Consider the following 72,089-nt stretch of genomic DNA (forward strand, 5'->3'; position numbering starts at 1 on the left):
CTGTTATTCTACCTGTAAGACGTATGGGAATATTGTTCCATTTAATTAGATCTGCTTTTATACTGTTAAGAAATGGGATAAAGTTATCATTATATATTTGTTGTTTCTTGTCACTTATTAAGCATCCTAAGAATTTGATATTTTTTGTGGTACACTTAAAGGATTGCTGTAAATCATGAGTTAATATTTGTCTTTTTCCTATTGCCATTATTTCATTGTTTTCCACATTCATTTTATACCCTGAGATTAAGTATTTTGAAATGATTTTTTAGCAAGGAGGGCAATGAGTTTTCAATTATTGGTCAGGTATATCAGAAGATCATCTGAAAATAAGTTTAGTTTATATTCATGTTTACTAATACTGATACTAGTTAGTTTTGGGTCCTGTTTAATTCTTTCTGCAAGCGGTTAATTTGCCCGTGCAAACAGGAGGGGGAAAGAGGACATCCTTGTCTTGTACCCCTTTCAAAAGCAATTTCATCAGATAATGTATTATTTGTGTATATTTTTGCTTTAGGACACTTATATTATATTTTTATGAAATGTATTATTTCAGCTGGAAAGTTGAAGGCTTCCAAAGTGTTGAATAGAAATTCAATACAGTCAAAAGCCATTTTGGCATCAACAGCCATTATTGATAAATCTATATTAATATATATTGTGTATTGTATTAAACTGAAATATGTTCTTCTATTTGTTTATAAATGTCTATTTTTAATAAACCCTGTTTGATTGATATGTATCAAGTCTGGGACGACATTTGCCATTCTATTGCTTATGAGCTTTGTGGTTATTTTATTGTCGCAACTGTTGTTTATTTGCGATGTATATAGATTTTCATATAAGCTTTTAAAATGTCATTAATCTCATATATGTTTCTAATTGATGCATTTGTATCTTTAAAAATTATAACTGATTTGACATGTATTAGTTTTGTGAGGGCTGCAAGATGTTTACCTAGTTTATTTGCCATTAAATATGATGCTTTATTTGAGTTTAACCTGTAGTTGTTGTCGCTCTTCCAAAGTAAAAGATCATATTCCTGCTTAAATTCAGACATTTTCTTTTCTTACTTACCTTGTAAAGGACATCCCGGCTAGCCAATCCCTTATGAGCTTTTTCTAAAATAGTGATTAATTTTTCTTTAATTTTAATTTCTAACTCAGATAAAAAAATTTAAAGAGTAGGAGATTATCATTCCCCTAATGGATGCCTTAAAAGTGTCCCAGATTATATTGGGACGGCTTTTCTCTGCTCTTTATGTCAACATTTTTTATTTTATATTTTGAAAATTCTCTCTGTTCATTCTCCATATTCCGACGCTAACTTTATTTTCTGTTGGTATAATTAAGTATGACACTGTCCTGATCTAATATGGCCAGTTGTTTTTAGTCAAAACGTTCGTGTTTTAACGTCAAATGTTTTTGTTGTACTGTATGTGTGTCTATAGTTTTGTTTAATGTTGTGTTAGTGTATGTAATTTGTTTTGTCTGAAATGTTGTTCCCCCTGCTGCTATTGGACCAAGTCTCTCTTGGAAAATAGATGTTATCTCAATGAGAAAAACCTGTATAAATAAAGGTTAAAAAAATATTTTAAAATAAAATAAAAGATATACTATATAATAAAAAATCCCCATCAAAATCTGTCAATTTCAGCTAGAGATATCAGTCTATAATTTAAGGCCTATGTTGGCCTTCCGCATCTGCGGTGGAAGGTGGCCGAGCTACAACGGTGTGTGTCGGACTCCTCTGAAGACGGTAACGCTGATGTGCCCACCTCTGTCTGTAGCGTCCGAACCGTTTGAGCTACAAACTCATCTGAAGGAAACCCATAGAAACGAATAGTAGTTTTGTGCAAACAAAAATAAGGTGTTAAATATGTGTCCCAAATTTTTCTTAATATTTTCTGAGCTTTCTTATATCTCCTGGATATAGGACAGACACCTCAGAACCTTATTCCTTATGATAAAAAAAACTAAATGTTTTACCCCCCTTTCTCCCCAATTGGTGGTTAGTCCCATCGCTGCAACCGTACGGACTCAGGAGAGGCAAAGGTCATGCGTCCTCCGAAATACAACCTTGCCAAGTGGCACTGCTTCTTGACACACTGCTCACTTAACCAGGAAGCCAGCCCCACCAATGTGTCAGAGGAAACACTGAACTGGCGACTGTGTCAGCGTACATGCGCCCGGCCCGCCACAGGAGTCACTAGAGCGTGATGGGACAAGGACATCCCAGCCAGCCAAACCCTCCCCTAACCCAGACGACGCTGGGCCAAATGTGCATTGCCTCATGGGTCTCCAGGGTCATGGCCGCCTGCGTCATAGCCCGGGATCGAACTTGGATCTGTAGTGACAGCTTAAGCACTGCAGTGCCTTAAACCGCTGCGCCACTCAGGAGGTCCCCTGTGACACATTTTTTGACTGTCTTTTTTGCCATTTATGAATGTGTTTATTCAATGTGTTTCTATGGGCTACAGTAGTAAAGGCCAAATTCGATATTTGATCATAAAATAAAATGTGGGAAACACAAAGGGCTCCTTAAATTCCAAATGAAACAGCTAAATAATCTGTGGTATTACCATTTTAAAACAATTCCATATGTTAGCTTAGTACCCTTATTAAAAACTATATATATTTTTTGTTGTTGTGAATTCTTGAAATCTTGTCCACATTCTGATTGTGCCCACATTTTCCAAAATATGTCTACACATGGTAATAAAATGTGTCTCGCATCCATCCATTGTGTCTGTTTTGTGAGCAGATTTCCGGTCCCTCCCCTTTATGCTAACTTTTTGACAGCTATTTTTTTTTAAATAATATGTATTTATTTATTTTAAGATACATATTGATGCCATAACTCAATGGTGCCACTTGTCAATGATTTTAGAAGGTGGGATCATGATTTAAATGGTTTCACTGTCCAGATCTGTCTACACTTAACATTTCCAGACAAAGTCTTTTAATCGTTTACACCTGTCTGAAAATGTGGGCACAAACAGAATGTGGATAAAATCAGGACAAAGCCAAAGGATGCATGTTAGAAAATGGGGCTAGAGAGGTAAAGAGCTAACATGGATGGATAGAGATCAGATTAGATGTAGTGTCAGAGATTAAACTACAGAATCTGTCTAGACCCCAGAATGGAACTAGGTTAGTCGTTAAAATTAGCCTTAGCCAACATCTGTTCTCTTTGTGTACGGTAAGATACTTACTAGGCTGATTTGAGTGCTTACAAATGTGAACATTCCTGGGACCCATGACGCATGTCTGTTTCGGATTGTCTGCCTGTAGAGCTGTGTGTGTGTGTGTACATGTATGTGTGCGTGAGAAAGAGAGCGAAAGAGCGTGTTGGAGGAGACAATGCTCCCTTGTCCCGTCTGTCTCTCAGACATTGGAATGGAAAGAGGGAGACAGAGCGGGAGGAGAAAGAGAGCGGATAGAGGGGAAGAGAGGGCGGGAGACAAGAGCCCATGAGAGGCAGATCGGACAGACAGCTCTCTCTCCAAACCGTAATGTAGTGTAGACACAGTGATAGTGGGGCCCAACAACCCTCCACGGAACTAAGGCATACACAACTGAAACGGTCTCTACAAAAGGGCTTCTTTATTTCATACAAAGGAAGATCGTGATTGCAGTCATTTCCGTACACAAACATAGAAAAACAACAAATACAAAAATATTTTGCACTGTGTATCAGTTTGGAAGTAGAGCTAATCTTTGAATTACAATCTCGGTTGGACTCATTTTGTTTTCAAAACCACAATTGACCTTTTTTTTTTACATCCGTCTGTTGCTCTCCATCTTACGTGACACAGAGCTTCTCTCCGTGTCATATGTCCATATACTACAATCAAACAGGTGATTTGTAGGGCACTGTATCTGTGTAGTGAGGAAAGACACCAGAAAGACAGAGTGGGAGTGAGCGCTTCACCTGCGTCTGTCACACACTGGTCATTTCACCATGCATTTCACCCCAGTCAAGAGACCCAAGACACATGAACACATCTCTAAAAAAACAAACATCTATTTTCATTTGTTTCCTAGTTTGTTCTAAAAGAGTCTGTTCGGTTTCGGGTTACGTGGTAACGGTGGTAAGAAAATGACGGCCACGTTGCAGCATATATGAGCGTTGAGGAAGAAAAGCTGTGGAAGTTAAGTAGACAAACAACGAGAAAGGCATGTGCAAAATTCACTCTGAGGCTGGAGGAGATTCCTGACCACTGTTTCCAACAGTCCAACAGTGGATTCTCTCCCTTTTCTTCTTCCTCTCTTCTCCTTTCTAGTCTTAGATGTGCCATGTAATGGTCATATGTATCAGAAGCTGGCTCTAGGCACTATCTGTTCATCCTGACCAGCAGAAAACCGCCATGTTGGTCAGACTGAGGCGTCTCCTGGCCTCTCCACACAGTGTCTCTCGCAGCTGACATCCCTGTGTCTGTTAACATCAATGGACCCCATCCTGAGGAAACTAAGGATGAGACGGCCATGTTGGTCCCACTTCAGGCGTCTGTAGCAGTGGCCATGTTGGATCCATCTGTAGGTGACTGGCTCCAGTAGGGGGCTATAATGGTGGCCATGTTGGATTCATCTGTATGTGTAGTTGCCTGTTTGCTCTGAGCAGGTCAGTGTTGTCCTCAGCGAGAGGGTCAGGGGTCGGGTCTCCTGACCTCCAGAGCTCGGCTCTGGGTTAGGGTCAACCTGAGGAACACCGAGAGAGATTAGGCCAGTTTGACCTACAATACTGTGTATGTATGTACGTGCATGCGTGGTGTGTGTGTGCATCTGCGTGTGGGTGAGTGTACCTCGGAGTAGAGAGGTGGGGGCTGGAATCTGAACTCTGTGATGTAAGCTTGCAGCGTTCCCTGGCCCTCTTGGTTGACCTCTGACCCTTCACAGCGCTCCAGACAGCCTCGCCTCTGCTCCTCTGTCACCGCCAGGTCACTGTAGCTGGGGGGAGCTGTGAAAACACACACGACATGCAATTAACATGGGAGAACACACACACAGTACACACACTCCACACACACACAGGTATATGTCGTACCCTCAGGTCTCTCCGGCCAGCTGACGGTACAACAGTAGCTGCTGATGCTGCTGGTTCGACTGGTGAATGCGTGGAGGGGGATGGTCCCTATCACCAACGGCAATGACAGAGACAGGTTCAACCCCCCAGGGATGTCCACATACACCTGAGAGAGATGGATATTATCTTATTTACAGCCCACATTTTGATGCACTAACTTTTACAATACTATACATAACTGGAAAGTACCTGCTAAACCGGTTAGATTTTAGGAGGTATTTATTTATTTCATATTCTCCCATATTAACACATGTATTACCATATCAACTATACTATGTTTATTATCATTCCTCACCATCAGTGAGTACTCCACTCTAATGAGTGGACAGTCCAGGATGGATGGGGAGACCGGGGGTATGTGGAGCAGTTTTCCGTCCCAGCTCTGGCTCTTCCCCTGGGACAGGGTGTCCCCACGCAGGGCCGCCACCTGCTGCTGGAGCTGTCGAGCCTTGCCCTTAGCGAAGTAGGTCTGGGTCTGGCACAGCGCTGCCTTGGGCACCACCACCCTGGACGAACAGTTCTCCACCTCCGCAAAGATCTGGAGGGACTCACCTAAGAGAGGAGGAGAGGAGAAAAAGGCTGAGATGGGGGGTGTGAGTATGGGGACTGTGTGTGGTGTCCTGAGAATACCTCTCAGCGCAGTATTTATATCTGCAGTGCTGTACGTTCCCTCTGGGGTTTGAGCATGTTGTGTTGTGAAACATTCTGAGCAGTGTGTGGTTAGATTGAGCGGAAATCATCATTAGCCAATCAGGTGTTTCTCACCTGGTGTGTATCCTTTCCTCTCTATCTTGGCGCTGAGTGAGATGGGTCCTGAGGCACAGAACCAGCAACACAGGGTCTTGTCCTTAGTGCCAGCTTGAGGGGCCTATACACACAGAAATGGCAGTCACAAATTGCCCTGTGTGACAGCTTGTGTGTGTGTGTGTGTGTGTGTGTGTGTGTGTGTGTGTGTGTGTGTGTGTGTGTGTGTGTGTGTGTGTGTGTGTGTGTGTGTGTGTGTGTGTGTGTGTGTGTGTACACGTGGGAACATTTTGTTTGTTCCCACAAGGTCAAATGCTATTTCTAGGTGGTTTAGGGTTAAGGGTAGAATTAGGTTTAGGGTTTGTTTTAGGGTCAGGAGCTAGGTTTAGGTTTAAGGTTATGAGCTAGGGTTACGTTTAGGAGCTAGGGTTACGTTTAGGAGCTAGGTTTAGGGTTAGGAGCTAGGGTTAGGTTTTTTGGGTTAGGAGAATTTTACGGGTTAGGGGTTAGGGAAAATAGGATTTTGAATGGGACTGAATTGTGTGTCCCCATTTGAATTGTGTGTATTCCTCACCAGTAGCAGTGGTGTGTTGATATCAATGTGTTCAAAGACAGTGAACTCTTTCTTGACTCTGACAGGCAGCAGCCATGGTCTGTAGAGCTCTGCTCTCACCCAGTACCTCACACTGCCATGCTTCCCTTCAAATGACGTGGCCAGGGGCCTGAGAGAGGGGGACGAGGGGAGAGAGGAAATTGGTTCATAGGATTAGACTTCTTACAGGTCTATCTTTAGATATGATTCCATATTTGGGTTCTGGATTTATGTTATGGCTGTTATAGGTTTGTGTGTGTCCATCTGTTACGTACATCTGTGGTAGCAGGAAGCTGAACGCGAACTCGTGTAATCCTGTGTTGAGAACAGTCAGGGCCTCCTCTGGACTGTCTTCATCTGAAACACAGGAGAACAAGATTCCAAATACCATACCTGACGCACACACACACCCAGTGTACACACGCATAGACACGCACCCATCATTTCATTGTATCATGTTGCGATTTCAAGTTGCCTAGTGCTTTCAAGTGCCTCAGTCCAAGGCAACACCAAGATAATAAATCCAGTAATAAATGATGTACGACACATTAAAAAAAAATACTTTGACACGTAGAAAAGTACTTTATAGCACATACAACCCAGTCATTGTATTACATTTCAATATTACCCAGTCATGTCATCGATGCGTGAAATACAAAATGTCATTTAATTTAATCCATGAACATTTCAGACAGTACAGAGCGGAGAAGACACACCCAGGCAGAGGAAGCACGAATCCCCTTTCACTTCCTCAATCTACATGTCATCGATAAATGTTTATGTTGATGTGTGTATAGATCTGTTTCCTGCCACCTCGACACTCCCGCATGTTATCTTGTCAGCAGAGAACATTATGTGTGTGTGTGTGTGTGTGTGTGTGTGTAGAGAACATTGTGTGTGTGGTTGTCAAGTCACACCGGCAGAGTGAGGAGAGCAGGCGCATACCGGTATGAACCAGAATGAGCAGTGGATTTTCAGCCGGCTACTCCAACAGACACATTACTACTCGGCATCCCATTGGAACAGAGCTAACCTGGTCCCGCCCCTCGACTAGGGCCCTTTATGAAAGACCATGTGTTCTGCAATACGGGAGGATGGAGAGACAGAAAGAAACAGGGAACAGAGACAGGGAGCAATATACAGGGAGGAGGGAAAGAGAAAGGGAGGGAGAGACAGAGGGGGAGAGATTTCACCAAAAAACCCTCATGCCATGCAGCGGTAGAAGCAGCCATGTTATTCTCACAGACAAAACAGAGAGCCAACAGAGATGGACTGTAGTATCTGAGGTAAATAAAGAGGGACTCGAGAGCAGGTACATTCACGCATCTTTATTAAAAAACCAACAGCATGTTTTATTTGACAAATTCATCAAGAGGCAATCAATCAACACACAGCATCAATGAGGGATATTACAGTGCCACAAAAACTAGGAAAACGAATAAACACTTGCAAAAATGTCCAAAAACACGTTTTTGCTTTGTCATTATGGGGTAGATTGACGAGGAAAAACATTTATTCAATGAATTTTAGAATATGGCTGTAACGTAACAAAATGTGGAAAAAAGTGAAGGGGTCTGAATAATTTCCGAATGCACTGTACTTCAACACCGAGTGAGCAGTGTAGCCGGCAGGCAGCTTTGGTCCAGGAGAGCTACAGCCCAGCACTAACACACCTGGGTCTACAGATGTAGGCTCTTAATTTGAGCCAGATTGCTACAGCAGGAAAGTAATCCTGCAGCAACAGGAAATGTGAATTATTATATGGATCGTTATTTATTTACATTTCTTTCCCGGGATCAGTACAAGGGAAAATAAAGTCTGAAATGTCAACGTGGAAATGACAAACTTCAGAAGCCTTTTCACTTCAAATACGCTACAAATGTAAAATGTCCTGCATTGCACAGATGTACTATTTAGACCACAATTAGTCCAATAGGGTGAGTTAGTGTGGGCCTGGAACACAAGCCTACACACCATGTAGCTTTCCAGTTCAAATCTGTTGCACACCTCTGAGGTAAACAGATAATCAGCACATACATGACATCATTTACCAGCCAGCTACATACAGATTTAGGATCTTATTTTGAGCCAGGTTGCTACATCTGAAAACAACCCGGCAGCAACAGGAAATGCAAATGATTATGTGGATTATAATGAATAGACATTTTTTGGTAGGGGTTGATACATTTGGTTCACAAGGGAAAATCAAGTCTGAAATTTCAAAGTGGAAATTACAAACTTCAGATGCCCTTTGAAACCTCAAATACATCAAAAGTAAAAACTGTCCTGCATTGCAGGAAGGTCCTCCTTCAAGACGGTGATCAAACGAAGATCCTACATCTGTAAGGAACCCTACCGATTAACGTTGTTTTCGTAAAGGCTATTCTGAATTTAGGGTACCGGTAGGTTCGGTGAGCTGCCGAGAAGGCAGCCAATCTTCTGCTGGAGGTCTTGGCGATGGTATATTGTAGTGGATACAATTGCTCTGGAGAAAATATTGCTTCAGCTCTCAGACATCACCCTGGCAACGACAGCCTGATTCGCCCACACAGAGGTGCATTTACTGTCCTAATTATGAGATAGGAACTTACTCTGCCATATATGTTTGTCTTGCTGTCTTATGTCAAGAGTGTATTTTTATTACGGGTGTATACTAATAACCATGGGATAGTTTTTCCTTCAAATCTCTTGGTGTTGTTATGCCCAGTAAAGATGCTGAATTAATCCTAGCTGTATCAGTTTACATGTCCCACTAGAACAGCTATTATGCAAATATCACTGGGACTGTTGTTATAGACTGAAACTGAACCTCAGCCTCAACCTCAGTACTACTGTAATTGTTGTAACATATCAATTACTTTATGAGGAAAGGCCTGTGTATTTTTAGGCAATATATATATATATATATATATTCGTTTTACAGTACACTATGGAAATGTAATAACAGCAAATTAATGACAAATTTGCATGCTTTCGAATGGTCATTTCCTCAGACGCAACGACGTCATCCAATATACACGTGGGAGTTCAGACCAATCAGAGGCGACAGAGGTCTGTCTCCCCCCGTGAGTCCCTCAGCCAGTTTGTGAACAGGTTTGAACCGCTTCTAACAAAGGGAGTAAACTTCAGGATGTTATCAGCGAAAGAATGTTCCTGATAAAACTGTACAACTTAAACAGTCATAAAACGTCGAAAATATTCAAACTTCACCGCTTTCGGTTAGATTGGCCCAATCAAGGTCACATTCGGACTAAATTCTACGGTTTCTTCCCTCGCCACATAAAAACGCAAAGAAGGCGTTAACAACTTGTTATGACTGTTAAATCTGAATAAAAAACACAACTACTGTAGAATCTACATAAATTGTAATGTGTCACTATAAAACATAAATATATTTAATATTTATGTCCCATCATGCGTTATTAAACCGACTAAATTGGACGAGGAAAACCTATGCGTTACACCAGGACTATCTGGTCGCATCAGGACCACTATCCCACCTGACTGAAAGAACTCATCAACGGGGCACACATCATGACATTTGTCATTTGATCCAATCAATGTGTGATGTGTGTGTTGTGCAGTTTATGTGAAATTAAACCACCATCACTCGTAATTTACACATGGCGTAGCCTATAACCACAGCAATGGCACTGCAGAGCTCCCTAACATGGCAGGAATCCGGTGATGTATAACCGTGTTATATTTCTAGGTTATCCATTTATTTCAGAACAACCTGAACTAGGCCAACACTATCCATATAGCCTACTCTCAAAATGTTGCCAACACATCTCTGTGAGAATGAGTGGTAATTATGATGTGGTTGTCCCTTACCTCTCTCCTCTCCTATTAACGTGTCGCTATGGTTTAAGTATTCCACCTCCTCGGTGTAATTCTGAGTGTAGGCAGTGTTGGCCCCAGCGTTGCGGGACTCTGTCCACCGCACCTTGGCTACTCCTCTGGCGGTTATGTTCAGCGTTTTGACGCGAACCTCGCCTGCGACTTCGATGATCACCCTCCCGGATACCGAATCACCACCGGAGTAAACGGGAACATTGTTGTCGTTGAGATAGTCGAAGCAGACGGCTAAAGTCTTCACCTTGCCCAGCACCATGGTGTTAGAGAAATAGCGTATAAGAAATCATTTAGAAATCCACACACACACCACCCACGGCCACTCTATTGCCCAGCATAGAGGCTGCGCCCTACGGGCTGGGTCAGTGGTCCTCTCGCTGGCGGTTCGTATGTGTGTGTCAGCGGTAACAGTGGCTGGTAGCTCCTCGCATCCTCCCAGTAGAGCCTTTCTAATGTGTCCTCTGCTTTCTAGTGTGATCTAGTGATTGGTCGTTCGCGAATTAACGACTCGTTTTGAACGGATCTTTTTGGTGAATGTCGGGAACCAAATCGCATGTGTGAAAGAGCCGTTCATTTGGCTCCCTGATTTGCATAGGCCTACAGCTAGGCTATAGGCTACTGCTTTTTGAACGATTATCTGTAGATACGTTATAAAAAACATTGTCGGAAGATGGTAATTCCTCATTGCAGGAGCAAAAGGTCCAAGTGACGAGAGAGCCTCATTATGGTCCACACTTTATTTTTGCATTGTGTAGAAAAACAACACCAGCGAGCTAATTTCGTCAGTTAAACATGTATTTGAACTCACAGTTTAGACATCTGCTATTTTTCATGGTTTTTCATACATGTTTCAGCACTACTGAACGAAGAGCTGTTTGGGAGCCATCTGAACGGCTCTTTTAGGTGAATGGAGCCAACATTTCCGGTTCATCGAAAAAAGACATGGGATGCAGTCCAAAAGACACACTCTATCCCCTCTGCCCTCAAATTAAGTGGACACTTCTGGTGACGTTTCATGACGTCTGACGAGTATACACTTAAGGGGCGAGGGAGGAAGGAATTAATTTTAAATGGACCACTGTTGGCCGGAATTTCGTCACTCCTTCATCCCGCGATGATTGCCCCCCAACCCAACCCCTCTTTTTACCCAGCTGCTACTCTGTTTATCATATATGTATAGTCACTTTAACTATACATTCATGTACATACTACCTAAATCAGCCTGACTAACCGGTGTCTGTATGTAGCCGCGCTACTTTTATAGCCTCCTAACTGTATATAGCCTGTCTTTTTACTGTTGTTTTATTTCTTTACTTACCTATTCACCTAATACCTTTTTTGCACTATTGGTTAGAACCTGTAAGTAAGCATTTCACAAATAAACTTTGATTTGATTTGATTGTGTTTTCAGACACCAGTAGCTTGTGGGTGCTTTATATGCGCTACAGTCAATTATGAGTGCATGTCTATGTAACGGATGTGAAACGGCTAGCTAGTTAGCGGTGGTGCACGCTAAACAGCGTTTCAATCGGTGACGTCACTTGCTCTGAGACCTTGACGTAGTGGTTCCCCTTGCTCTGCAAGAGCCGCGGCTTTTGTGGAGCGATGGGTAACGATGCTTCGTGGGTGACTGGTATGGGCGAGGGGACGGTTTAAAGTTATACTGTTACATCTACTTACATTAAATATATAATTATTCATTTACGTCTACTGTATGATCGCTAGCAAATTAATGAGCTAACTAACGTTAGCCTGCCTAGCTGGAACTTCTGAAGAAGGAACATTTTTTATTTACAATTTCCAAAAGATAACCAAACAAAAACATATTTACATTTTATGAGAAGTCTTTGTGCCATCATGTGCATTAGTAGCACACTTCCTAACTTATTTGCAGTCATTTTTATTTACACTTGTATGTTGACTTCTCCCTTGATGTTGTTTTTAAGTTTTCACTGACCTTTCTTAGAGGATGTACAATCATCGCGAATTGAATTATGGGGAGTTTCAGGCCCCGGAGTGAACATAATTGTACAATTGCAGAGCCGACTAAAAACGAGGGCCGAGGGGCTTAAATTGCAAACTTCCCTTGCTTGGCTAATCATTTGGACCGCCCTCCAAGATGGCCACTGGATTTCCCCAAGGGCATAAGGCGAGGGTAAGTAGATGTGGGTGTGTCTTTTAAGTGTTTGGACCACTGCCTTGGAATTCCCATGCTGCAACCTGGACTCAGGTATAGATGTAACATAGTAAACGTAAATCCAGGACTTGCAAATTAGTAAAATATCTCATGTTTTGTATGGTATGTATTAATTGGTCAATCTCCATCATCCATTTCACATGATATGTTACAAATTACAATTTGTATGATATGTGAAGAATTGTCATTTGTACAATATGTTAAGAAATCAGAAAAAGGTATATATGTTACGAATTCCAATTTGTTGTGTCTAACATTAACTAGGTAGCGAACGCTAACGTTCGCTAGGTAGCTAACCGTAGCTAGGCTAGGGTTAAGGTTAGGAGTTAGGTTAGGGGAAGGGTTAGCTAATGCTAAGTACTGTAGTTGCAAAGTAGGTCAAAAGTAGTAAGAAGTTGCAAAGTTGCTAATTCGGCAAAATGCTAAAGTTGTCCATGATGAGCTTCAAACATGCAACCTTTGGGTTACTAGATGTTCGCGTTATACGCTTAACCATCCACCCTGACCAACCACCGTAGTTTCATTTTTGCCCTAACTAACCTTCTGTCTAATGTAACCATAACATACTGTACTAATTTGAGGGTCTTGGATTTGCTTTTACTATGTTTCGTCTACTCTATGAGACCAGGCTGCATCCCTAGTATGAGCCGCTCCAGGTCTCAAAACTCTTAAAGAGAAACTGCCCCTAAAAAGTAACTAAGTGCCCAAATTGACTACAAAGTTTAAATAGGATAATTTGACATGAAGTCAGTCTCATCTGAAAAGGAGTTTGGAACCTCAGTGAGTCACAACGAGTAAATTAAGGTTGCGTTTTAATTACAAATATGTCAACAAATCATGCCCCCTTTTGGCAAGAGCCATGCGCAAATCAAATTGAGGAGGGGGATTATTTGAAATGCTCTTTGAGGAGGTATGGTTTCAAGTGTCTTTTGAAGATGGGCAAGGACTTCTGCTGTTCCTAGTTGATGCGAGCTTCAACTGGAAGCCAGTGGAATGTGCAGAGTAGTGGGGTGACATTAGAGAACTTGGGAACGTTTAACTTATCTAACGACGTCAGATAACGTTATTGCTGCTTATGTAGCTAGGTACCTAACTGATTAGGCAAGGCAAGCTAGGTAACGTTTTAGGTAATGTTAGCATAGCTAGCTAGCTAACTACCTCATTACAATTTAGGTCGTATAGCTCAAACAAGTGTATTGTCTATACCGCTGGTTATGTAACGTTATTATTGATAATGCTGCGGGTTGGGTCAGTGGTCTTCTCGCTGGCGGTTCGTATGTGTGTCAGCGGTAGCTCCTCGCATCCTCCCAGTGCGATCCTTTCTAATGTGTCCTCTGCTTTCTAGAGTGAGCTAGTGATTGGTCGTTCGCGAATTAACGACTCGTTTTGACATTATCTTTTTGGTGAACGTCGGGAACCAAATCGCATGTGTGAAAGAGCCGTTCATTTGAACGATTATCTGTAGATACGTTATAAAAACATTGTCGCAAGATGGTAAATCCTCATTGCAGGAACAAAAGGTCCAAGTGACGAGAGAGCCTCATTATGGTCCACACTTTATTTTTGCATTGTGTAGAAAAACAACACCAGCGAGCTAATTTCGTCAGTTAAAAATGTATTTGAACTCACAGTTTAGACATCTGCTATTTTTCATGGTTTTTCATACATGTTTCAGCACTACTGAACGAAGAGCTGTTTGGGAGCCATCTGAACGGCTCTTTTAGGTGAATGGAGCCAACATTTCCGGTTCATCGAAAAAAGACATGGGTTACGGTCCAAACACTTAAAAGACACACCCTATCCCCTCAGCCCTCAAATTAAGTAGATACTTCTGATGACATATCATGACGTCTGACGAGTATGTACTTGCAGGGCGAGAGAGAACAAAAACATATTTACATTTCATGATAGGAGTTTGTGCCATCATTTGCATTAGTAGCACACTTTCGAACTTATTTGCATTCATTTTTATTTACACTTGTATGTTGACTTCTCCCTTGATGTTGTTTTTTAAAGTTTTCACTGACTTTTCTTTGCAGATGTACAATTGTCGCGAATTGAATTATGGGGAGTTCTAGGCCCCAGAGTGAACATAATTGTACAATTGCAGAGCCGACTAAAAACGAGGGCTGAGGGGCTTACGTTGCAAACTTCCCTTGCTTGGCTAATCATTTGGACCACCCTCCAAGATGGCCACTGTATTTCCCCAAGGGCATAAGGCGAGGGTAAGTGGATGTGGGTGTGTCTTTTAAGTGTTTGGACCGCTTGCCTTGGAATTCCCATGCTGCAACCTGGACTCAGGTGTAGATGTAACATAGTAAACGTAAATCCGGGACATGCCAATTTGTAAAATATCTAATGTTTCGTATGGTATGTATTCATTTGTCAATCTCCATCATCCATTTCGTATGATATGTTACAAATTACAATTTGTACAATATGTTACGAAATCGAAAAAACATATATATATTACGAATTCCAATTTGTTTTAGCTAACATTAACTAGGTGGCTAACCGTAGCTAGGCTAAGGTTTATGGTTAGCGTTAGGAGTTAGGTTAGGGGAAGGGTTAGCTAATGCTAAGTAGCTGCAAAGTCGGTAAAAAGTAGTAAGAAGTTGCAAAGTTGCTAATTGGGCAAAATGCTAAAGTTGTCTATGATGAGCTTCAAACATGCAACCTTTGGGTTACTAGATCTTCGTGTTATACGCTTACCCATCCACCCTGACCAACCACCATACTTTCATTTTTGCCTTAACTAACCTTCTGTCGTATGCAACCATACCAAACATAACATGTTGTACTCATTTGAGGGTCTTAGATTTGCGTTTACTATGTTTTGTCTACTCTATGAGACCAGGCTGCATCACTAGTATGAACTGCTTCTGGTCTCAAAGCTCTTAAAGAGCGACTGCCCCTAAAAAGTAACTAATCCCTATGAAAACAGCCTAGCGACTGCCCCTAAAATGTAACTAATCCCTTTGAAAACAGCCTATGTGTCATCAAAATGAGTCAGAAACATTTATTATAGTGCCAAAATTGACTACAAAGTGTAAATAGGATAATTTGACACAGTCAGTCTCAGGTGTTTGGAACCTCAGTGAGTCACAACGAGTAAATTAAGGTTGGGTTTGAATTACAATTATGTCAACAAATCATGCCCCCCTTTGCAAGCTCCATGCGCAAATCAATTTGAGGAGGGGGATTATTTAAAATACTCTTTGAAGAGGTATGGTTTCAAGTGTTTTCTGAAGCTGGGCAGGGACTTCTGCTGTCCTAGTTGATGTGAGCTTCAACTGGAAGCCAGTGGGGGGACATTAGAGAACTTGGGAACGTTTAACTTATCTAACAACGTTAGATAACGTTATTGCTGCTTGTGTAGCTAGGTGCCTAACTTTTGATAAGACAAGGCAGGCTAGCTAACATTAGCTAATATGGCAGGCTAGATAACGTTTTTAGCTAATGTTAGCATAGCTAGCTAGCTAGTTAGATAACTACCTCATTACAATTTTGGTCGTATAGCTGATCCAAGTGTATTGTCTATACTGCTGGTTATGTAACGTTATTATTTGATAATGGTAGTGAGGCAGGCGCTAACGTTAGCTTACAAGTCAGATTTGAAGGTTAGTTCGTTGCTCATACAAGTGTATTCTTTATTGTCTAGGGGAAAACTAAATAATGGATGCAGCTATGGTAATAGCTAATGCAACAAACCATAACTGCATCAACCTGCCTGAATCTAATTCAATCTGGAGCTTCTTCTTGGATGAGGTTTAATGGCAGTTGGCATCCAATAAATGTTGCATTACCGCCACCTACTAGACACCCATATACTTTGCTTGCAAATAAATAAAAATAAACAAATACCCTACCATCTAACCCTACACTCACTAAAAACCCACCACCCTACTCTGCTGTTTAAATTGATCTAGTCCTACCTCAGGCCAACAACCTGAAAGGATGGGACACTGCCACACCACACACTCTAACTCTTCTGACATCAAGTCTCGTACACCCAAATACCTCTCTGCAGCTGCCACCACAACCTCAACTTTCTTGCAATTTATTGCAGTACAGTTGATAACCATTGCTATACACGCTAAAAATACAGTCTTTCTGAAGCATATATCACTTGATGGCCTATCCCTCTGTACTGGTACAGATCCACTTCTCACACCACTCCTCTCAGGATCCCTCCCCCTTGACCTATATTCCTCTACTTTCTTCACTACCTCAGCATATGACAATTTTTACACTATTCAATCCCTGGAAACCTCAATCTGCATCTCTCGCACCGGACATTTCTAATCCTCACACCATGCCCAAACCAGATGCGTGCGCCATCATGCGCAAATAGATTTTGTCCCCGCCCCCACACCAAACGAGATCACGACACGCAGGATGAAATATCAAAACAAACTCTGAACCAATTATATTAATTTGGGGCAGGTCGAAAAGCATTAAACATTTATGCAATTTAGTTAGCTTGCAGTTGCTAGCAAATTTGTCCTGGGATATAAACATTGAGTTGTTATTTTGCACAAGGTCCTCTACTAAGTCAATTAATCCGCACAAAACGGTCACCCGAATTGTTTCTAGTCTCCTCCTTCCAGGCTTTCTTCTTCTTTGGACTTTATATGGTGATTTGGAAACTAAATTTCATAATAAGGTGTATTACCACAACCGACCTCAGTTCATCTTTCAATCACCCACGTGGGTATATATATGTTCCTAAAAACCAATGAGGAGATGGAAGAGGCAGGACCTTTAGCGTGTTCTGCGTCACAAATAGAATCAACGTCTATTTTAGCGCCTGGCAACGCAGACGCTCGTTTGCGCGTGCAAAGCAGTCTGGGTGCAATGATTGAATAACATGTGACCGGTGTGGTCAGCATGTCAGCCCCATAGGCACTCCTACAATTCACACATACCACTACTTTCCCCAGTGCCAAACATTATTTTGTCTCATGCCCTTCTGCACACTTTTCAAATCTAGGAACCTCCCTCCTACACACTGCTGCCACATGCCCTAAGCTTGACACCTGTAACAACTTAATGTATTCAGCACAGAAGTTAGTACAAGATAACATATATCCTAACATCACTTTGTCAGGCAAAGACTCAATATCAAACTCAAAAGAACAGACAACTCTTCTGTTCCACCACTCATGCCACCCTGTCTGAGTCACACCAAATGACAAGCATCACAAACACCTGGACCCACTGTTCCCCGGGCGGCGATGATGTCGATTAAGGCAGCACTCCGCACCTCTCTGATTCAGAGGGGTTGCGTTAAGTGCAGAAGACACATTTCAGTTGAATGCATTCAGTTGTACAACTGACTAGGTATCCCCGTTTACCTTTCCCCTTCAGTCGGTCAACTTTCACATTTACCACTACCCCAGTAATCACTCCTTTCAATGGAGCCCTTTTCTTGAGAGCAAAACAATTCAAATCTCTTGTCCCCCTTTGTTTAACACGGAGTGCCTGCTCCCCCTTACCCAATCTGGCAGTACAGTCAGTCTACATCTGTAAAGCATGGAATTAGTTTCCACTAGTTACCACAGCCAAAAAGTCCAAATTGGCTATATCGTAAAAATGAATGAAAACATACATTTGCTTTTTGGTCTTAATTTAAGGTTGGATTTGGGCATAAAGTTTGCAGTGTGGTTAGGGTTAGGGTTTAAAATCACATTTTAAGAAGATCAATTGTAGAAATTGTTGCTGTCGTAACTAGTGACTAGCTAGCATTAGCTTGACCCGAGTTACTGCCCCGATGACACAGATGGCTTCATCAACAATGGTAATGTGTGTTATGTGAACTTGTATTAAAAAATACCAATTTTGATCAACTAGTAGATTAATTACCCAGCCAAGCAGGTCCAAATAGGAGAGTCATTTTGGTTGTGAAGTGCATTAACAAAAAGCTTTGTCCTTTCTTTATAACAGAATGCAATTTACCGCTGTCTATTGTATCACCTTGTCACATGCCTTCCCAGTTAATAATACCTCATAAGATGAGGAAGTGCTTTCTTTATGAGGATTGCCTGCTGCAGTGGTTCGAGAGATGTCCAGCTAGCAGGCCGAACATGCAACATAGAGAAGACCAGCAAGGGGAGGCTCAGCTTCACGCAGACATGCCCTCGCTGTGAGCATTCCTGTAAATGGAACAGGGGTAAAAATTTAATCAGGTTGGTGACATTTGACCGGGTTAAAGGTCAAAACAGTTTCACCTTCATAACCTAGCCTGGTGGAAACAGGCTTATAGCTGTGTTAACCATTCTATTTCACTTCAGATATCAAATCAAATGAAGTTTTATTAGTCACATGTGCCTAATACAACACCTTATAGTGAAATGCTTACTTACAAGACCCTAACCAACAATGCAGTTTAAAAAATATTAATAAGAATAAGAAATAAAACTAACAGGTAGATAAAGAGCAGCAGTAAAATATCAATAGCAAGACTATATACAGGGGGTACTGGTACAGAGTCAATGTTCGGAGGCACCGGTTAGTCAAGGTAATTGAGGTAATATGTACATGAAGGTAGAGTTATTAAAGTGACTATGCATAGATAATAAAAGACTTGCAGCAGTGTAAAAGAGGGGGGCAATGCAGCAGTGTAAAAGAGGGGGGGGGCAATGCAAATAGTCTGGGTAGCCATTTGATTAGATGTTCAGAAGTCTTATGGCTTGGGGGTAGAAGCTGTTTAGAAGCTTCTTGGACCTAGACTTGGCGCTCCGGTACTGCTTGTCGTGCGGTATCAGAGAGAACAGTCTATGGCAGGAAGCTTGGCCCCAGTGATGTACTGGGCCGAACGCACTACCCTCTGTAGTGCCTTGCAGTCTGAGGCCGAGCAGTTGCCATACCAGGCAGTGATGCAACCAGTCAGGATGCTCTCAATGTTGCAGCTGTAGAACCTTTTGAGGATCACAACTCTTCTCAGTCTCCTGAGGGGGAATAGGTTTTTTCAAGCCCTTTTCACAACTGTCTTGGTGTGCTTGGACCATGTCAGTTTGTTGGTGATGTGAACACCAAGGAACTTGACGCTCTCAACCTACTCCACTACTGCCCCGTCGATGAGAATGTGGTGTGCTCGGTCCTGCTTTTCCTGTACTCCACTATCATCTCCTTTGTCTTGATTACGCTGAGGTTGTTGTCCTGGCACCACAGGACCAGGTCTCTGACCTCCTCCATATAGGCTGTCTTGTCATTGTCGGTGATCAGGCCTACCAATGTTGTGTCATCGGCAAACTTAATGATGGTGTTGGAGTCATGCCTGGCCATGCAGTCATGAGTGAACAGGGAGTTCAGGAGGGGACGGAGCACGCAACCCTGAGGGGCCCCTGTGTTGAGGATCAGCGTGGTGGATGTGTTGTTACCTACCCTTACCACCTAGGAATGGCCCGTCAGGAAGTTCCAGGATCCAGTTGCAGAGGGAGGTGTTTTGTCCCAGGGTCCTTAGCTTATTGATGAGCTTTGAGGGCACTATGGTGTTGAACGCTGAGCTGTTGTCAATGAATAGAATTCTCACATAGGTGTTCCTTTTGTCCAGGTGGGAAAGGGCAGTGTGGAGTGCAATGGAGATTGCATAATTTGTGCATCTGTTGGGGCGGTATGCAAATTGGAGTGGGTCTAGGGTTTCTGGGATAATGGTGTTGATATGAGCCATGACCAGCATTTCAAAGCACCTCATGGCTACAGACGTGGCTCTGTATTGTCTTTTTGGGGGGATAAATTACTGTATTGTCTTCAAGATTGATAAGGTAAGTAAATACATGTATTATTCTCATAAATGTAGCCCATACAGTCATTCTTTGTAACAATTAATCTTCCATTGCTTTAATATGTTCTTATGGCTGAGATCCCACTAACGGGATTGATATGACAACAGCCAGTAAAAGTGCAGGGCACCAAATTCAAACAACAGAAATCTCATAATAAAATTCCTCAAACATACAAGTATTTTACACTATTTTAAATATACACTTCTTGTTAATCCCACCACAGTGTCCGATTTCAAATAGGCTTTACAGCGAAAGCACCACAAAGGATTATGTTAGGTCAGAGCCACGACACAGAAAAACACAGCCATTTTTCCAGCCAAAGAGAGGAGTCACAAAAAACAGAAATAGAGATAAATTAATCACTAACCTTTGATCTTCATCAGATGACACTCATAGGACTTCATGTTACACAATACATGTATGTTTTGTTCTATAAAGTTCATATTTATATTATAAAAATATCAGTATACATTGGAGCATTATGTTCAGTAGTTCCAAAAACATCCAGTGATTTTGCAGAGAGCCACATCAATTTACAGAAATCCTCATCATAAATTCTGATGAAAATACAAGTGTTACACATGGAACTTTAGATAAACTTCTTTCATGTAACCGCTGTGTCAGATAAAAAAAAAAAAGCTTTACTGAAAAAGCACACCATGCAATAATCTGAGTTCAGCGCTCAGAGACCAAAACAAGCCAAACAGATATCCACCATGTTGTGTAGTCAAAAGAAGTGAAAAATAGCATTATTAATATTCACTTACCTTTGAAGATCTTCATCAGAATGCACTCCCAGGAATCCCAGTTCCACAATAAATGTTTGATTTGTTCTATAAAGGTCATAATTTATGTCCAAATACCTCCTTTGACTAGCGCGTTGAACCCAGGAATCCAAATTCATGATGCACGAGCAGACGAAAAGTAAAAAAGTTCCATTACAGTCCGTAGAAACATGTCAAATGAAGTATTGAATCAATCTTTAGGATGTTTTTAACATAAATCTTCAATAATGTTCCAACCGGAGAATTCCTTTGTCTATAGAAATGCAACGGAACACAAGCTAACTTTCACGTGACCGCGCATGGTCAGCTCATGGCACTCTGCGAGACCTCTGACTCATTCCCTTCTCATTCCCCCCTCATTCACAGTAGAAGCCTCCAACAAGGTTCTAAACACTGTTGACATCTAGTGGAAGCCTTAGGAAGTGCAATATGACCAATATCCCACTGTATCTTCAATAGGGAATGAGTTGAAAAACTACAAACTTCAGATTTCCCACTTCCTGGTTGGATTTTTCCAGGTCTTTGCCTGCCATATGAGTTCTGTTATACTCACATACATTTTTCAAACAGTTTTAGAAACTTCAGAGGGGTTTCTATCCAAATATACTAATAATATGCATATTTTAGCTTCTGGGACTGAGTAGCAGGCAGTTTACTCTGGGCACCTTATTCATCCAAGCTACTCAATACTGCCCCCATCCATAAGAAGTTTAAAAAACTAGTAGCTAGCTCATCCTGATTAAAAATCTGTATATATTGCAGAAAAATCAGTATACATACAAACAGACACTGATAACATATGCTAGGGGGTACAACAAATGACAGATTATACAAAGACCTTAGAAAACACATTGTTTTAACAGCTTTCTTATTAGTAGAATGGTATTGATGTACTGCTCGACTTCCTTATAGAAAACACGGAGAGTGGTTTTTTTATTAGTGAATTTACATTTATGTAAAATAGTTTTTCTTTATCCTTATTATAGTTAAGGAAACCGAGCAGCACATTCTCCCATTACAAACAAAAGTCCACCAAGAATATTAACGATTATAAAACTGTGATTTTTATCCTTTTTTTCTGGATGCTCAACACAAAAAGTATAGTTATGTGAATGTCTTTTTTAAAAGTTTCTTTAGGTAATGATTCACAGGGTAATACTTATGGATCATTCTGAAAGAGACCCCTTTGACCTTGTTAACAAGCAGGTATTTGTGTGGTAATAACCAGACTTTTTTCCAACATATATTATTGACAAATGTATTCCAGTAAGTTGTGACATAAGGAATGGATACAATATCCCTTTGAAATAAAGCACGGTCTAGATCTGTTGTTCTGAGGGAGCAAGGAGAAACACATTTTTCCTATTGGTGAGTCAACTGGATTAAGTTAGGGTAGGTCAAGAAGGTGAGGTCTGGCCACACCTCTAAACAACATGAGAGTTCCAGATGGAATGGCATCAAAGACGAGGGCGAACTCTCTAGGTGTAACAGAGATATTGTAACGAGATAAAAATTCCTCATAATTAAGTAACAATCCTTCTGCATTAAAAAGTTGACTCACCAGCAGGATATGATTACTGAACCAGTTCTTGAAAAATAAAGGCTTGTTTCTATACAAAAGATCCTTATTGTTCCAAATGAAATACCTATGCAGGGATTTTTTTCTCTCAATATATGAACGACCACGCTAAGACTACTTGTCTATGAAAAGCAGATCATTTAGAATTTGATCAATGCTAAAAAAGAAACCTCTCACTGTCAACTACGTTTATTTTCAGCAAACTGAACATGTGTAAATATTTGTATGAACATAAAAAGATTCAACAACAGAGACATAAACTGAACAAGTTCCACAGACGTGACTAACAGAAATGGAATAATGTGTTCCTGAACAAGGGATGAGGGGTCACAATCAAAAGTAACAGTCAGTATCTGGTGTAGCCACCAGTTGCATTAAGTACTGCAGTGCATCTCCTTCTCATGGACTGCACCAGATTTGCTAGTTCTTGCTGTGAGATGAGATATTGACAAATCTTCCACCAAGGCACCTGCAAGCTCCCGGACATTTCTGGGGGGAATGACCCAAGTCCTCACGAGTCCTCCGATCCAACAGGTCCCAGACGTGCTCAATGGGATTGAGATCCGGGCTCTTCGCTGGCCACGGCAGAACACTGACATTCTTGTCTTGCAGGAAATTACGCACAGAATGAACAGTTTGGTTGGTTGCATTGTCATGCTGGAGGGTCATGTCAGGATGAGCCTGCAGGAAGGGTACCACATGAGGGAGAAGGATGTCTTCCCTGTAACGCACAGTTTTGACAACGAGCTCAGTCCGATGATGCTGTGACACACTGTCCTAGACCATGATGGACCCTCCACCTCCAAATCAATCCCGCTCCAGAGTACAGGCCTCGGTGTAATGCTCATTCCTTCGACGATAAATGTGAATCCGACCATCACCCCTGGTGAGACAAAACCGCATTTGTCAGTGAAAAGCACTTTTTGCCAGTATTGTCTGGTCCAGCGACGGTGGGTTTGTGCCCATAGGAGACGTTGTTGTCGGTGATGTCTGGTGAGGACATGCCTTACAACAGGCCTACAAGCCCTCAATCCAGCCTCTCTCAGCCTATTGTGGACAGTCTGAGCACTGATGGAGGGATTGTACCTGGTTTAACTCGGGCAGTTGTTGTTGCCATCCTGTACCTGTATCGAAGGTGTGTTGTTCAGATGTACCAATCCTGTGCAGGTGTTTTTACACGTGGTCTGCCACTGCGAGGACGATCAGCTGTCCGTCCTGTCTCCCTGTAGCGCTGTCTTAGGCGTCTCACAGTACAGACATTGCAATTTATTGCCCTGGCCACATCTGCAGTCCTCATGCCTCCTTTCAGCATGCCTAAGGCACGTTCACACAGATGAGCAGGGACCCTGGGTATCATTATTTTGGTGTTTTTAAGAGTCAGTGGAACGGCCACTTTAGTGTCCTAAGTTTTCATAACTGTGACCTTAATTGCCTACCGTCTGAAAGCTGTTAGTGTCTTAGCGACCGTTCCACAGGTGCATGTTCATTTAATTGTTTATGGTTCATTGAACAAGCATGGGAAACAGTGTTTAAACCCTTTACAATGAAGATCTGTGAAGTTATTTGGATTTTTACGAATTATCTTTGAAAGATAGGGTTCTGAAAAAGGGACGTTTCTTTTTTTGCTGAGTTTAGTTGCCAAGTAACATAAAATTGAAGCCACCAAAACGGGAGAAGATATGAGAAGATATGAGGGATGAAATTCCAAATTGAAGTTGGATTCTTTAAGAAATGTTGAGCACAATTTATCTTAACAGTATTTTGTTTCATAAAAGACCTCCAACAGAAAGGGGGCTAAATGTTGAGAAAAAGTTTTGTAAAACCATCAGTCCCAGGAGACATATTATTTAAGGGGTTCACTAGAATAAATCATCTCTTCAACTACAATAGGGTCATCACACTGTTCCCTCTCAGCCTCTCCAATTGATATTGGTTAGAAGTTAGATATTCATTTGGGATCATCTGTGATGAGACCATTAATATTTCATTGTTGAATTGTATTGTATTATTTTTAGAGTGGTATTTTTCTAACCTGAAAAAACAAGACATTTTGTTGAACCTCCTCTAGCCACTTCCTTCATAGATCTGACAAAGGCTCGCTCTGCTTTCAGTTTATACACATCGTCCAATTTGTTTTGCAGCTCAAACAGAACAGATTTGTCTTCCTCTGAGAGACTTTCAACAGGCTTTTGAACAAGAGAGCATCTTTGTAATTACAGTACACTTCCTTTTTCAGCTCTCCTCTTGGCAAGAATATTCCCATATTTTCTTAAGTACTTTCCAACCTCATATTTAAAAAGCTCCCAGTTATTACTGTCTGAATTGTCATGTATATCTTTGATCCAGAAGTGTGTCATTCAATTGTTTATCTCCATCTTGACCAACTCATGTTTTAATATAGAGCTATTAAGCTTCCAGTATGATGCTCTGCCAAGGTCATTATCAGAGATAAAACATTTAGTGTCTATATAAATAGCTTTATGATCAGTAAGGGGAATGGCAAGGATGTTAACAGAAATATGATGTTTATCAAAGCATTTAGACACCAGCCAAAAATCTATGCGTGATTGTCTGGAGCATGCCTTATTACTCCAAGTGAAAGACTTGTCATTAGGAATCTTTGCTCTCCAAATATCTATAATATCAAACCTTTCCATAAACTGCGCTTTTCCAATGATTCAAGTAACTGATCATTTTCAAGTTTGGAATTGTACCCAGAAATGTTGCTAATAATAATAATGATATTGTTACAGTTGATAATAAGACAAAGAAAGTGACCAAAAGGGTCACCGTACTTCCATTTAAATTATTCTTTAGAGTGATCACTCCAGCAGAGCGTTCAGAACCCTGAGAGAGCCATACATCATTTCCCCACTGAGATCTCCAGAAGTTGACGTCGGTAGAAACTGAATGAGACTCTTGAAAAAAACCATAAATATGTTTTAAGCTGATTGGCAAATAGAAATAAGGCTTTGCGCTTGACATTATTTCTTAACCCCCTAGCATTGAATGAAACTATAGACAACGACAAAGTGGAATATAGAGCAGAAAGTACTACAAGCTAAACAACAATCGCAAATCCAGTAAGAAAGAAAAGAAACCACAGATGCACACCGTATACAGTTGAAATCGGAAGTTTTACATACACCTCAGCCAAATACATTTAAACTCAGTTTTTCACAATTCCTGACATTTAATCCTAGTAAAAATTCCCTGTGTTAGGTCAGGTAGGATCACCACTTCATTTTAAGAATGTGAAATGTCAGAATAATAGTAGAGTGATTTCTTTCTTTCATCACATTCCCAGTGGGTCAGAAGTTTACATAGATGCAATTAGTGTTTGGTAGCATTGTCTTTAAATTGTTTAACTTGTGTCAAATGTTTCAGGTAGCCTTCCACAAGAATCCCACAATAAGTTGGGTGAATTTTGGCCCATTCCTCCTGACAGAGCTGGTGTAACTGAGTCAGGTTTGTAAGGCCTCCTTGCTCACACACGCTTTTTCGGTTCTGCCCACAAATGTTCTATAGGATTGACGTCAGGGCTTTGTGATGGCCACTCCAATAACTTGACTTTGTTGTCCTTAAGCCATTTTGCCACAACTTTGGAAGTATGCTTGGGGTCATTGTCCATTTGGAAGACCCACTTGCGACCAAGGTTTAACTGGCTGGTGTCTTTGATGTTGCTTCAATATATTCACATAATTTTCCCTGCCTCATTTAATTTAATTTTAATTTTACCTTTATTTAACCAGGCAAGTCAGTTAAGAACACATTCTTATTTTCAATGACGGCCTGGGAACAGTGGGTTAACTGCCTGTTCAGGGGCAGAACGACAGATTTGTACCTTGTCAGCTCGGGGGTTTGAACTCACAACCTTCCGGTTACTAGTCCAACGTACTAACCACTAGGCTACCCATGATGCCATCTATTTTGTGAAGTGCATCAGTCCCTCCTGCAGCAAAACACCCCCACAACATGATGCTGCCACCCCTGTGCTTCGCGGTTGTGATGGTGTTGTTCTGCTTGCAAGCCTCCTGCTTTTTCCTCCAAACATAATGATGGTCATTATAGCCAAACAGTTCTATTTTTGTTTCATCAGACGAGGACATTTCTCCAAAAAGTATGATCTTTGTCCCCATGTGCAGTTGCAAACCGCAGACTGGCTTTTTTAAGCTAGCTGTAGCGGAGCTTCGAGAAACTAGCGGGCCTGCTAGTGATAGTTGTAAAGGTTTTCATCCTCCTCTTTGTCTGAGGAGGAGTAAGAAGGATCAGACCAATATGCAGTGTGGTAAGTGTTTGTCATATCTTCAATAAAAACGGATCACTACATAAAACGAAACAGTTCTGTGTGGAAAACACAGATACGGAAAATAATCACCCACAACTAAAATGGGGAAAACAGGCTACCTAAGTATGATTCTCATTCAGAGACAACGAACGACACCTGCCTCTGATTGAGAACCAAACTAGACCAAACACATAAACACAACATGGAAAAAAGTACATAGACTACCCACCCCAACTCACGCCCTGACCAAACTAACACAAATACATAATAAAGGAACTAAGGTGAGAACGTGACAGTACCCCCCTCAAAGGTGCGGACTCTGGCCGCAAAACCTGAACCTATAGAGGCGGGTCTGGGTTGGCGTCTGTCCGTGGTGGCGGCTCTGGCGCGGGACTTGGACCCCACTCCACCATAGTCCCGGCCCACTTAAGTGGCGCCTTGGGAGCGGCGACCCCCCCCCCCCCGACCTCGGACCGGGGACCCTTGCCGCGGGTCTCAAATAGATGGGAGACTCCGGTAGTCCCGGAGTGAAGGGCGACTTTGGCAGCGCCGGAGTGAAGGGCGACTTTGGCAGCGCCGGAGTGACGGGCGGCTCTGGTAGCTCCTGACTGACGGGCGGCTCTGGCAGCTGCTGACTGACGGGCGGCTCTGGCAGCTCCTGACTGACGGGCGGCTCTGGCAGCTCCTGACTGACGGGCGGCTCTGGCAGCTCCTGACTGACGGGCGGCTCTGGCAGCTCCTGACTGACGGGCGGCTCTGGCAGCTCCTGACTGACGGGCGGCTCTGGCAGCTCCTGACTGACGGGCGGCTCTGGCAGCTCCTGACTGACGGGCGGCTCTGGCAGCTCCTGACTGACGGGCGGCTCTGGCAGCTCCTGACTGACGGGCGGCTCTGGCAGCTCAGGACTGACGGGCGGCTCTGGCAGCTCAGGACTGACGGGCGGCTCTGGCAGCTCAGGACAGACGGGCGGAAGACTCTGGCAGCGCTTGACAGGAGGAAGACTCTGGCAGCGCTTGACAGGAGGAAGACTCTGGCAGCGCTTGACAGGAGGAAGACTCTGGCAGCGCTTGACAGGAGGAAGACTCTGGCAGCGCTTGACAGGAGGAAGACTCTGGCAGCGCTTGACAGGAGGAAGACTCTGGCAGCGCTTGACAGGAGGAAGACTCTGGCAGCGCTTGACAGGAGGAAGACTCTGGCAGCGCTGGACAGGAGGAAGACTGGCAGCGCTGGACAGGAGGAAGACTCTGGCAGCGCTGGACAGGAGGAAGACTCTGGCAGCGCTGGACAGGAGGAAGACTCTGGCAGCGCTGGACAGGAGGAAGACTCTGGCAGCGCTGGACAGGAGGAAGACTCTGGCAGCGCTGGACAGGAGGAAGACTCTGGCAGCGCTGGACAGGAGGAAGACTCTGGCAGCGCTGGACAGGAGGAAGACTCTGGAAGCGCTGGACAGGCGGGAGCACCTGGAAGCGCTGGACAGGAGGGAGCACCTTGCGGGAGGACAAGGAGAGACAGCCTGGTGCGTGGGGCTGCCACCGGAGGCCTGGTGCGTGGAGGAGGCACCGGATGGACCGGACCGTGGAGGTGTACTGGAGGTCTTGAGCACGAGCCTGCACAACCTGTCCTGGCTGGATACTCCCTGTAGCCCGGCCAGTGCGGCGGGGTGGAACAGACCGCACTGGGCTGTGCTGGCGAACCGGGGACACTAGCGGGCACAATGCCAGATGGGGATGCCTGAGCTGAGGCCTAAACAAGACTGCACTACGAGGTGGAATTCAACATTTTATATGTTGAAGCGGTTTCTTGAGTCAAAGGACTCGTGCCTGACAAGGTCCCTTGCCATCTTTGGGGATTTCACCCGAGTGTCAGGAGCGGTTCTGAACCTTGCAAAGTCTTCCGTCAAGTTTTTCGGGAGATGGCGCGGTAGAACGGATGTGCCATGTGGGGTTATCTCTCTGTGAGGGGGCCCTGAGGATTCTCAGGGTCCATTTTGAGACCTCCGGCTCAGCGACGCTAAACTGGAACATGCGTATCGCAGTGGTACAGAGGAAGCTAGCAATATGGAAGGCTAGGTATTTGTCTTTTATGGGCAAAGTCCTGGTCCTAAAGGTGGATGTGTTGCCGTCTCTTTTGTATTTGGCGTACATCTACCCATTGCCGGCTTGTCTGAGGAGGCCTCTAGTGAGGCTTGTGTTTCAGTTCATGTGGAGTGGCAGGTGCGAGTGGGTCGCCAGGGCACACATGATCTGTCCCATCGGGGAGGGAGGTAGGGGGGTACCACATTTCCCCCTCAAGCTGGACACAATTTTTGTTTCTTTCTTGTTAACGGCGCTTGCTCACCCAGTGATACACCCGTCCGGTTACCTCCTGCGGGTGTTCTTCTCGTATCAGGCGAGAAGCGTAATGGTGTGGTCTAACACGGGTCCTCGGGCGGAACAGCTGCCGTGGCACTTTGGTCATGCGGCCAAGTGGCTGCGTGCGCACCCTGAGGTTGAAGTTGCCCGAGTAGGTTTAGATCACAGGCACCTGTATGAGGAGGTCAGAAAGGCAGGGAGTCCGGCGCCTGTAGTGGGCATCTCGGAAGTGGTCTGGGAGGGAGTGCAGGCGCGGGGTCTGGACAACAGGCTCAAGGACCTGAATTGGTTGAGCCTCCATAAGTGTTTGCCGGTACGTTCCATCATGTACCGGTATAGTTTGGTGCAATCCCCCACCTGTCCAAGATCCTCTTGTGGCAGGGAGGAGACTGTGCGCCATGTCTTTTGGGACTGTGCCTTTGCCGGAGTAGTATGGGCTAGGGCACGGGTGTTGTTAGGTTTGGTAAGGGGGGATTTTGTATTGACGTGGGCCAGGTTAGAGAGAGGTGTAGGGAGAGCGAGAGGGACGGATAGGGACAGGTTTCTGCTCTGGCTTCTCATGAGTCTCTTTAAACGGGGGCTGTGGGAAGCCAGGCAGAACATGGTGAAGACAGGGAGAGATTGGGGGGTGGAAGGGATGGTGAGGAGGGTGGGAGGAGGATGAAGAGGGAGGAGAGGAAGTGGGGGCAGCACGCTGCTCGGGAGAGGTGGAAGGGGTGTTTAGGGCTGGGTGTCATTTAGATTTCCAAGGGGATAGATTAGGGACGGGGAGATAGGGAAAGGTAGTTTGTAGGGTGACTGGGAGGGAAGATTCTCCCCTGAGGTTTTGTTTGGGGTTTTTGTTTAGTTAAATTACTTACACTCAAATAATGGTATTTTAATTTATGAAAATTATGAGTTGTAAAGAATGAATGGTATTGAAGATAATACATTATTTTTTATTTTTAAAAACCAAAAAAATAGGACTTTTTTCACGTTTCTTGTTTTGTAGATTGTTGTATTTTCATCTTTATTAAAGATGTACAAAACTAACCACGCTGCATTTTGGTCCGCCTCTCTTTCACCAGAAGAAAACCGTTACACTATCGCAAACTGTTTGACTTGAAAAAATACAAACATATATTTTTTTTAAGAGCCGTTTGGGACCCAAAAGAGACGGCTCTTTTTGGTGAGCTGAGTCGAACGAGCCGGCTCACTGAAAAGGGCCGGTAACGCCCATCACTATAATCTTGAACATGTGTCGTTCCTTCTCTATTTCTAGATGCAATCAGTTACCAGGCAAAAATACATATTGAGGCTTTCAGTAAAACTGAGGGCAGAGAAATATGTGTGCACCAGACAGGTCAAGGCTTCTTTCATGCATGGCTTTGAGAGGTAAGTTACACTAAAAAATGTTGGGTTGTTTGGATGACCCAATTGCTGGGATGCAGGCATTGGGTCAATAGTTGGATTGTTTTCTGTAAATACAGCAAGGTTTGGTTGTTGGTGCTGTGTTATCGATATTTGACTGAGCCAGTGGGTTAATTCTCAGGCTACAAACGAGTGAAATCCACCAGAATATTTGCAAGTGTTCTAGTTCTAATGTGACTGAGTGATTGACGAGTGGAAAACGGATAATGTTATTTCGACAGACTGTTTTTTGGGGGGTTGACTGAAAACCCTTGCAAATTCTATTTATGGTCATTCAGGTAAAATAGGTTGTCTTATCATAATAAGGTACCTAACTAACGTTAGCTTGAGCGTTAGCCTTGCGACCATGCTCTTAAATCTAGCTTACTGAAGTGTTGTCGTGGAATATAACAAAATCTATGTTTTTTTTGTCGGTGTTTGGCTAGCTAGCTAACTAACTATGTCAGTGTCTGTAACGGTAGCTAGCTAAGTCTGACATTTCTTCAGGACTGTCTTGGACACTGTTTCACTCGTTAGCTAAGTTAGCTGGCTAGCTAAATTAGCATAGCTAGATTTGACTTAATCTCCATCTGGGTTAATTTAACCAAGCTATTAGGCAGGCTTATCTCATCCTTGCATGGTGATTAATTGAGTTAGCTACTGTTACTGTATTGGTTTTCTGACAGTGGCAGCTTTAATCAGACTTATGAAGTTGAGGAGGATCGGTGCAATTCCTGTTAGCCTAGTGGTTAGAGCGTTGGACTAGTAACGGTTGCAAGTTCGAATCCCCGAGCTGACAAGGTACAAATCTGTCGTTCTGCCCCTGAACAAGGCAGTTAACCCACTTTTCCCAGGCCGTCATTGAAAGTAAGAATTTGTTCTTAACTGACTTGCCTAGTTAAACTCTTTTTTTTCTATATTTATCTTGAATTTGTTGTAGCCAATTTAGTCTAGCTAGCTATGTTTCTAACATTTATTTATTTATTTATATACACTGCTAAAAAAATAAAGGGAACACTAAAATAACACATCCTAGAACTGAATTAATGAAATATTCTTATTAAATACTTTTTTCTTTACATAGTTGAATGTGCTGACAACAAAATCACACACATTATCAATGGAAATCAAATTTATCAACCCATGGAGGTCTGGATTTGGAGTCACACTCAAAATTAAAATGGAAAACCACACTACAGGCTGATCCAACTTTGATGTAATGTCCTTAAAACAAGTCAAAATGAGGCTCAGTAGTGTGTGTGACGTCCACGTGCCTGTATGACCTCCCTACAACGCCTGGGCATGCTCCTGATGAGGTGGTGGATGGTCTTCTGAGGGATCTCCTCCCAGACCTGGACTAAAGCATCCGCCAACTCCTGAACAGTCTGTGGTGCAACGTGGCATTGGTGGATGGAGCGAGACATGATGTCCCAGATGTGCTCAATTGGATTAAGGTCTGGGGAACAGGCGAGCAAGTCCATAGCATTAATGCCTTCCTCTTGCAGGAACTGCTGACACACTCCAGCCACATGAAGTCTAGCATTGTCTTGCGTTAGGAGGAACCCAGGGCCAACCACACCAGCGTATGGTCTCACAAGGGGTCTGAGGATCTCATCTCGATACCTAATGGCAGTCAGGCTACCTCTGGCGAGCACATGGAGGGCTGTGCGGCCCCCCAAAGAAATGCCACCCCACACCATGACTGAGCCACCGCCAAACCGGTCATGCTGGAGGATGTTGCAGGCAGCAGAACGTTCTCCACAGCGTCTCCAGACTGTCACGTCTGTCACGTGCTCAGTGTGAACCTGCTTTCATCTGTGAAGAGCACAGGGCGCCAGTGGCGAATTTGCCAATCTTGGTGTTCTCTGGCAAATGCCAAATGTCCTGCACGGTGTTGGGCTGTAAGCACAACCCCCACCTGTGGACGCTGGGCCCTCATACCACCCTCATGGAGTCTGTTTCTGACTGTTTGAGCAGACACATGCACATTTGTGGCCTGCTGGAGGTCATTTTGCAGGGCTCTGGCAGTGCTCCTCCTTGCACAAAGGCGGAGGTAGTGGTCCTGCTGCTGGGTTGTTGCCCTCCCTCATCCTCCACATCTCCTGATGTACTGGCCTGTCTCCTGGTAGCGCCTCCATGCTCTGGACACTACGCTGACAGACACAGCAAACCTTCTTGCCACAGCTCGCATTGATGTGCCATCCTGGATGAGCTGCACTACCTGAGCCACTTGTGTGGGTTGTAAACTCCATCTCATGCTACCACTAGAGTGAAAGCACCGCCAGCATTCAAAAGTGACCAAAACATCAGCCAGGAAGCATAGGAACCGAGAAGTGGTCTGTGGTCCCCACCTGCAGAACCACTCCTTTATTGGGGGTGTCTTGCTAAATGCCTATAATTTCCACCTGTTGTCTATTCCATTTGCACAACAGCATGTGAAATTTATTGTCAATCAGTGTTGTTTCCTAAGTGGACAGTTTGATTTCACAGAAGTGTGATTGACTTGGAGTTACATTGTGTTGTTTAAGTGTTCCCTTTATTTTTTTGAGCAGTGTACTTAAATGCAGAGGTTAAGGCCAATGAATGGACAGCTTTGTAAAGATACACTTGATAAATGGAACCTGACCTCTTTGATTCCAAACTTTTGAGGATAAGTAAAACTGAGAAATTCATTTTTGAGAGTAGGGACAGATCTCATTTTCAAACACTGATTTTCATTGACCCTGTGAAAAACAGCATCTACTTCTTCAACATTGTCATCGATAGCCAATAGTGCAACGTTGATGGAGACTTGAAAGACTTAACTTCACCAGAGCCTCTTAGAACCTTGTGACTAGACACATTACATGCACAGCTACCATAGATAGTCTGGCCTTCATTTAACCATGCTTGCTTTAATGGTCATTTGTACAGATATTCTGTCACAGTGACCAACCTGACACACAACACACACATCACAGGCTGGGTAAAGTGCTTTGCTCAAGGGAACAACAGCAGTAGGTAGTATACAGCGATATTGTACTGGTTACCCTCTGGCTGGCAGATCGCTCCCCGCAGATTTCCCTGCAGGCAGCTCGGGGGATTTGAATACTGGCCTGCCTTTCTAAGCTCGAAACTACTGCTGCTCCTATACATTTAGCTCCTTCCTCACTCCATTGCCTTCCCCACTCCATTGCCTTCCCCACTCCATTGCCTTCCCCACTCCATTGCCTTCCCCACTCCATTGCCTTTGTTCAACCATTTGGCCTGGCTTCCCTCAAAGTATTTAATTTAGAAATGTTGGTAAAACTGTCCCTTAAAATCTCCACCCTAGCAGTTAAGCCTAGTGGTTAAGAGTGTTGGGCCAATAACTGATAGGTCGCTGGTTCCCAGAGGCAGCAAGGTGGAAAAATCTGCCATTCTACCCTTGAGCAAGGCAGTTAATCCCCAACAACAACTGCTCCCCGGGCGCTGAAAGATTTGTCTATTTTGAAAACTGATTGTTAAAAGGAACTTATAATTCATTGAATTCTTTCTGCTCACAACAGAGTCAAATGTGAGAGGGCAGCCCAGATGACCAAGTGACTGAACAAGATCTGGCCTGCAAACCAGGAACATGAAGGAGACCGCGATCCAGAGGGCTCAGTGGACCAGACAGAATGGAGCCAAGACAGTCGGCGAGCCATTCCAGACTCTGAAATCAGGAGGACTTCCAAGAGTTAGGTGTTAGTCAGACTAGTGATTGACTTGTGGTTGACTGCAATGGAGAAGTAATTGTTTGTCAACAAAATAACACATTTTAAGTGATATGGTGCAGAGTCTCACAAGCATTAGAAACAGCAGTGGGTGTGAATACGATGGGAACATGTGGATCTGAGCAAGTGTGATGCAAGCAAGTGTGATGTCATTAATGTTCGTGGATATGTACAGTATGTAAATGTAAAGTTGTCTATTGTTTTTGGCAATGTGTTTTTGTTTGTAAAAAAATGAAGTAAAATTAAATAGTACAAAAATTGTATTGTTTGCTTTATTACAGATTGCTCAGGACTTCTACATTTTAAACCTGGACTGCTTGAGGAAACTCACTGATCACTGGATCACAGTCTTCAAGGGCAAAAAAAACTTTGCTTCGCCAGTCCAGAGAGAAGCAGGCCAAAGATACTCTCAAAGTGCAAGTATTGTTTGAAATGACCCTGCTGTTGGTGCCTCAGATGCTAATTTCTAATCAAGTTATTCACTAAACATTCATCTCTCCAGATACACAAGGTGATGTCACTTGAAGACGTCACTTTAAGACTGCCAGTGCTCCTCCCAACATCAGTTTACAAGATAGGCAGGAAGACATTCCGACCCAGCTTCAATGAGACCAGAAAGAAAGTTTAGTGCATAGGCAGTGCATAGTGCATAGGCAAAGGGAGATTGACGAGTAAATTAGATGATGGCATTTTGTAAACATTTAATGAAAGGAACACCACTCCAAAATCTCTAACGCATATCTGCACACTCCAAGACATTAGGAAGGTTTCCATCACATTTGCGACAGATTTTCATGCGAATATTCTCAAATCTGCATTAAACAATATGCACATTTTCTCACCGGAGATGTTTCCAGCAAACACTGGACTTTTTGTGGATAAAAAGCTGTGTGTGATGACATAGTGCACGTAAATTACTTTTGCCGTTAAATGTATCACACTTCCAATGTATGCAAGTGAAATGGATTTCCATCGCATTTTCAACTGTACTGATGGGTTTTGTGACAAACTGTTGCGTACAACTCCTGAAATTTCCATCCCTAACTATAATATTTTTCAAGATAGAACTGCCAAAGGGGGCGGGATTGCAATCTACTGCAGATATAGCCTTACTATCCAGGGCTGTACCCAAACAATTCGAGCTTCTACTTTTAAAAATCCACCTTTCCAGAAACAAGTCTCTCACCGTTTCCGCTTGCTATAGACCACATTCTGCCCCCAGCTGTGCCCTGGACACCATATGGGGATTGATTGCCCCCCCCCCATCCCCCCCATCTATCTTCAGAGCTCGTGCTGCTAGGTGACGTAAACTGGGACATGCTTAACACCCCGGCCATCCTACAATCTAAGATAGATGCCCTCAATCTCACACAAATGATCAAGGAACCCACCAGGTACAACCCCAAATCTGTAAACACGGGCACCCTCCTAGATATCATCTAATTAACTTGCCCTCCAAATACACCTCTGCTGTTTTTAACCAAGATCTCAGCGATCACTGCCTCATTGCCTGCAGTCAAACGACCACCCCTCATCACTGTCAAACACTTCCTAAAACACTTCAGCGAGCAGGCCTTTCTAATCGACGTGGCCCAGGTATCCTGGAAGGATATTGACCTCATCCTGTCAGTAGAGGATGCCTGGTTATTCTTTAAAAGTGCCTTCCTCACCATCTTAAATAAGCATGCCCCATTCAAAAAATTTAGAACCAGGAAAAGATCTAGCCCTTGGTTCTCTCCATACCTGACTGCCCTTCACCAGCACAAAAACATCCTGTGGTGTTCTGCATTAGTATTGAATAGCCCCCGTGAAATGCAACTTGTAAGGGAAGTTAGGAACCAATATACACAGGCAGTTAGGGAAAGCTAAGGCTAGCTCTTTCAAGAAGAAATTTGCATCCTGTAGCACAAACTCAAAATAGTTCCGGGACACTGTAAAGTCCATGGAGAATAAGAGCACCTCCTCCCAGCTGCCCACTGCAGTGAGGCTAGGAAACACTGTCACCACCAATAAATCCACTATAATTGAGAATTTCAATAAGCATTTTTCTACGGCTGGCCATGCTTTCCACCTGGCTACCCCTACCCCGGTCAACAGCCCTGCACCCCCCACAGCAACTTGCCCAACCTTACAGGTAGGCAAGTTGAGAACAAGTTCTCATTTACAATTACGACCTGGCCAAGATAAAGCAAAGCAGTTCGACACATACAACAACAGAGTTACACATGGAGTAAAACAAACATACCGTCAATAAATAATACAGTAGAAAAATAAGTCTATATACAATACAATGTGAGCAAATGAGGTGAGATAATGTGAGGTAAAGGCAAAAAAAAGGCCATGGTGGCAAAGTAAATACAATTATAGCAAGTAAAACACTGGAATGGTAGATTTTCAGTGGAAGAATGTGCAAAGTAGAAATAGAAATAATGGGGTGCAAAGGAGCTAAATAAACACATCAAGTTCAGCTTGATGTCTGATCAAGGCTTTAGTCTGATGTTTGGACTGTTTGGTTCATTAAATAATATAAATCAATTCTAATAATCAATCCTATTTTATGAAATATTGTGAAATACATATTATCTAAATATGTATTTGTTTCAATGTGCTATTTAACATTTGTATATATTCTTGTACATTCTCTGACGTGATGTACAGTATGTTCTAAAATGCATGCAATAGAAATTAATTATTTGAAATTCATCATTGTATCTTGATTGTGCATGTCGGAAAGGGATGGTATAGAAGGCAAAAATATGCTAGCAAAATTGAAATTAGGATGACTGAAAATAACCCAAGGATTACATATATTACCCAGCTGTTGGGTCAAGCCCTCAACCCAATATGCTGGATTTATGTCACAACCCAACACACTGGGTTGTTTTATTCCAGCAATATATACAGTCCTTTCGGAAAGTATTCGAACCCCTTCACTATTTACACATTTTGTTATGTTACAGCCTTATTCGTAAAGGCATTTAAAAAAAATCCCCTTATCAATCTACACACAATACCACATAATGACCAAGTGAAAACAGGTTTTTAGATATTTTTTGCAAATGATTTACAAATAAAAGCTGAAATACCTTATTTACATAAGTATTCAGACACTTTTTATATGAGACTCAAAATTGACGTCTGGTTCATCCTGATTCCATTGATCATCCTTGCATGTGTTTTTACAACTTGATTGGAGTCTATTGGACATGATTTGAAAAGGTACACACCTGTCTATATAAGGTCCCACAGATCAAATCAAATTTGATTAGTCACATGCTCCAAATACAACAGTGTTCGGCGCAGTTTAACCAACAATGCAGTTTAAAAAATATGAATAAGAATAAGAAATAAAAGTAACAAGTAGTTAAAGCGCAGCAGCAAAATAACAATAGAGAGACTATATACAGGGGACCGGTACAGAGTCAATGTGCGGGAACACCAGTTAGTCAAAGTAATTGAGGTCATTTGTACATGTAGAGTTATTAAAGTGACTATGCATAGATAATAACAGAGTAGCAGCGGTGTAAAAGAGGGGGGGGGGGGGGGGGGGTGTGTGCAATGCAAATAGTCTGGGTAGCCATTTGATTAGATGTTCAGGAGACTTATGGCTTGGGGGTAGAAGCTGTTTATAAGCCTCTTGGACCAAGACTTGGCGCTCCGGTACCACTTTCCGTGTGGTAGCAGAGAGAACAGTCTATGACTAGAGTGGCTGGAGTCTTTGACAATTTTTAGGCTCTTCCTCTGACACCGCCTGGTATAGAGGTCCTGGATGGCAGGAAGCTTGGCCCCAGTGATGTACTGGGCAGTACACACTGCCCTCTGTAGTGCCTTGCGGTCGGAGGCCGAGCAGTTGCCATACCAGGCAGTGATGCAACCAGGATGCTCTCGATGGTGCAGCTGTCGAACCTTTTGAGTTTCTGAGGACCCATGCCAATTCTTTTCAGTCTCCTGAGGGGGAATAGGTTTTGTTGTGCCCTCTTCACGACTGTCTTGTTGTGCTTGGACCATGTTAGTTTGTTGATGTGGACACCAAGGATCTTGCAGCTCTCAACCTGCTCCACTACAGCCCCGTCGATGAGAATGGGGGCGTACTCAGTCCTTCTTTTCCTGTAGTCCACAATCATCTCGTTTGTCTTGATCACGTTGAGGGAAAGGTTGTTGTCCTGGCACCACATGGCCAGGTCTCTGACCTCCTTATAGGCTGTCTCGACTTTGTCGGTGATCAGATCACTGTTGTGTCATCGGCAAACTTAATTATGGTGTTGGAGTCGTGCCTTGCCGTGCAGTCATGAGTGAACAGGGAGTACAGGAGGGGACTGGGCACACACCCCTGAGGTGCCCCTGTGTTGAGGATCAGCGTGGCGGATGTGTTGTTATACCTACTCTTACCACCTGGGGGCGGCCCGTTAGGAAGTCCAGGATCCAGTTGCAGAGGGAGGTGTTTAGTCCCAGGGTCCTTAGCTTAGTAATGAGCTTTGAGGGCGCTAATGGTGTTGAACGCTGAGCTGTAGTCAATGAATACCATTCTCACATAGGTGTTCCTTTTGTCCAGGTGGGAAAGGGCAGTGTTGAGCACAATAGAGATTGCATCATCTGTGGATCTGTTAGGGCGGTATGCAAATTGAAGTGGGTCTAGGGTTTCTGGGATAATTGTGTTGATGTGAGCCATGACCAGCCTTTCTAAGCACTTCATGGCTACAGATGTGAGTGCTACGGGTCGGTAGTCATTTAGGCAGGTTACCTTAGTGTTCTTGGGCACAGGGACTATGGTGGTCTGCTTGAAACATGTTGGTATTACAGACTCTGACAGGGACAGGTTGAAAATGTCAATGAAGACACTTGCCAGTTGGTCAGCCCATGCTCGAAGTACACGTCCTGGTAATCCGTCTGGCCCTGCGGCCTTGTGAATGTTGACCTGTTTAAAGGTCTTACTCACATTGGCTGAGGAGAGCATGATTAGGGTTGCACATTTTGGGGAAGATTCAGAGGTGGAAACTTTCCCTGGGAATATATGGGAATTAATATTAATACCATTTAAATGTAGATGTTTTTTGCATTGGATATTTGTACCATATAATATGGAGACAGAAACATAAACCTTTTACGTATACATAATTGCATACATAATTGCAAATTATCAAATCTTTCCAATAGAAATTAAAAAACAATTTAGTTACAAATTGAACTTTAGTTGAGTTGACTCTTCACAAAGGATGATTTCACTGAACAACAAAAGAAAGGGAATATTGAATGATCCATCGCATCTCCCAAAAACATTTTCAATATACATCTGTAAAATGATAGTCTAAAATCTTAAGCTTTGGTTGTCTTCCTCTCATGCTTCCATGTCTTCTCCCTGGACTTCCTCAATGTCCACCTATTGAACCTCAGACTCTGAGGCCTCATCTTCACTGTCACTTTCCAATCTTGTGGAAGATGGCTCGTTGTCAGGCTCAAAAAGCCTCAAATTTGCCCAGATGGCCACCAATTTTTTTTATGTATTTCAACCAATGGGTGTAATAATGTGAGGGTAGGACTCCACTTTAGACCAATCATCCTTCATGTTTCCAGCATTGTCTGTCACCAGTGTAAATACCTTTTGTGGTCCAAAGTCATTGACTGCCTTCAGCTCATCTGCAATGTGTCTGTTGTTCCTTGTGTCTGTGCTCTTGAAGAATACTGATTGAGGGGTAGAGATGATATCGTTAATTATTCCCACAAACATTCGACCACCCATCAGAGATGATTGCAATACAGTCTGCTTTCTCTATGATTTGCATCTTTGTTGCATTCTTCACATATGATTTGGCACTGTATTTGCAAATGTACACAGCTTTTCCATCTACATTAGCTGCAGTGAAATGTCTGTACACATCAGATCGTTTCCGTGCCATTTTTCTGTAAAGATTTTTAAAAATGAGTAAAAAAACAACATAAATAGTTAAGCAGTTAGATTAATCCTTTGTAAGATATATATTTTTAAATGAAACATGTATGGAAACAGGTGACTTAGCACTCCTCAGTTAGCAGGCTCAACAAGCTAAAACCCACATGGTAGCAAAAACTAACTAGCAGAACATGTTAATTAACAAGTTAGAAATGATTTAAACACTTTTTGCTGTAGGCTACTATTTACTAGTTAACAAAAAATCATGTAATGTCGTATAAAATATATTCTCCCCACCCAGTATTGTAATCAAAACTTACCAGAAAGCATGTAGTCCTGTGGGCTCAATAGCATCTCTTTAGTGTGAAAGATCTTGAGAATCAGCTGTACATGTGATGTAAGAGTGCACTGCACATGTGATGGAAGAATACACTGTGCATGCAGAGGGTTGCAATTCCATTGAATCGGGATAGTTTAACCAATATATGCCACAAGACCTAGAATTGCCTTATGCGTATCCCACAAAAAATATTCACTGTTATAAGCCAACGTTTTTGATGAATTTAAGCAACATTCCTGGGCTTAATAACTTACCATGGAAAAATTCCAGAAATTTACCGGAAAGTTTCTGACCCTTTGCAACCCTAAGCGTGATCACACAGTCATCCGGAACAACTGGTGCTCTCATGCATGTTTAAGTGTTATTTGCCCCGAAGCGAGCATAGAAGTAGTTTAGCTCGTCTGGTAGGCTCGTGTCACTGGGCAGCTCTCGGCTGTGCTTCCCTTTGTAGTCTGTAATGGTTTGCAAGCCCTGCCACATCTGACGAGTGTCAGAGCCGGTGTAGTATGATTCAATCTTAGCCCTGTATTGACGCTTTGAATGTTTGATGGTTCGTCGCAGGGCATAGCGGGATTTCTTGCTTCCGGGTTAGAGTACCGCACCTTGAAAGCGACAGCTCTACCCTTTAGCTTAGTGCGAATGTTGCCTGTAATCCATGGCTTCTGGTTGGGGTATGTACGTACAGTCACTGTGGAGACGGCGTCCTCGATGCACTTGTTGATAAAGCCAGTGACTAATGTGGTGTACTCCTCAATGACATCAGAAGAATCCCGGAAGAATCCCGGAACATATTTCAGTCTGTGCTAGCAAAACAGTCCTGTAGTTTAGCATCTGCTTCATCTGACCACTATTTTTTATTGACCTAGTCATTGGTGCTTCCTGCTTTAATTTTTGCTTGTAAGCAGGAATCAGGAGGATAGAACTATGGTCAGATTTGCCAAATGGAAGGCGAGGGAGAGCTTTGTAGGCGTCTCGGTGTGTGGAGTAAAGATGTTCCAGAGTTTTTTTCCCCTCTGGTTGCACATTTAACATGCTGATAGAAATTAGGTAAAGCAGATTTAAGTTTCCCTGCATTAAAGTCCCCGGGCCACTAGGAGCGCCGCCTCTGGATGAGCGTTTTCCTGTTTGCCTGTCTGTATTTTCCTGTTTTCCTGTCTGTATTCCGCTTATGGCGGAATACAGCTCATTGAGTGCAGTCTTAGTGCGAGCATTGGTCTGTGTTATGTGGACAGCAACGAAAAATACAGATGAAAACTCTCGAGGTAGATAGTGTGGTCTACAGCTTATCATGAGGTACTCTACCTCAGGTGAGCAAAACCTCGAGACTTCCTTAGATGTCATACACCAGCTGTTGTTTACATATATGCAAAGTCCACCACCCCTTGTCTTACCAGACGCAGCTGTTCTATCCTGCCAATACAGCGTATAACCAGCCAGCTGAAAATGTCGTCGTTCAGCCACGACTCCGTGAAGCATAATATATTCGTTTTTAATGTCCCGTTGATGGTTTAATCTTCTTCGTAGGTCGTCAAATTTTTTTTTTCCAAAGATTGTACGTTAGCTAAAAGAACGGAAGGCAAGGGGGGTTCATTCGATCGCCTACAAATTCTCAGTCTCTTCACACAGATGACGGTGATTTGGGCCTGTTCCCGGGAAAGCAGTATGTCGTTCACATTAGGCTCGTCAGACTCGTTAAAGGAAGAAAAAAAGCATCTGCCAGAGTAATCACTGTTCTGATGTCCAGAAGATATTTCGGTCATAAGAGATGGTAGCAGCAACATTATGTACAAAATATGTTTAAAAAATAAGTTACAAACAACGCAAAAAAAAGCGAACAGAAAAACACAATCGGTTAGGCGCACGTAAAACGTCAGTCATCTTCTCCGGCGCCGTCAGAGCAAAAACCAAGCCATGAGGTCAAAGGAATTGTACGTAGAGCTGAGAGACAGGGTTGTGTGGAGGCACCAATCTAGGGAAGGGTACCAAAAAATGTCTGCAGCATAGAAGGTCCCAAAGAACAGTGTCCTCCATCAATCTTAAATAGAAGTTTGGAACCACCAAGACTCTTCCTAGAACTGGCCGCCCGGCCAAACTGAGCAATTGGGGGAGAAGGGTCTTGGTCAGGGAGGTGACCAAGAAACCAATGGTCACTCTGACAGAGTTCCTCTGTGGAGATGGGAGAACCTTCCAGAAGGACAGTCAGGCCTTTATGGTAGAGTGGCCAGACAGAAGCCACTCCTCAGTAAAAGACACATGATAGCCCGCTTGGAGTTTGCTAAAAGGCACCTAAAGGACTCTGGCCATGAGAAACAAGATTGAACTCTTTGGCCTGAATGCCAAAAGTTACGTCTGGAGGAAACCAGGCACCGCTCAACACCTGGCCAATACCATCCCTGCGGTGAAGCATGGTGGTGGCAGCATCATGCTGTGGGGATGTTTTTCAGCGGCAGGGACTGGAAGCCCAGTCAGGATCGAGGGAAAGATTAACCGAGTGAAGTACAGAGAGATCCTTGATGTAAACCTGCTCCAGAATGCTCAGGACCTAAAACTTGGGCGAATGTTCACCTTCCAACAAGGCAACAACCCTAAGCACACAGCCAAGGCAGCGCAGGAGTGGCTTCGTGACTTTGAATGTCCTTGAGTGACCCAGCCAGAGGCCAGACTTGAACCTAAACGAGCATCTCTGGAGATACCTGAAAATAGCTGTGCAGTGATGCTCCCCAACCAACCTGACAGAGCTTGAGAGGATCTGCAGAAAAGAACGAGAGAAACCCCACAAATACAGCTTGTAGTGTCATACCCAAGAAGTCTAGGCTGTAATCTCTGCCAAAAGTGCTTCAACAAAGTACTGAGTAAAGGGTCTGAATACTTATGTAAATGGGATATTACAGTTTATTTTATACATTTGCAAAGATTTCAAAAACCTGTTTTTGCTTTTTCATTATGGGGTATTGTTTGTAGATTGATGAGGGGGGAAAACGATTTAATCCATTTTAGAATAAGGCTGTAAAATAATCAAATGTGGATAAAGTGAAGGGGTCTGAGTACTTTCTGAATGTCCTGTAGTCTAATTTACCCAGCAGTTAGGTCAAGCACTCAACCCAAGGCAATAGGTTAGAAGCACAACCCAAACCTGCTGGTTTGAATTAACCCAATGCTGTGTTTGTTCAATATTGACCAAGCGCTGGTTTGTCAAAACTACCCACATGTTGTTTTTTTTTTTCATTGTTTTTTTTAGAGTAACAATAATTCATTTTGAAAAAATAATATGATATGTCATATTAGGCATAGCTCAATTTCTACCTTTTTAAATGCCACATGAGTTCAGGAATTGTTTCCAGTGCCCTAATTTTGTTTTGTTTTCTGATTGTTTCAGTGCATGCATTCAACAAGCTTTGGAAGAAGGACTTCCACAGGGCCATCACCTCCAAAGTTCACTCAAAAGGGCAATAGTTCTGAACTGTGTTTGATTTATTTTTTGTTGTTTTAATTAATAAAACACTTAATTTTCTTTTTAACTTCCATTGGTTGAAAACTATTGCTCAGTTATCACTTGACTAATGTAAATAATTATGTAGTTGTCCCTTTTAAACATCCTAAGGTCATCATCCTCATAGTGTTCCCATTTCTCTCATATAAATGTTGTAGATCCATAAAAATATTAAATAAACCATTTATTTGGGAAATATGCAGTCTTCCCTTTTCTTCATTAGCATGCTGATTTATTTGAAGTTGTATTTGACTTATTTTTAACTGTTAAAGATGTTGAATACATGTTTAGTATATTTAATACATTTAGCATGTTTAGTTTCTTTCTCTGTGAAGTAAGATCATTTAAAGTTGTGATTTTGTTTATGTGAATACATTTCAATGTTTAACACACAGTAACCAAAAACCTGATATAATTTGCATATTCATACTGAGTTTGCAGCAAACAGAATGTTCGCCACAAGTTTGCCAGAAGTTCACAAGTTGCCGCAATTTTACCCCAGCAATTTGCCACACAACTTGATGCAAATTTCTCAAAGGTTTGCCACAACTGTTTGCCAGAAGCCAGTTTTTTTTGGTTAGGGTATCATGCAGTAGAACTCTTAAAAGCATTTATAATGTTTTATTATTTTATTTGATATCACATTTGATGTGAAATATGACATTAAAAAGCTGTAGGTCAAGGATGTAGTTTTCCATAGGTGACCAAGCAATTGCCTGTTGAATGAGTTCACACAGTTTTTTTGGTAATTTGGACTAACAATTCTGTCATTCGGCATAACTGTTATACCACAATGTAGTATGTTACTCCGAATGACACGTATATCTTTATTGTTTGTCACTATTCATAAGCTTTTAGGACCTGGACTTGATATTGTTATGTTTTATTAATGACAATGTAAGGCATGTGTTGTCTTTATTTATGTTGTTAATTAACAAAAGAGATAGCAAAATGGTCATTTTAATTTTGTTTTTGTGAGGTTATCAACTCAAATCATAAGGATTTAATCAAGGATTTATAAGTACAGTTTTGATGTTTTAAGGGAAATTCTGTCCTAGATGCCTCTATCCAACAAAGAGAGGGCTGCATGGTTCAGGGCACAGTAGAATGCAGAACCTCTAGGGAAGAGTGGCTTGCAAGCAGGAGAGCAAGGTATTAAAGGATAGAGCAGTTAAAGGAAAGATTCACCCATTTTGAATGTTATTAAGTTTTTGTGCATCTCTGAGCAATTTTCTATTGATTCACAGGGTCATTTCATGTTTTTATGTGTATCTGACCTATTCACCTTTCAAGCAGGCAGAAATGCAGCCAGTATGATGAGTTTGCATCACATGATGCAAGTGTCACTTCCTCTAAATAATCAGAATGAATCTGAGAACTCAATAAATCTGCCATCAATGTTGACGCTTTTACAGAGGACATTTTAGTCCTGCAATTTTGCATCTAGCTAATGCATTTGGTGCAGTTTTTTTTCCAAGTAAGAAAAAAAGTGTCTTATGACGTCTTATGTAAACAAAGTCCGATCTGCTGCAGTGCCGGGTAGGTTTGTCTCACTGTTTGTGTGTTCTGCAGTAGGATTGGATAGATCACCAAAGACTGTGTATCCTGTGTTAGTGGGTAAGTGAGCATTGTCACAATCAAAACCCAATATATATATTTTTAACTAGGCAAGCCAGTTAAGAACACATTTTTATTTACAATGACGGCCTACCCCAGCCAGAAAACACTGGGCCAATTTTACGCCACCCTACAGCACTCCCAATCACAGCTTGTTGCGACACAGTCTGGAATTGAACCAGGGTTTGTAGTGACACCTCAGTGAGATGCAGTGCCTTAGACCGCTGCGCCACTCGGGAGCCCCAATTCTCTAGTAAGTCATGACAAACTCATTTACAAAACTCTGTTTTGGACGAGACTGACTTAAATGACCAAAATGATCCTATTTACTCTTTGTTGTCAATTTTGCCACTAGAATAATAAAGTTTCTTACTAATATTGATGCCACATGGGCCGTTTTCTATCAGACAAGTTGCTTATTGCCTTCAGTTGCGTTTAAAGTACATCTTTGTTGCTGAGATAATCTTTTATGATCATCCAATGTGGAATCTCACAGTATGTCATTCGGTGTAACAATGTCACAGTCATGTGGAGTTGAGGATACAACAATAATCTTAACTCCTTTACAGCATTTAAAAAAAATTTTTCCTGCTTTTTCACTTTTCATCATGACACTTTGGGTGATAACAAATGAACCCATGTCAGTAGCAAATACAAAAGTTGTGATATTAATTGTGATGCAATAATGATTCATAATTCAAATGCATGAATGACATTCTTGGTGAATTAAACTTGTTTTAATATACACAACACTCGAATGAAGGTATAAAGACCTTACATTTTTATTTTTAACTAATTTAATTAATTTTCCAGATATATCTCCTTCAAATGTTGATATTTATTTGCTGTCAACCAAACGCAATTAATCCTTCGCTAAGCCCCGACCCCGAATTTTGGGCAACCAATTGCAGCACTCCAATGGATAGCAACTTTCGTGTTTTAACCTCAAAAATGCTCACATTTAAATCGCATGAAAGCCAGCTATGGCAAAAACAAGTTTTCTTAAAATACATATTTTTAAATGGCTAAATAATTTAAAAGTTCGACTGGAGTACTTGTTACTGTGATTCCTGAAATGCAGAGCTTGTTGATAGAGTTTTTTTTTTTTAATTGATGGAGTATTTTTTTTAATTATACTTTGTTACATTGTTAGCTAGCTCAGCTGGTTAGCTTGGTCTCAGTCTTGACAACAAAACGTTGCTAATGCTAGCTAGCTAGCTAGCCACTTAATATAACTTATTTTCTCAAAATATATGTTCGCCAACTAAGTTACAATAGTAATATTATGAATACAACTCCTATCTGCTGTCAGGATACGATTTGAGAGCACTAGTTAGCTGCAAAAAGTGGTTATAGCTTTGACTGCATGCTGACATTGAATTCAGAGCCATTCAGTGGCTAGCTACACTACAAACATAATTTTGCCAGGTTCCTGTGAATCAATTATGTTGACACCACAACATTCCCAAGAGTGTCCTGATTAGCAAGGGGTAGTCTGTGTTTTAATTTAATTGTGTATTTAGAAACAGTTTGAATGAGGAATTGGGCTTCCCAGGTAAAATGCTGTCCGAGGTCAATTCAATGTTGCTTTTGTAATACAGTAAATAGACAAAAGGCTGTCTTACAAACTAATGTAACATTCAACCTTAAAATGTGTCAAACATCCATGGCCACATTTTGAGATTACTGTAACTATAAATGTCTTCTTATGTAATCATATAAAGTGTGCATGTTCAAGGTAGCATGTGTAGGTTGTCACAGGTCTGTGGAGATCTTCACAATTGCTGTAATAATCTGTGCAATCTGTATTGATCACTTGTACTTGTCTATTTAATGTAATCTAAAAGACAATACAGGTCATTTGGTTCTGCTTTAGATGAAGCATATTGATGACACATTCTGTTGTAAAAATAGACAAAATATCTGTAATTGTACTCCCATTTGAACTTTGCTGTGCTTTTAAATGGTTGAAAGCACAGTGACAACTAAACCAAAATCAGACATTGTAGATGGTTGAAAGCATAGTGATAACACAATTGGAAATTCAACAAACATTTGGCTTTCTCAGTGAGTGAATATAGGTTGCAATGTCATTAATCAACATCTCAACCATATACTCCTTATGGAATGCCAAACATTGAAAATGACAATGAACTAGGCAACAACACAAACAGTGTCAGGTATACTCCCTCTCCGGCCTCTAGGTCATCAGGCTGCTGATTATCCCACACACCTGTCACCATCGTCTTGCGCACCTGCGCCTCATGACACTCACCTGGACACCATCACCTCCTTGATTACCTTCCCTATATCTGTCACTCCCCTTGGTTCTTTCCTCAGGTGTAATTGACTGTTTTTCATATCGGTGTGTTGTTTGTGTTTCGTGGTTTTAAATAAATAAATAAATATATATATTATTAAAACACCCACTCCCTGTACTGGCTTCCCGACTCTCATCGCACTCGTTACAAACAGATCTAGGACCAGGCTACCATCCAGGCTAACCCTGGTCCCCTGCTGTGTTCATACCATAATGACCGCTGTTGCACATTACCCTTAAAACTTCTTATGGCTGCCATCCCATTAACGGGAGAATTTTCATCAACAACAGCTGAATTGCATAGCGCCACATTCAAATAATACTACAAATATTTATATTCATGAAATCACAAGTGTAATATAGCAAAACACAGCTTAGCCTTTTGTTAATCCACCTGCCGTGTCAGATTTTGAAAATATGCTTTACAGCGAAAGCAATCCAAGCGTTTGTGTAAGTTTACCGATGGCTCGACAAAACATTATGAACACCTAGCATCAAGTAGCTTGGTCACAAAAATCAGAAAAGCAATCAAATTAATCGTTTACCTTTGATGATCTTCGGATGTTTTTACTCATGAGACTCCCAGTTACACAATAAATGTTCCTTTTGTTCCATAAAGATTATTTTTTATATGTTTGGCGCGTTATGTTCAGAAATTCACAGGAAAGAGTGGTCACGACAATGCAGACAAATTCCAAATAGTATCCGTAATGTCCACAGAAACATGTAAAACGTTTTCATAATCAATCCTCAGGTTGTTTTTAAAATATATAATCGATAATATATCAACCGCAACTGTCTTTTTCAGTAGGAGAGGGAAAGGCAATGGCTGCCCAAACTCTGTTGCGCATTCACAATGTTATCTTTCTCGCTCATTTTTCAAAATAAAAGCCTGAAACTATGTCTAAAGACTGTTGACACCTTGAGGAAGCGATAGGGGAATGAATCTGGTTGATATCCCTTTAAATGGTGCAAAGGCAGGCTATGGAACATGGAGTTTTCAAAATAGAAGCCACTTCCTGGTTTGATTTTCCTCAGTTTTTCGCCTGCAATATCAGTTCTGTTATACGCACAGACAATATTTTGACAGTTTTGGAAACTTTAGAGTGTTTTCTATCCAATACTACTAATAATATGCATATATTAGCAACTGAGACTGAGGAGCAGGCCGTTTAGTTTGGGCAACTTATTCATCCAAGCTACTCAATACTGCCCCCCAGCCATAAGAAGTTATTAACATTTGGTCCAAAAATTGGCTTTGATAAAAGGCCTGCTAGCTATATGAACCTTCCAACCGAATATGACGACACCATGGTCCCTTAGTGCCATCTGCTTGTGAAAAGTAGAACATCCTGCCAACAACATTTCATCATAGACTCAATAGTTGGTATGTGAACTGGTCAAAGGATATGATATAAACCAGGGGTCTCTAACAGGTCGTTCGCGACAGCCCACCTATGAGTAGCTCGCCAAACAATTCTGATGTTTTCATATGTTCCACCGCAAACTCATAAGCAAATCTCACATGTATCAGACACCGCAAGCTCCCAGCTACTATCTAATCAACGCAACATTTACATTATCCCACCACTGGTTAGCCACTGTTGGCTTAAAAAGACAAACCTAACACAAAATATCTGCCAATTCATTTCCAGCAATATTGTCCCTGTCTGTATGTGTGGTGCGCGCATTTGTTTATTACTTTGCGATGTCATAACCATCTCGTGGGTTGACAGAAATACATTCCCCAAATCCTTCTCCGTTTAATGTTAACTGCAAAGTAGGCTTATGTAGCAGAAGTATACAAGTATTTCTATTATATGTTATTTGCAAACTTTGCCATGAAATGAGCAGTAGCAGTACAGAACCATTGCTACACCGGCACATTAGAAGGCACACTCCTCACTAGCTAGATGCGCAATTACACTCCAAAATCTACATTTCTTAGTTTTCTTCCAGACCCTCCAAAAAAGCATTCTGATGTGATTTAAGCATTACTCTATGAACAATTGTGAAAAATAAATCTGAGAACATAATTTTGGGAAATATACAACATTTAAAAAAAATTGGGAGGGGGTCAAAGATTGTATAGGGCCCCCTTAGAGTTGTTTGTAAAACCATTATTTTACCAGGTATATTGACAGAAAACATAGTGCACTGCTTCGTCTTGTACACTAAAGGACCTGGGTTTCATTGTTTTATTTAAGTCGCTCTCATGCTACGAAAGGTTGGCGACCCCTGATATAATCTATTATACTGTAAACCGGAGATTGTCATGGTCAGGTCTTCTAATAGGGTGAGGAGTTTTTCCTGGTTTTAGTTGCCCCGAACAGGGGAACAATTTGTAGTGTTTAGTATTTTTGACATTCCACATAAGAAATAAATTCCAAGACAGACAAAGAATTTTCTCAATGTGGAAGTTCATCACAGTTAGACAGCTTCCTCTTACTGTGCTATATTAAACAAAGGAGGCTCATCTATCCATTGATAGTCTCTGACATCTCTCTGACAGCATTATGAAGGAACAACACTGGTAAGGAAAATTACACTTAGATAAAAGAATCAGACATGAAAATATATATTTCTGAATGTGTGTATTTCTTATGCTTTACACTTAACATCTGTATGCCTTAAAATACTTTTAATTCATGAGTTGAATGGCATTTCGATGACAATTTATGCTCTCTGACTTGAACAATGAACACGGTAGGCTATTGTATATTGAGAACTGGGGCCATATCCACAAAACATCTCAGACTAGAAAATTACTGAGAATGTAGACATTTTCAGGATAGGTCTAATTCATAACGGGAAACAAGCGTATGTATGGCGTGCGCCAAGTTATACATCTCAATATGTTTGTACATGTGCAGTCTTTTCAGAAATGCCGAACGCAGATATTAAATGTGCAATTTACACAACCGTTATGAATAAGGTCCCAGATGAGTTGAATTTTTGACGGGCGGACGGATAAATGAACCAATTAGAAAAGAGCAACATGCGCATGGACCATGGACCAACATTAATCAAATCTAATTTGGTGTCCGTTCTCCACGGATCAGTCTAGACAAAGCCATCACCTAGTTGACAGATATTTAAAAGACCTCATGAGCTGTCCTAACCAGTTAAGAGTTACCAGCAGGTGTCTTGATTATAAAAAGGCAGCAAGTCAGTGGTTCCTGTGACATAGATAAGCAATTTCTTTGGGGTTGAAATAATGTTTTGATAATTGCTATATAATCAACCCATAAATAATATTTTTTGAGACCTAATTCACATGATATATACTCAGCAAAAAAATAAACGTCCTCTCACTGTCAACCTTGTTTATTTTCGGCAAACTTAAAATGTGTAAGTATTTGTATGAACATAACAAGATTCAACAGCTGAGACATAAACTGAACAAGTTCCACAGACATGTGACTAACAGAAATTGAATAATGTGCCCCTGAACAAAGGGGGGGGTCAAAATCAAAAGTAACAGTCAGTATCTGGTGTGGCCACCAGCTGCATTAAGTACTGCAGTGCATCTTCTCCTCATGGACTGCACCAGATTTGCCAGTTCTTGCTGTGAGATGTTACCCCACTCTTCCACCAACAAGGCACCTGCAAGTTCCCGGACATTTCTGGGGGGAATGGCCCTAGCCCTCACCCTCCGATCCGACAGGTCCCAGACGTGCTCAATGGGATTGAGATCCGGGCTCTTCCCTGGCCATGGCAGAACACTGACATTCCTGTCTTGCAGGGAATCACACACAGAACGAGCAGTATGGCTGGTGGCATTGTCATGCTAGAGGGTCATGTCAGGATGAGCCTGCAGGAAGTGTACCACATGAGGGAGGAGGATGTTTTCCCTGTAATGCACAGAATTGAGATTGCCTGTAATGACAACAAGCTCAGTCCAATGATGCTGTGAAACACCGCCCCAGGCCTTGACGGATCCTCCACCTCCAAATCGAACCCGCTCCAGAGTACAGGCCTCGGTGTAACGCTCATTCCTTCGACGATAAACGCGAATCCGACCATCACCCCTGGTGAGACAAAACCGCGACTTGTCAGTGAAGAGCACTTTTTGCCAGTTCTGTCTGGTCCAGCGACGACTGGTTTGTGCCCATAGTCGACGTTGTTTCTGGTGATGTCTGGTGAGGACCTGCCTTACATCAGGCCTACAAACCCTCAGTCCAGCCTCTTTCAGCATGTTGCGGACAGTCTGAGCCCTGATGGAGGGATTGTGCGTTCCTGGTGTAACTCGGGCAGGTGTTGTTGCCATCCTGTACCTGTCCCGCAGGTGTGATGTTCAATGTACCGATCCGGTGCAGGTGTTGTTACACGTGGTCTGCCACGTGCGAGGACGATCAGCTGTCTGTCCTGTCTCCATGTAGCGCTGTCTTAGGAGTCTCGGACATAGCAGTTTATTGCCCTGGCCACATCTGCAGTCCTCATGCCTCCTTGCAGCATGCCTACGGCACGTTCACGCAGATGAGCAGGGACCCTGGGCATCTTTAATTTTTGTGTTTTTCAGAGTCAGTAGAAAAGCCTCTTTAGTGTCCTAAGTTTTCATAACTGTGACCTTAATTGCCTACCGTCTGTAAGCAGTTTGCGTCTTAACGGCCGTTCCACAGGTGCATGTTCATTAATTGTTTATGGTTCATTGTACAAGCATGGGAAACTGTGTTCAACCTCTTTTCTGTGAAGGTATTTGGATTTTTCAAATTATCTTTGAAGACAGGGTCCTGAAAAAAGGGACGTTTCTTTTTTTTCTGAATTTACCTAAACACTTATCACCACTGGGCTAATAAATAATCACTAATGCTTCTTTTGATTTCACCATTGACCTACATCATGTTCTTTCAAGTTAACCCTTTGGAGCACAACATCATGTCGTTAAAAAGTATGCATAAATTGGGCATGCCTACAAGTAAAGGTACGAGTTGGGCAATTGAAAGCCTCTGGGGCCTTAGTGTTCGATGGTTAATGATAGACCTTTCAGTCGTTTTATGCAACGTAATCGGCAAGTGACTTGATGCCTAGGCCTACTGTGCCAAAAGAGATTTAGACAGTTGTTGAATGGGATTGATGGAGTGTTGATAAGGGTAACCAAAAGCTTTTAACAACCAAACTTGTATGATTCAGTACAATAGCATTTTAAAAAGACAGATAGAAAGTATTTTGTCTGAATGTGGAAGTTCATCACAGGATGTTAGACAACTTCCTCTTACTGTGCTATAGGCCTATTACCTAGCAGAGGCCCCTCCGACCACTACTTCTCTCTGACAGCATTATGAAAGAACAACACTTGACAATGACACTTAGATAAAAGAATCAGACATTAAAATAGATACCCGACAACACCAGAGGTATGTGGACACCTGCTCATCGAACATCTCATTACAAAATCAGGGGCATTAATATGGAGTTGATCCCCTTTGCTACTTTAATAGCCTCTACTCTTCAGGGAAGGCTTTCCACTAAATGTTGGAACATTTCTGCGAGGACTTGCTTCCATAAAGCCACAAGAGCATTAGTGAAGTTGGGCACTCATATTGGGCGACGTTCCAATTCATCCCAAAGGTGCTTGATGGAGTTGAGGTCAGGGCTCTGTGCAGGCCAGTCTAGTTCTTCCACACCGATCTCGACAAACCATTTCTGTATGGACCTCGCTTTGTGCACAGGGGCATTGTCATACTGAAACAGGAAACAGGCTGAAACACTGAAACAGGCCTTCCCCAAGGCCCACAAAGTTGGAAGCACAGAATCTTGTAGAATGTCATTGTAGGCTGTAACGTTAAGATTTCCCTTCACTGGAACTCAGGGGCCTAGCCAGAACCATGAAAAACAGCCCCAGACAGACTGCCAGATGGTGAGGCGTGATTCATCACTCCAGAGAACGCATTTCCACTGCGGCAAGCTTTACACCACTCCAGCTAATGCTTGGCATTACACATTGTGATCATAAGCTTGTGTGCGGCTGCTCGGCTATGGAAATCCACTTCAGGAAGCTCCCGACGAACAGTTATTGTGCTGACGTTACTTCCAGGGGTAGTTAGATTTTTTGTTTCAGCACTAGGCGGTTCCATTCTGTGAGCTTGTGTGGCCTACCACTTTGCTATTGTTGAAAGTAACTGAGCTCTTCAGTACGGGTCATTCTACTGCCAATGTCTGTCTATTTAGATTGCATGGCTGTGTGCTCGATTTTTACAGCTGTCAACAATGGGTGTGGCTGAAATAGCCAAATGCACTCATTTGAAGGGGTGTCTACATACTTATGTTTAGACAGGTTATCTCTGAGTGTGTGTATTCCTTATGCTTTACACTTCAAATCTGTATGCGTTAAAATAGGCCTACATGTGATTCATGAGTTCAATGGCATTTCGATGACAATTTATGCTCTCTGACTTGAACAATGACCACAGTAGGCTATTGTTCGATGTCAGGTCTATCACGAGTTACCAGTCGCTCGCAGCCCGCCAATGAGTAGCTCGCCAAACAATTCTGAAAGTACACACAATTCTCACCGCAAACTGTCATGAACAAATCTCACCCAGTAGCCTATCAGACAGCTACTATTTAATCAACACAACACTCACATTATCCCATCCCTGGTTAGCCAGTAACACAACATATCTGCCAATTCATTTCCAGCAATTTTTTACCCTGTCTGTCTGTGTGGCGCGCGTGCTTGTTTATCACTCCTCGTGTAATTGATGTGCTAACCGTCTTGTGGGTTGACGTAAGAACTTTCCGCAAAACATTCACAATTAAATGTATAAGTAGGCTTACCTGGCAATCGTACATCGCGGTTAAGTATATAATTTGCAGTGGTGATTTTAGCCTGTAAATCTTGGTGGGGCAAAAAAAACAAAAAAATGTGGGATGCATGCCAGCAAAGCCACTACACAACAATATTAAACATTACATTAATTGCACTGTAACGGTGACAAACGGTGCCCACAAACTGTTAGGGCTGACATAAAGCTGTGCCAGCAGCAGTCCCAACACCTTACCACTGCTACACCTGGCTTTCAGCGGAGCCTCGTCTGGTGGCGAAACAGTTCATTCAGCCTCATTTACTGCCTTTTAAAAACAGAGCTGATATGGCTGACTTGTTTAAACAAATGTGCTTTCTACTGACAATTGAGATGTACAAACTATGGCATAAGGGGACGACAAGCGGATAAGAGGCAATCCGTAATTTCCATTTCGACATTAATGAGCGAGCTCGGACGGATGTAGTCAATATAACTCTTTTTTCAGCACTTTTGAAATGTACAGCAACAGAATTCAGAACATGGGCTGTTCTTTTTTTCCACATTGTTTGCAAACTGATGTGTGATATGTATTAATGCCAAAATAGCATGCAAAACAGGAAAGCACCCCCCCCCCCCACACACACAAAAAGTGGGGCTTTGCCCTGACTAACACATGAGGTCTATTTTACATGATATGCCTAAATACTTATAACCACTAGGCTAATAAACACATTTTTATTATTATTTAATTACCTACTTTATATTAACTCAAGTTATCCATTTGGAGCGCAACATCATGTCGTTAAAATATATGTCTAAATTGACCAAGCCTAAATTGGGCAGTTCATGGCATCTACATTAAAATAAAAGGTTCCTGGAGTGACCTTTAAGGGTTCTTCAAACAAGCCTAAATTGGGCAGTTCATGGCATCTACATTAAAATAAAAGGTTCCTGGAGTGGCCTTTAAGGGTTCTTCAAACAAGCCTAAATTGGGCAGTTCATGGCATCTACACTAACAATAAAAGGTTTGTTTAAGGGTTCTTAAAACTGTGGAGGAACCCCTATACATTTTCAAAAGAAGCCTTTAAAAGGGTTCTTCAAACTGAAACTGTGGAGGAACCCATATACATTTTCAAAAGAAGCCTTTAAAAGGGTTCTTCAAACTGAAACTGTGGAGGAACCCATATACATTTTCAAAAGAAGCCTTTAAAAGGGTTCTTCAAACTGAAACTGTGGAGTAACCCCTATACATTTTCAAAAGAAGCCTTTAAAAGGGTTCTTCAAACTGAAACTGTGGAGGAACCCATATACATTTTTAAAAGGTTTCTTCAAACTGAAACTGTGGGGGAACCCATATACATTTTTAAAAGAAGCCTTTAAAAGGTTTCTTCAAAGAACTCATTTTAATGGATCCTCAAAGAACCTTTTGAAGAACCTTTTTGGGGTTAATTTTTGAACTACCCCCATATTAATAATATTAATAACAATAACATCAATAATACAATATTTGAGTGTTTATTATAGTTTTTAGTGGCAAAGCAGAATAGGAACATTCAAATATGAGGTAAACTCCCAGCAGAGCCCCAAGTCCAATGGGTATATCCTGAAGGCATTCAGTTGTACCACTGACTAGGTATCCCCCTTTCCCTGTCCTCTGGCGTGTTGATGTTAATGTGTTGACGTTCTCCGTATCCATAGTCAGAATGATCTTCCAGTGCATGGTGATCGAACAGGTTTCCTGTTATATTCATCAGAGGTGTAGGGAGGGTAAAGTCTGTTAATCCCCAAAAATAGTCATTATACAGATGATTAACAAAACACGCACGTGACAGAATTCATACCTTGGTTTTTGTGGTAAATGCGAATGAAAAAAACCGGTTGATGATGGTTTTCATACACATACCTTGTCCGTATTGTAGAGGCCTATTGGATTTTCATTGAAGAGTCAAGGGAGCAGGATGGTACAGGTGATCTGCATAACATACCAATAGACATACCTTCGCATGCCTCCTCGTCTGTATACCTGCAGACACAGACACAAAAGTGAGTCGTTCAGTTATCTGCGCCCAATACAGCCAGCCTTCAACATGTTCTTATAGCCTACATATTCTTACCTCTTTGTTGATTGATATCCATTGAATTGTGTCCATTTTCGGTTTTAGAAAGATTTGCACAAATATTAAAATATAACATTAACATCGATTTAGATCATACATACCTTAAATTGAGGAGATCTTTACATTTCTAATTTAAGCGCCTGCACCTGCTGTCCTTTCAAATTCAAATGTTTCAGTTGGGCAGTTAGGTTCCTGCAAGAACCCCCACCAACTGAGGAGGTTCCTCCAGCGCCAAGAACCCTAAGGTTCTCCAAAGAACTCTGAGGATCTTAGAAGAACCCTTGTTGAACCCCTAATTGTTTGAGTGTAGGGCTTATGTTCACTTTGATTATGTTTGATAAATATTATAGACCTTTCAAATGTTGTATGCAACATTATTTGCAAGTGACATTTCGAGTTGTTAAATGGGAGTGACAAGTGTGTTGATATAATGCTAATTGTCAACATTCTGCTTGTAACAACAATCAGAATTGGTAGAAAAAAGAAAAGAACCTTTACATGCCAACATATTAGGCAATAATTAAGAGTTGGCAAAGTGATCGGGACAGATAGATGTGGAAGGTCGACATAGGCGGATGTGGTGAATTGAGATACAGCCAGTGTACAAAATTTAAAAAAGATAGTTTAAACTGACAGATTTTGAAGGGGATATTTTAACTATGTTACTTAGATTGACTCACTGGTCAATGCTTTGTGGATTCTGGGCCCTGACTGCACCACGACGAACTCTTGACAGGTCAATGGCAGGTTCATGAGCGGTCTGCTTAAACTTAATCTGAATGGTGTTTTATCGCCTACAGTGTGATTTTGGATGTGATGCATAGGAACAGTTCAGTCTTGGAAAAATGTGAACTGGTGAATTTTCTGGCAACCAAAGTACTACAGTTAAAAGTGTTTAGAAAGAGTTAGGGAAGCAGGATTGTAGGATTTGTTGTAGCTCAGGAATGCCCAGCATTGTATTGAATGTACCACACAGTAAATTAAGTCAAGACAGATTTTCAGTTTTTAAAATAGAAAAAGTGCGAGGCCGTCTGCACTCTTTTTTGGGGGTTTGGATTCTTTCACATTCTCAACCGTCTTTGAAATGCATAATACTGTATCTTAAAGTAGTCTGTAGCTGTGTGTTACGCCGGTCCCTTCTTTCAGGGAACTGAGATTGTTTTCAGCCCATGAAATACTCATATCCTGTTCCCACAGGTGTCCCCTTTACACTTCCTTTCAGAGGCTGCTGTTACTCCTAGTGTCGCTGTGTCTCTCCCCCTCCTGCTCTGGGAGGACCTGGGCTCAGAGGAAACTACCCTGTGATGTCATCTCTCTCAACCATTCACTGGCCTACGACTGCTCGTGCAGGAAGCTACTCCGGGTACCCCACGATATCAGCTGGAATGCCACAGAGCTCGACCTGTCCTCCAACCAAATCAAGACACTCTCCAGCTCCTCGTTCTGGAACCTCCAGAATCTGACTCTGCTAGACCTTAGCTATAACTTCAACCCCCAGGGACATCCATTGAAGATAGAGGACCAAACATTCTCCATGCTGGATCAGCTGGAGGCACTGCTCCTTGACGGTAATGGCCTTTGCACAGTGCCGAGGGGCCTTCCGTCTGGGTTGCAGATTTTGTTTCTGAGGTACAATGACATCAGGACTGTAACACCGGAAGACTTCAGGGATATTCTACGAATTAAAGTCATCCGTTTAAGTGACAACTGCCAAGGGAGTGTCTGTAGTGGGACCCTGGATATTGCAAACCACACTTTTTCCAGCCTCACTAACCTGACAAACCTGACACTGTCTTTTAACAGACTGAAAGTAATCCCTAATTTTCTCCCCGCATCCCTCCAGCTGCTCAAACTCGAACGGAACCTAATCTCCCACATTCAACAGCATGACCTGAGTGCACTCACTAATCTGAGCGCTCTAGACCTTTCGGGTAACTGTCCTGTGTGTTCTAACACCCCGTTCCTCTGCTTTCCCTGTAATACACCCAACGGGGCACTACAGATCCACCCAGATGCCTTCAGGAGCCTCTCCCAGCTGCAGGAGCTGAGCCTATCAGGAAACTCCCTAGAGCACCTACAAACATCCTGGTTTGAGAACCTCACCAACTTACACTACCTGTACCTCTCATTTAATCGTCTGGTTGGGGAGATAGCCACTGGGGACTTCCTCTCTGTGCTACCTTTCGTAGAAGTGATGGACTTGTCTTACAATAATGCTGGACAGAATTCCCACAACTTGACCCTCTCAAAGAATTTTTCCAAACTGGCATCTCTGAAGACATTACACCTAGAAAACTATGTTTTTTCAGCTCTTCACAAAAATCACTTGGAACCACTTTACAGTTTAGCTAATCTGTCTGTCCTCAATTTGGGAACCAACTTCATCTATTGGACAGACCTTTCACTTTTTGAAAAGTTCCACAATTTATCCAGTATTGGCCTCTCAGAGAACAGTCTGACTTTCCTGTCCAAGAGGGTAGATGCCTTGTCTGTGAATGGGTATGGCTGGGGCTATGAGCCAGATATAGACAGGTACGGGCCTTTCATACACAAGGATCAATTCTACCGTCGCCATTTGCCTAACATTAAACCAGAGTGTCTTGCGTACGGTCCAGTGCTTGACCTCAGCAAAAACAACATCTTCCACATAAACCCTGATATGCTGCAGGGCCTGAACAACACAGCTTGTCTCAACCTGTCATCTAACTTCATTGGAGACATGTTCAACGGCAGTGAGTTTGTACATTTCTCCAAGCTGAAGTACTTGGATCTATCCCAGAATAAAGTCTACCTGCGCTATGAGCATGCATTCAGTGAACTGACAGCACTGGAGGTGTTGGACTTGAGTTATAATAAACATTACTTTCTGGTCGCAGGGCTAAACCACAGTTTAGCGTTCCTAGAACACCTGGATTCTCTGAAGGTTCTGAACTTGAGCTGGAATGAGATCAGCACCCTCACTGATAAAACCATGGCAAGCAGCTCCCTGCAAGAATTGAACTTCCAGGGCAACCGCCTGGACATCATGTTGAATGAGGGTCTGGACTTTAATCATCTTTTCAGAGAACTTAATAACCTGACGTCCCTGGATCTGTCATACAACCAGCTCCGCCACATCCCATCTGAGGTATACGACAACTTCCCCAAGGCCCTGAGACACTTGACTCTGAGTAAAAATGGACTTGAGGACTTTAACTGGACCATGCTCACACAACTGCCACATCTGGAGGAGCTGGACTTGAGTAAGAACCACCTGGAGCAGGTGGCCTTAACTGTCTCCACTCTTAACAGTTCACTGAGGCTGCTGGACCTGAGCCATAACAGGATTTCCCAGCTAGCGCCTGGTTTCCTCAGCGGCGCCAGGAGCCTGTATGTGCTGAACCTCAGCTTCAACCTGCTGGAGCTCATCAACCAGACAACGTTTGAAACTGGAGCTGAGAACCACCTCCAGCAGCTGTCACTACATGGGAACCCGATCCACTGCACCTGTGACTTGCTGGAGTTCCAACTGTGGATGAGGAGCAATGAGGTGGAGATCCCTCTGCTGGCCAGCGGGGTGACGTGCGACATGCCCATGGAGAGGAAGGGCAGGTCTGTGCTGAGTTACGACATAGAGGAATGCGTGAAGGATGACAACGCAATGGCCTTCTGCATCCTCACGTTGTTACTCGTCGTTCACGTTCTGTTGGTATCTCTCACAGCACACCTCTTTTACTGGGACCTGTCCTATATTCTTGACTACTGTGGGGCCAAGCTGAAGCACCAATGTCTCTTACAGCACACAGCCTGTGTCTACGATGCCTTCGTCATGTATGACACCACAGACCCGCTGGCCTCTGATTGGGTGTTGAACCACCTTAGGGTGGAACTAGAGGAGCGCGGAGAGAGGGTTCGCCCACTCTGCCTGGAGGAGCGTGATTGGATGCCAGGGGTGCCTATCATGGATAACCTTTCCAATAGTGTGCGACAGAGCAGGAAAACGGTGTTTGTGCTGACAGAGGGCTTCCTGTCGCGTGGTGTGGTTAAAATGGCCGCCCTGCTGGTGCAGCAGCGGCTGGTGGAGGAGGGTGTGGATGCTATGGTGTTGCTGCTGCTGCAGCCCCAGGTTCTGCGACGCTCACGCATCCTCCACCTGCGCAGACGGCTCTGCAGGCGCAGTGTTCTGGAGTGGCCAGCAACTGCCTGTCCGGCTGCCCAGCGCTGGTTCTGGCACAACCTGAAGAGAGCCATACGGAAAGATCAGCGAGCCACACACGCATCACTACACGGCACATACTTCACTGGGCGGTGAACTCAAGGACATGAAAAGAACTGACCAAAAACAGGAAACCGATCAAAAACATGGCTGAGTTTACTTACCCTCAGCTTAAAGGTCTCCAATTCCTACTCTGCAGTGTTCTAGAAACAGCTCCTAGAGACATGACGGTGTAGTTCCCCTTCACGCACGCGCGCACACACACACACACACACACACACACACACACACACACACACAGACACACACACACACACACACACACACACACACACACACACACACACACACACACACACACACACACACACACACACACACACACACACACACACACACACACACACACACACACACACACACACACACACACACGCACACACACACACAATATAGCCTATTGTAGCGGCTGCATGGTTTTCTGTACAATCCATAATAGAATATTAGGCCTTGATTTCTGTTTTTCCTATGAAGGATTATATTATCAATGGTCACATTAGCTTCTCTGTGAAAATGCCTGCCTCATCTACAGTACAATATAGTAAATCATGTGACTCTGTTTACTGTTGATGTACGTGACCTCATCTATACCTGGTAAGAAAACAGTATTATGATCCTATTTTGGCTACATTCAGATGTTTTTGACAGGTGTAAACCAGTCTACCGATACGTTCATAAACTTAGTTACAATGGTTTCCTATGGGAGGACAATCTTACTGATCTCAACCACTGGGTGGCAGTGTAACTCCTGATTCATGTGTTCAGGACTGGCATGATGTACACACCACTAGTTCCATATGAGTGGCTTCTCCTACAGTATCACCCGACTCTGGAAGGCAGTGTTCTCCATCCCTGGTCCTAGAGACCCACAGGGTGTGCAGGCTTGAGTGAGTCATACTTTAGAAAGTGTATCAATATCAGAATGATTTATTATCACCTGTGCCATTCACTTTGAACTGGACTGTGTTTACAATCGCGGTACTGAGTAGATCCACTTGTTTTGAGAGCTGTATGTAACCACGGGTGCTCATGTCTTCATATCCTTTGCTAGTTAGTGAGTTATTAAACCAGTTATAGATCATTTGTTGTCAGCAAGGGATTATTTCCTACAAGATCACAAAACGTGTACATGTCTAGACATCTTTAAAAAGCGAGTAAAATAGCTAAAAGAATAGCTTTTTTTGTCTTAAAGACAGGCTTGAATAAGCTAAGTAGCCAATAGGCAGAGGGTAGCATCATTTGTCTGATTCTCTGTGATAATTACATGGGAATAATAACACCATTTATTTTGTAAAGTGGTTTCTTGCATCAAACAACACAACAACATTTTCTGAACAACTCCTTGTATGAAGGATTTTTTTTTAAACGTGTCTGGACCAAAGAAACAGAAGTTCTACAAGATGACTCACTGCTCTCTGTACGTTAAAACAAACCTGCAGAAATGCAGACTAAGGCCAAGATGGCGCCGACAGACATGGTAGCTCTGCTTCTAACTCCTAAGCAACTTTGCAATAATGTTTGTATTTTTTGTGTGTGTTATACAAGCATTTCGCTACACCCGCAATAACATCTGCTAAATATGTGTATGCGACCAATATTTTGGGGATTTGATTTGACAAGCATACACAGTGAACACGTATATGATCTTTGATATAAATACATACTCTTCGTTATACACATACAGAAGACACATACACATACATTTGTATATATCTCTGTAGAAACCTTTATTTAAAAACCTTGTTATTATAACTGGCAACATAGTCCTGGAGGCTAGTGTGTGTCCCTGTGCTGATCTTGTACAGGTGTCCAGGTATCCAGTCGGAGGAAAGAACACACGTCTCCAGAAGGGAATCTTTCTATTTTAACAATCCAGACTGTGTTATGTTATACCATCACCTACTATAGGTCTATGGCCACTGACAGTGCCTTGTGTCAATTTAGAACGGTTGACTAAATCAGTCAGTGGTTCCCAATTCTCTCCTCAGTTGTTCCAGAGGTAATTCACTTGATTCAATTTGCCAATCAACAAAATAACACTGTGGAATTTTAACAATATAATATGACTGACAATAAAAAAAATGTAAACCTGAGAAATGTTCTTTATAGAACCATTCTCTGTAAAGGTTATATAAAGAACCATAAAAAAAAGGGTACTATATAACCCCCAAAAAGGTTGTAACCATAGCAGAACCCTTTTTGGTGCTGTGTAGAACCTTTTTAAATGGTTCTTTATACAATAGAACCTTAGGAAATGTTTCTTTATAGCACCATACAGGTTCCATTTAGAACCTTATGAGCATGGTTCTTCATTGAACCTTCAAAAAAGGGTTCTATATAGCACCAAAATGGGTTCCGCTGTGGCTACAACCCAAGAACCCCTATCTGGTACTATTTAGAACACATTTTGTTGTGTGTATAACTAGGTTTCCATTCAATTGGCAACATATTTTCATGTGAATATAAAAAAAGCCACGAGATCTTAAGTTTCTTGGCAATTTCTCGCATGGAATAGCCTTCAATCCTCAGAAAAAGAGAAGACTGAAAAGACTTCCAGAAGAAAGTTCTTTGTTTCTGGCCATTTTGAGCCTGTAATCGAACCCACAAATGCTGATGCTCCAGATACACAACTCTTCTAAAGGTGACCAGTTTTATAGCTTTTAAGAACAAGTTTTCAGCTGTGCCAACATAATTGCAGAAATGTTTTCTAATGATCAATTATCCTTTTAAAATGCTAAACTTGGATTAGCGAACACAACGTGCCATTGGAAAACAGTACTGATGGTTGCTTATAATGGGCCTCTGTACGCCTATGTAGATATTCTATAAAAAATCTGCCATTTCCGGCTACAATAGTCATTTACAACATTAACAAGGACATTTCTAAGTGACCCCAAACTTTTGAATGGTGGTGTACATATGAGATGAGTAATGTAATATATGCAAACATTATTAAAGTGGCATTATTTAAAGTGACTAGTGATCCATTTATTAAAGTGACCAATGATTTGAGTCTTTGTGTTGGCAGCAGCCTCTCTGAGTTAGTGATTGCTGTTTAACAGTCTGATGGCCTTGAGATAGAAGCTGTTTTTCAGTTTCTCTGTCCCAGCATTGATGCACCTGTACTGACCTCACCTTCTGGATGGTAGCAGGGTGAACAGGCAGTGGCTCGGGTGGTTGTTGTCTTTGATGACATTTTTGGCCTTCCTGTGACATCGGGTGCTGTCGGTGTCCTGGAGGGCAGGTAGTTTGCCCCTGGTGATGCATTGTGCAGACCGCACCACCCTCGGGAGAGCCTTGCGTTAGAGGGCAGTGCAGTTGCCGTACCAGGCAGTGATACAGCCCACCAGGATGCTCTCAATTGTGCATCTGTAAAAGTTTGTCAGGGTTTTAGGTGACAAGCCACATTTCTTCAGCCTCCTGAGGTTGAAGAGGCGCTGTTGCGCCTTCTTCACTACACTGTCTGTGTGGGTGAACTATTTCAGTTTCTCTGTGATGTGTATGGAACGAGGAACTTAAAACTTTCCACCTTCTCCACTACTGTCCCGTAGATGTGGATAGGGGGGTGCTCCCTCTACTGTTTCCTGCAGTCCACGATCATCTCCTTTGTTTTGTTGACATTGGGTGAGAGGTTGTTTTCCTGGCACCACACTCCAAGTGCTCTTACCTCCTCCCTGTAGGCCGTCTCGTCATTATTGGTAATCAAGCACACTACAGTTGTGTCTTCTGAAAAGTTAATGATTGAGTTGGGGGTGTGGGTGAACAGGGAGTACAGTGGGGCCCCAGTGTTGAGGATCAGTGACGTGGAGGTGTTGTTTCCTACCTTCACCACCTGGGGGCAGCCCATCAGGAAGTCCAGGACCCAGTTGCACAGGGCGGGGTTCAGACGCAGGGCCTCGAGCTTAATGATGAGCTTAGAGGGTGCTATGGTGTTGAATGCTGAGCTGTAGTCAATGAATAGCATTCTTACATATGTATTCCTCTTGTCCAGATAGAATAGGGCAGTGTAATGGAGATTGCATCGTCTGTGGACCTGTTGGGGCGTTATGCAAACTGAAGTGGGTCTAGGGTGGCAGGTAAGGTGGAGGTGATATGATCCTTCTCTCAAAGCACTTCATGATGACAGAAGTGATTGATACAGGGAGATAGTCATTTAGTTCAGTTATCTTTGCCTTCTTGGGTACAGGAACAATGGTGGCCATCTTGAAGCATGTAGGGACGACAGACTGGGATAGAGAATGAATGAATGAATATATCCGTAAACACACCAGCTGGTCTGCACATGCTCTGAGGACGCAGCTAGGGATGCTGTCTGGGCCAGTAGCCTTGCGAGGGTTAACACGTTTAAATGTGTTACTCACGTCGGCCACGGAAAAAGTGAGGGGGGCCCGTAGTCATTGGTAGCGGGCCACGTCAGTGACACTGTATTATCCTCAAAGCGGGCAAATAAGGTGTTTAGTTTGTCTGGAAGCAAGACGTCGGTGTCCGTGACTTGGCTGGTTTTCTTTTGTAATCCGTAATTGCCTGTTGACCCTGCCACATAGGTCTTATGTCTGAGCCGTTGAATTGCGACTCCACTTTGTCCCTATACCGACATTTTGCTTGTTTGATTGCCTTGCAGAGGGAATAACTACACTGTTTATATTCGGCCATATTCCCAGTCATCTTTCCATGGTTAAATGCGGGGCTTCGCGCTTTCAGTTTTGCGCGAATGCCGCCATCTATCCACAGTTTCTGGTTAGGGTAGGTTTTAATAGCCACAGTGGGAACAACATCTCCAATGCACTTTCTTATAAACTCACTCACCGAGTTTGCGTATACATCAATGTTATTCTCTGAGGCTGCCGTAACATTTCCCAGTCCACGTGATCAAAACAATCTTGAAGCGCAGATTCCGATTGGTCAGACCAGCGTTGAATGGTTCTAGTCATGGGTACATCCCGTTTGAGTTTCTGCCTATAGGACGGTAGGAGCAAAATGGAGTCGTGATCAGATTTGCCGAAGGGAGGGCAGGAAAGGGCCTTGTATGCATCGCGGAAGTTAGAGTAGCTGTGATCCAGTGTATTGCCTGCGCAAGTGCTGCAATAAATATGCTGATAGAATTTAGGTAGCCTTGTTCTCAAATTTGCTTTGTTAAAATCCCCAGCTACAAAAAATGAAGCCTCAGGATATATGGTTTCCAGTTTACATAGAGTCCAGTGAAGTTCCTTGAGGGCCGTTGTGGTTGTCTGCTTGAGGGGGGATATATACAGCTGTGACAAAAACTGACAGGAATTATTTTGGGAGAAAATATGGTCTGCATTTGATTGTAAGGAATTCAAGGTCAGGTGAACAGAAGGACTTGAGTTCTGTATGTTGTTATGATTACACCACGAGTCGTTAATCACGAAGCATACACCCCCATCCCTCTTCTTCCCAGAGAGGTTTATTTATGTCGGCGTGAAGCATGAAGAAACCTGGTGGCTGTACCAACTCTGACAACATATCCTGAGAGAGCCATACTTCCGTGAAACAGAGAATGTTACAATCTCTGATGTCTCTCTGGTTTGGGTCTCTCTGCTTTGGGAAAGTTGTATTCCTGGTCGTAATGTTGGTAAGTTGACGTCGCTCTTATATCCAATAGTTCCTTCTGGCTGTATGTGATAAAACTTAACATTTTCTGGGCTAACAATCTAAGAAATAATACATAAAAAACTAAATACTGCAGTTTCCTAAGGACTCGAAGCGAGGCGACCAGTTGCCATCTTGCAATATTTGCGCATAAAGGCGTTTCCATTGCCATTTCTTCAATAATTAACTTTACCGACACAAAAAGATCCCACCATGTCGAAAGAACACATGATCTCTCTGCATTTATAAAATTGTACCGAAACAACCTGTTTCCATCACAGTTGTGATTTAAAAAAAATACGATATGACTTTACTCGCATAAAAACTGTAGATGTAAATGTGGTTTATGAAGCAGAGAGAACAGCACACCCAGAGCCATATATTTAGATTATGGCTCTGTGCACGTAGTGCCACCCCATTAGCAGGAAATCTTCCCACGATCCTTCCGCCTCTGAGCACACCCACAGTAAGACTCTCTATACAAATGATTTTTGCTCCAGTTACATGGTCTTTATATACTGTTTCAGGCAGACCATACAGAATTCCTTCAGCATCAGGCATTAACAGTCACAGCGGTACAACAATAATTTATGAACATGGTCTATGCAGACAGAGACAGAAAATTAAACATTACAAATGTATTTCACATTCACCAACATTATCAGAGGATGATCTCATGATTTTGGCTTCAGCCGACCGAGCTCATGTTGTAAACCTGCTATTCCTGTATTGATTCTTCATTAAAACAAAGCATATACTGTTCCAGGTGTGAGTCTCTGTCCTCTTCATTTCATCAGGTACTTTTTGTGGACACCACCAACGTGTGCAGTGACCTCACTCTATGGTAAACCTGTGGTCATAAACCTTTCACGGACGTGTTCTCCGATAAGAGCACACTGTCAGTTCACATTCAACCCATGATCTGCCAATGAATGTTTATAAACACACACATCACAGGTTAACCTCCTGATCAGGTAAAATCACATGAGAACCAGGACGAAACCTTTGATGGGAGTTGATGTTAAAGAAAAAGACTATTCTTGGGATAAATGCAAATACACTGTCAACAAGCCTTTGTACTGACTTCGGGATGCGACACACACTCATGCAACACACACAATGACTATGCACTCCACATATCACATACATAAATGCCCTTTCTCACAGGTTCAGATTCATGCGAGACACTGACATTGTAAAATAACCTTTAGCATTCTAAGTTAGAATGCATTGACTCCCTAGATGATTCTGCTAGCAGTCCAAGTTCAGTCAAATCAAATCAAATTTTATTTGTCACATGCGCCGAATACAAGTGTAGACTTTACCGTGAAATGCTTACTTACAAGCCCTTAACCAACAGTGCAGTTCAAGAAGAAAGTATTTACCAAGTAGACTAAAGTAAAAAGTAATAATAGAAAGTAACACAATAACATAAACGAGTATATACAGGGGGCACCGGTACTGAGTCAGTGTGCAGGGGCTAGTTGAGGTAATCTGTACATGTAGGTGGGGGCGAAGTGGCTATGCATAGGTAACAAACAAACAGCGAGTGTACAAAAGGGAGGGGGGTGGTCAATGTACATTTTCCAGTGGCGATTTTATGAATTGTTCAGCAGTCTTATGGCTTGGGGATAGAAGCTGACTTTTGAGACTTTTGGTCCTAGATTTGGTGCTCAAGTACTGCTTGCCGTGCAGTAGCAGAGAAAACGAGTCTATAACTTGGGTGGCTGGAGTCTGGGTGGGAAAGGTTTTGTCGTGCCCTCTTCACAACTGTCTTGGTATGGTTGGACCATGATAGTTCGCTGGTGATGTGGACACCAAGGAACTTGAAACTCTCGAACCGCTCCACTACAGCCCCATGGATGTTAATGTGGGCCTGTTCGGCCCACCTTTTCCTGTAGTCCACGATCAGCTCCTTGGTCTTGCTCACATTGAGGGAGACGTTGTTGTCCTGGCACCACACTGACAGTTCTCTGACCTCCTCCCTATATGCTGTCTCATCGTTGTCGGTGATCAGACCTACCACTGTTGTGTCGTCAGCAAACTTAATGATAGTGTTGGAGTCGTGTTTGGCCATGCAGTCGTGGGAGAACAGGGAAAACAGGAGGGGACTAAGTACACAACTCTGAGGGGCCCCAGTGTTAAAGATCAGTGTGGCAGACGTGTTGTTGCCTACTCTTACCACCTGGGGGCGGCCTGTCAGGAAGTCCAGGATCCAGTTGCAGAGAGAGGTGTTTAGTCCTAGAGTCCATAGCTTAGTGATGAGCTTTGTGGGCACTATGGGTCTATGGTGTCCGGGAGGATGCTGTTGATGTGAGCTATGACCAGCCTTTCAAAGCACTTCATGGCTACCGACGTGCCACGGGGCGATAATCATTTAGGCAGGTTACCTTTGCTTCCTTGGGCACAGGTACTATGGTGGTCTGCTTGAAACATGTAGGTATTACAGACTCGGTCAAGGAGAGGTTGAAAATGTCAGTGAAGACACTTGACAGTTGGTCCGCGCATGCTTTGAGTACACGTCCTGGTAATCCGTCTGGCCCAGCGGATTTGTGAATCTTGAACTGTTTAAAGGTTTTGTTCACATCGGCTACTGAACAGCTGGTGCTCTTCATGCATGCTTCAGTGTTGCTTTTCTCGAGGCAAGCATAAAAGGTATTTAGCTCATCTGGTAGGCTCGCGTCACCGGGCAGCTCGCGTCTGGGTTTCCCTTTGTCGTCCGTAATAGTTTTCAAGCCCTGCCACATCTGATGAGCGTCTGAGCCGGTGTAGTAGGATTCAATCTTAATCCTGTATTGATGCTTTCCTTGTTTGATGGTTCGTCTTGAGGGCATAGCAGGATTTCTTATAAGTATCCGGATTAGTCTCCCGCTCCTTGAAAGCGGCAGCTCTAGCCTTTAGCTCAATTTTTTAAATTTACATATTTTTTTAACCTTTATTTAGCTAGGCAGGTCAGTTAAGACAAAGTTCTCATATTCAATGACGGCCTAGGAACAGTGGGTTAACTGCCTTGTTCTGGGGCAGAACGACAGATTTGTATCTTGTCAGCTTGGGGATTGGATCTTGCAACCTTTCGGTTACTAGTCCAACGCTCTAACCACTAGGCTACGCTGCCGCCCCGATGCGGATGTTGCCTGTAATCCATGGCTTCTGGTTGGGATATGTAGTCACTGTGGGGACGACGTCATCAATGCACATATTGATGAAGCCGATGACTGAGGTGGTGTATTCCCCAATGCCATTGGATGAATCCCGGAACATATTCCAGTCTGTGCTAGAAAAACAGGGCTGTAGTGTAGCATCTGCGTCATCTGACCACTTCTGTATTGACCGAGTCACTGGTACTTCTTGCTTTAGTTTTTGTTTGTAAGCAGGAATCAGGAGGATATAATTATGGTCAGATTGGCCAAATGGAGGGCGGGGGAGAGCTTTGTATGCATCTCTGTGTGTGGAGTAAAGGCGGTCTAGGATTGCACATGTGACATGCTGATAAAAATAGGGTAAAACTGATTTAAGTTTGCCTGCATTAAAGTCCCCGGCAACTAGGAGCGCCGCTTCTGTGCGAGCATTTTCTTCTTTGCTTATAGCCTTAAAGAGTTGGTTGAGAGCCGTCTTAGTGCCAGGTTCATTTTGTGGTGGTAAATAGACGGCAACGAATAATACAGATGAGAACTCTCTTGGTAGATAGTGTGGTCTACAGCTTATTATAAGGTACTCTACCTCAGGAGAGCAATACCTCAAGACTTCTTTAATATTAGACATCGCGCACCAGCTGTTATTGACAAAAAGACACACACCCCCACCCCTCGTTTTACCAGAGGTAGTGTCTATGTTCTGCCGGTGCATGGAAAATCCTGCTAGCTCTATATTGTCTGTATCTTCGTTCAGCAACATCTCTGTGAAACATAAGATGTCCCGTTGGTTGGATAATCTTTATCGTAGGTCGCCAATTTTATTGTCCATTGATTGCACGTTAGCGAGAAGAATGGAAGGCAGTGGGAGTTTACTCGTTCACCTCCGGATTCTCCGAAGAATCCCCGATCTGCGGCCCCTTTTCCGGCGTCTTTTTTTCAAGCAAAAGGCGTGGGATCTGGGCCTGTTCCAGTGAAAGCAGGATATCCTTCTCATCGGACCTGTTAAAGGAAAAAGTTTCTTCCAGACTGAGGTGAGCAATCGCTTTTCTGATGTCCAAAAGTTATTTTCGGTCATTAGAGACGGTAGCAGTAACATGTACACAATAAGTTTAAAAAATAAGTTACAAAAAAATAACAAAATAGCACAATTGGTTGGGAGAATGTAAAACGTCAGCCATGTTCTTCGGGGTATTCAATGGCAGATGCTCATATAAAACATGTGTCTGGACCAAAGAAACAGAAGAGTTTTACAAGAAGACTCACTGTTCTCTGTACGTTAAAAACAAACCTGCAGAAATTCAGACTAGGGCCAAGATGGCACCAATAGCAACTTTGAATTATTTCTTTCTATTATACAAGCATTTCGAAACTCGCAAAAACATCTGCTAAATATGTGTATGTGATCAATATTTTTTTTGATTTGATTTGACAAACATACACAGTACATACGTATATGCTCTTTGATATAAATGCATACTCTTCGTTATACACATACATATATTTGTATATATCTCTGTAGAAATCTTTATTAAAAACCTTGTTATTATAACTGGCAACATAGTCCTGGAGGCTAGTGTGTCCCTGTGCTGATCTTGTCCAGGTGTCCAGGTATCTAGTCGGAGGAAAGCACACGTCTCCAGAAGGGAGTCTTTCCATTAAAAAAATTCAGAAGTGTTTGGACCCGTTGTATAAAATGATATTGTGACCAAACAAAGAAAATGAGTAAAAAAAACATCTCTTTGTGCTGTGACTTCCACAATAACTAAAACATACAAAATAAAACTAGCACTAGTCTTAATCGGAATGATGAAATATTCATCATATAAAATAATTCTATACTATTTGTTTTACAATGTTTACAGTTGCGTACCCTATTTACAAAGTATGGGGGAGTTGAAAATCCCCCAGAGACAGAGTCCAGTGTGTGTCTAGCCAGGGTTGGTCTTCTTTCGTTTGCTGGGGCTCTGTCCTGGATCGAACTTCAGCTCCCGATACTGCATCTGTCCAATACACAGTCGGAGTTAAACACACACACACACACACACACACACACACACACACACACACACACACACACACAAACCTTGTGGGGATACACAATTCAAAATTGTATTTTCCCTAACCCTAAAACATAACCTTAACTCTAACCCTAGCTCCTAACCCTAACCTTAAAACTAACCCTAA

At 42.6% G+C, this 72,089-nt stretch overlaps 3 protein-coding genes and 1 long non-coding RNA gene across 10 annotated transcripts in view; 2 read left to right on the plus strand and 2 right to left on the minus strand.

Moving 5' to 3' along the window:
• Positions 1-3,588: 3,588 nt before the first annotated feature.
• On the minus strand, positions 3,589-10,836 carry LOC109874003 (arrestin domain-containing protein 3). Its single transcript, XM_020465738.2, has 8 exons — positions 10,256-10,836; positions 6,697-6,778; positions 6,404-6,551; positions 5,851-5,953; positions 5,381-5,637; positions 5,047-5,191; positions 4,805-4,959; positions 3,589-4,700 (listed from the first exon to the last, which is right to left on the minus strand). The coding sequence occupies exons 1-8, from the start codon at positions 10,533-10,535 to the stop codon at positions 4,587-4,589; spliced, it is 1,284 nt and encodes a 427-aa protein (XP_020321327.1). The 5' UTR covers positions 10,536-10,836; the 3' UTR covers positions 3,589-4,586.
• Positions 10,837-14,191: 3,355 nt separating this feature from the next.
• Positions 14,192-34,647, plus strand: LOC109874004 (uncharacterized). Of its 2 annotated transcripts, none has more exons than XR_004206121.1 (2): positions 14,192-14,698; positions 34,180-34,647. It is a non-coding gene; the product is annotated as an uncharacterized LOC109874004 (long non-coding RNA). The 2 variants fall into 2 exon arrangements; XR_004206120.1 differs by lacking the exon at positions 14,192-14,698 and adding an exon at positions 26,012-26,092.
• A 15,909-nt stretch (positions 34,648-50,556) lies between these two features.
• Positions 50,557-61,392, plus strand: LOC109874182 (toll-like receptor 8). The gene is made up of 2 exons (XM_020465991.2): positions 50,557-50,573; positions 58,104-61,392. Exons 1-2 carry the CDS (start codon positions 50,557-50,559, stop codon positions 61,195-61,197), a joined length of 3,111 nt encoding a protein of 1,036 aa, XP_020321580.1. The 3' UTR covers positions 61,198-61,392.
• Positions 61,393-66,996: 5,604 nt separating this feature from the next.
• LOC109873562 (multiple C2 and transmembrane domain-containing protein 1) overlaps positions 66,997-72,089 on the minus strand; it is a 52,152-nt gene continuing 47,059 nt past the window's right edge. For 5 of the 6 annotated variants that reach the window (XM_031808909.1, XM_031808910.1, XM_031808913.1 and 2 more), the window contains one exon: positions 71,411-71,905. In XM_031808909.1, the coding sequence (XP_031664769.1) occupies positions 71,834-71,905 (72 nt within the window). In that variant the 3' untranslated portion in view covers positions 71,411-71,833. Of the gene's footprint in view, positions 71,906-72,089 lie in introns of all 6 variants that reach the window. The other variant, XM_031808908.1, reaches the window with a different exon arrangement.

The sequence above is a fragment of the Oncorhynchus kisutch genome, linkage group LG29, assembly GCF_002021735.2.
Source record: "Oncorhynchus kisutch isolate 150728-3 linkage group LG29, Okis_V2, whole genome shotgun sequence".
NCBI lineage: Eukaryota > Metazoa > Chordata > Actinopteri > Salmoniformes > Salmonidae > Oncorhynchus > Oncorhynchus kisutch.

Coding starts and splice junctions, on each gene's coding strand:
- LOC109874003 (XM_020465738.2), bottom strand. CDS start 10,535: ATGGTGCTGGGCAAGGTGAAGACTTTAGCCGTCTGCTTCGACTATCTC. Junction 6,552..6,696: donor AGCTTCCTGCTACCACAGAT/GTACGTAACAGA, acceptor CCCCTCTCTCAG/GCCCCTGGCCACGTCATTTG. Junction 5,638..5,850: donor GAGGAAAGGATACACACCAG/GTGAGAAACACC, acceptor CTCCTCTCTTAG/GTGAGTCCCTCCAGATCTTT.